At 51.1% G+C, this 69,923-nt stretch overlaps 6 protein-coding genes and 1 pseudogene across 7 annotated transcripts in view; 5 read left to right on the top strand and 2 right to left on the bottom strand.

The window, feature by feature from the left end:
- LOC311216247 (olfactory receptor 14J1-like) overlaps positions 1-466 on the top strand; it is a 915-nt pseudogene extending 449 nt beyond the window's left edge. Inside the window, exon 1 of the transcript in view lies at positions 1-466. This exon is cut by the window's left edge and continues 449 nt beyond it. The product of the transcript in view is annotated as an olfactory receptor 14J1-like (transcript).
- A 3,664-nt stretch (positions 467-4,130) lies between these two features.
- Positions 4,131-5,066, bottom strand: LOC311216246 (olfactory receptor 14C36-like; the record flags this gene model as incomplete). Its single annotated transcript, XM_084297790.1, has 1 exon — positions 4,131-5,066. One exon carries the CDS (start codon positions 5,064-5,066, stop codon positions 4,131-4,133), a length of 936 nt encoding a protein of 311 aa, XP_084153916.1.
- A 6,898-nt stretch (positions 5,067-11,964) lies between these two features.
- On the top strand, positions 11,965-12,891 carry LOC311216245 (olfactory receptor 14C36-like; the record flags this gene model as incomplete). The annotated part of the gene is made up of 1 exon (XM_084297789.1): positions 11,965-12,891. The coding sequence occupies one exon, from the start codon at positions 11,965-11,967 to the stop codon at positions 12,889-12,891; it is 927 nt and encodes a 308-aa protein (XP_084153915.1).
- A 7,016-nt stretch (positions 12,892-19,907) lies between these two features.
- Positions 19,908-20,843, bottom strand: LOC311216244 (olfactory receptor 14C36-like; the record flags this gene model as incomplete). Its single annotated transcript, XM_084297788.1, has 1 exon — positions 19,908-20,843. One exon carries the CDS (start codon positions 20,841-20,843, stop codon positions 19,908-19,910), a length of 936 nt encoding a protein of 311 aa, XP_084153914.1.
- Positions 20,844-30,451: 9,608 nt separating this feature from the next.
- On the top strand, positions 30,452-31,387 carry LOC311216243 (olfactory receptor 14J1-like; the record flags this gene model as incomplete). The annotated part of the gene is made up of 1 exon (XM_084297787.1): positions 30,452-31,387. One exon carries the CDS (start codon positions 30,452-30,454, stop codon positions 31,385-31,387), a length of 936 nt encoding a protein of 311 aa, XP_084153913.1.
- Positions 31,388-35,968: 4,581 nt separating this feature from the next.
- Positions 35,969-58,630, top strand: LOC311216242 (olfactory receptor 14C36-like; the record flags this gene model as incomplete). Its single annotated transcript, XM_084297786.1, has 2 exons — positions 35,969-36,346; positions 58,094-58,630. The coding sequence occupies 2 exons, from the start codon at positions 35,969-35,971 to the stop codon at positions 58,628-58,630; spliced, it is 915 nt and encodes a 304-aa protein (XP_084153912.1).
- Positions 58,631-63,262: 4,632 nt separating this feature from the next.
- Positions 63,263-64,204, top strand: LOC311216241 (olfactory receptor 14C36-like; the record flags this gene model as incomplete). Its single annotated transcript, XM_084297785.1, has 1 exon — positions 63,263-64,204. The coding sequence occupies exon 1, from the start codon at positions 63,269-63,271 to the stop codon at positions 64,202-64,204; it is 936 nt and encodes a 311-aa protein (XP_084153911.1). The 5' UTR covers positions 63,263-63,268.
- Between the last annotated feature and the right edge of the window lie 5,719 nt (positions 64,205-69,923).

Here is a 69,923-nt window from a genome sequence, read left to right as displayed (position 1 = left end):
ATTTCTCAATGCTGTCCTGCACACGGCCAACACATTTTCCCTGCCCCTCTGCCAAGGCAATGCTGTGGACCAGTTCTTCTGTGAAATCCCCCACATCCTCAAGCTCTCCTGCTCAGATGCCTACCTCAGGGAAGTTTGGCCACTTGTGTTTAGTGTTTCTTTAACATTGGTTTGTTTTGTTTTCATTGTGCTGTCCTATGTGCAGATCTTCAGGGCAGTGCTGAGGATGCCCTCTGAGCAGGGCAGGCACAAAGCCTTTTCCACGTGCCTCCCTCACCTGGCAGTTGTCTTTCTGACTATCAGCACTTCCATATTTGCCTACCTGAAGCCTAAATCAATCTCTTCCCCATACCTGGACTTGGTGGTGACATTTTTATACTCGGTGGTGCCTCCAGTATTGAATCCTCTCATCTACAGTATGAGGAACCAGGAGCTCAAGAAAGCCCTGTGGAGATTGATGATTTAATGTGTTTCAGGAGAATAAGTGCTCAGTCTGCTTCTGCAGATGAGTCTTAATGTCACTCATTATAGGAACAGCCTATATTCTGTTTCTTTTCGTTTCTGTGTGTGCATTTTATTAACCGATTTCCTTAGTTTTAGTTCAGTTAATGTTACCCACTAAAATGATATTGGTCATCCCAATTCCACTTTGGTATATATTTTTCAAGTCTAGCTCAGCAACTGTACACAAAGATCATGTCTGTCTGTGTACTTCAGGAAGGAGCTTGCACTGCCTGGTCTGTGTGCAGGGGTGCAGAGGAAAAGAGTCCCATCCCAGCAGCACGGCCAGGGAGCACCAGCGCCTGGGGCATGCAGAGCTGCTCTCTTGCCACTGCCGCCCTGTCCTGCTGAGCCCTGCTGGTGGGGTCAGGCCTGGCTGCTCCTGCAGCTTGGTGCCAGTGCTGCTGTGGGGCTGTGCTGGGACTGCAGGCAGGGACAGGCAGTGGGCATGGCAGTGGCACAGCTGGGCTCCACTGCAGCACTTCCCTCCTAAGGGGGGATCTCCTCCAAGGTGGCCTGACCAGAGCTCAAGTGCTCAATCTGGTGTGAGCAGGCAGAGGAGAGCTCTGCAGCCGCACGGCACACAAAAGACCCAGCAAAGGAGCCTGGCGAGTGATTCCTTGCAGCCCTTGGGCAATGGCAGTGACCCCATGAGCTGGGTCTGCCTCCCAGCCTGCCCAGCACACCCCTGCAGAGTGTCCCCATGCCCCAGGCACCACAGCCCCCTTGCTCTGCAGAGCAGCACCACCAGATGGGGCTGGGGCTGGGGCTGGGGAGGCCAGCTTCAGGCTAGGCCAGCTTCAGGCTTCTGGACTTGAGTGTGATCTTCACTGTGCACTAGGAGCTGAGAGACCACCAACAGGCATGGGGCTGGAACATTGCCTGCAAGGTCCCTCCTGCCCTAGCACCTCACAGGACTGGCACAGAACTGGCTCCTGAGTGTCAGAGAGGCTGGGAGCCCAGCAGGTGTGCCATGAGCTTGGAGGATCACAACCAGATCATTTCTACCTGGGCAGGTCCTGGCCCAAAAAGGGGGTGTTTTGTAGGTGTGGTATTATAAGCTCAGTGGTGCCTCAGAAGCACTAAGTCCAGCAGGAAGTGAATGGCTGTTAAATGGCCTGTGAGGTGACTGCATTCTGAAGTAGCTGACAGGTCACCCTTGACTCCTGGCTGGGATCTGTGCCTTTAGGCTCACATCTGCCAGTGTCCATGGTAGGGCAGCAGAAGGCACTTGCTGTGCATGTAGTTTCTGAGATCGGCTCTTTCTAAGTACCTGGTAGGCCCCATAGTGGAAGAGGTCTTGGATAGGGGTTGTCATGTCAGAGGTGTCAGCTTTTGCCTGAAGTCATCCTTTAGGACTGCTTTCAGTTTTCTACACAGAGAGGGCCACTGCCTCCAAGACGCTTGGGGCAAACTGAGCCGTGCATGAGGGTTTGGAAAAGATAGCCTGGGTGCACAGAAACCATTCCATATCTAAAAGTTGGAGGCAGGAAACCAAATTTTGGGGTGGTACAAGAGCTGCTGGGCACATTGTGCAGGGTTTACCTACAGCCTTTGTGTTCTTTTCCATCCTGACTTAGGTGCCATGTCAGTCTCAAGAAAGGAGTAGCCAACAGATGTGAGGCAGATACTTTGAGATCATGAAAGCCATCAGAAAGCTGCCCCTAGGAAGATGACTGATATGGGGAAGTCAGGAGAAACCTGGCCAGGAGAGATGTGAGACTTGAGAGAGGGAAAAGGGGTTTGGCCAGCAGAAATTAATGATTTCTGTGAGGTTCGAACATTCAGGCAATGTTAATTTTGCTGTAACACTGACTTAAAATAGTCATGTAAAGCCCTTGCACTACTTTAATCACTGACATTAATTGTCAGTTCTAAATGCTACTCCACACCCTGACAGGAATCCACTACTCTTATGCCTGACCTCAAAGTATCCCTTCAAGCCAAAACTCAGCCCATAGCCCCTTTTCCTTATCTTTACTCTCTTGCTCATCCTGATCTGATCAGCTTGTGGGCCACAAGGAGGAGATTGGTGGGAATGCTCTGAGGAGCTCAGCTCTGCCTCAGCATCTCCTGCCCCAGGAGGAGGATCATAACTCTGGCAGGGACTGTGAGGTCACTTCTGTCTCTGTACTTGATAGGGCAGCAGCAGGAACGTGTCACAGAAAGGGACTGTGAGGTCACTTGTGTCTGGAGGTGGCAGGTCAGCCTTGACTTCTCCCTGGGAGCTGCACTTTTGGGCTGACATCTGGCAGTGGCCCTGCTAGGCCAGCAGAAGGCACCTGCTTGGCATGCTGACTGTTTCATTGCTTCCTTGCAACACTGTGCAGGGCTGCGGAGGTGTCAAAATGAAGTTCTTCTAGTAGCATCACACTACCCACCACATCCCACAGACCCCAAGACTAGCCCTGAGCCAGACATGGGTGTGCAGGGTCTCCTCTCCCAGTGGCCGTTGTCAGGCCTTGGCCCTTCAGCTTCATTAAAACCAACCAAGATTTTTCTCAGCACAGTGCTTTGCCTGTCTGTAACCATGGCCTCCAATTTTCTGCCCTAACAAGTCCCTGGGGAGGCTTTGTTAGTAAGAGCTCTCAATGGGACCCATTAATACTCCGAGTCACTTCAGCTTTTCCTTCTGACTTTAGCTTCTCAAGTGGTTACATCACTCTCCTCTCAGTACCTCAACTGAGTACAGGGGGACAATCACTTCCCTGGACCTGCTGGCCACACTGCTTCTTATGCAAGCCAGGATGCTGTTGGTCTTCTTGGCCACCTGAGCACACTACTGGCCCATATTCAGCCGACTATCAACCAGTACTCCCATGTCCTTCTCTGCCAGGCAGCTCTCCAACCACTCATCTCCCAGCCTGTAGCTCTGTTTGGGGTTGTTGAGCCCCAGGTGAAGAACCCGGAACTAGAACCCCAGAAAACAGAAGAGCAGGGAACAACCTCTTGGCTATGTTCCTGGCAGCAGCTTTGGAGAGGCGTCCAGGCTTCTGGGTTTGCCCAGAGCAAGACCCTCCTGTTACTGTGGTGCTATCCGGGAGGCCAGCTGTAACCCAGGGCTGCACAGTGCCTGCTGCTGCCTGCAGTCACAGGGGTGCCACTGCAGAGAGAACAGGACTGTCACCAAGGCCTATGAGATCTGACAGCTTATCCGAATAAAAGAGCACAGGAGAACACACTGAAAGCCAAAAGACAGCAGCAGTGACAAGGCCACGTCCTGCTGCTGGCCATGGCCATGGCTCCAGAGAAGCAACAGCCCCCACCCAAACTCCATGTAGCAGCTGGGCTCTTGGCCCTGAGCCCCTCCTGTGTGCTGGGGCTGCTACCTCAGCTCCAGAGGGGATGGAAAGAGATGGCAGCTGATAAAATGTAGTTCTGATGTTTTTGTTTTGTTTTGTTTTGTTTTTGGTTTTAATTTATTATGTTTCTCTACATAACCTGCTTCTTTCAATAATTAGATGACTGGGTCACTATAAATGAAAAAATAGAAATAAGAAAATCAGGTAGCAGGTTAAGGATAACATAATTTAAATCGAAAGAAAAAAAATGTAGAAAATATTTATAGAGAAATATAGTAACAAAAATTTTCCTCACAGTTCCTGAAATAATCATGGAACTCACAAACATTATTGATTGCAAAGAAGCATGTATCCAAACAGTTTCCTTACTGCATCCTTGAACTCCTGGTTCCTCATGCTGTAGATGAGGGGGTTCACTGATGAAGGAACAACTGAGTAGAGAACTGACACAATAAGATCCATGGATGGGGAAGAGAGGGAGGGGGGCTTCAGATAGGCAAACATGGCAGTGCTAATAAAGAGGGAGACCACAGCCAGGTGAGGGAGGCACATGGAAAAGGCTTTGTGCCGGCCCTGAGAAGAGGGCATCCTCAGCACAGCCCTGAAGATCTGCACATAGGAGAAAACAATGAAAACAAAACAACCAAAGCATAAAGAAACAGTAAGAACAAGTGCCCCAGCTTCCCTGAGGTAGGCATCTGAGCAGGAGAGCTTGAGGATCTGGGGGATTTCACAGAAGAACTGGTCCACAGCATTGCCTTGGCAGAGGGGCAGGGAAAATGTGTTGGCCGTGTGCAAGACAGCACTGAGAAAGCCACTGCCCCAGGCAGCTGCTGCCATCTGGGCACAAGCTCTGCTGCCCACGAGGCTCCCGTAGTGCAGGGGCTTGCAGATGGCAACGTAGCGGTCATAGGCCATGACAGTGAGAAGGGAATACTCTGCTCCAACCAAGAAAGCAAAGAGAAAGAGTTGGGCAGCACACCCTTGATAGGAGATGGCCCTGTTGTCCCAGAGGGCATTGGCCATGGCTTTGGGCAGAGTGGTGGAGATGCAGCCCACGTCGAGGAGGGCGAGGTTGAGGAGGAAGAAGTACATGGGGGTGTGGAGGCGGTGGTGGCAGGCTACGGCGCTGAGGATGAGGCCGTTGCCCAGGAGGGCAGCCAGGTAGATGCCCAGGAAGAGCGTGAAGTGCAGGAGCTGCAGCTCGCGCGTGTCTGCGAATGCCAGCAGGAGGAACTCATTCACAGAGCTGATGTTGGGCATTTGCTGACTTTGGACATAGAGCCTGCGAAATGAAAGAAAATATAAAGTATAAACTCTTATGAGTAAAGTCTCTGACTAAAATTCCCAGTAAAAGCCTTACATTACCCGTTTCCAAGAGGACCTTTGTCTATCTCCTTGTCTGGAGTCCTGCTTTCTGCTTGCTGAGCGTCCTGTACACAGCAACCACTTCTGCTCATCAGTCCCCAGTGGGACATCTCTAATCTAGTGAAATGGTTAATGTCATTGCTGTGGAGGCACACCTAAACCAGAGGGCACATCCAGGAGGGCTGCTCTGTCCATTCCCTGGTGCCCAGCTGCTGGCTGCTTGCAGCACTCACCTGCGGGATGGATGCACACAGAGGTTGTGCTGAAAAACCACATCCCCTTCTCTGCAAGTCCTAAAGAACAGCTCAGAAAAGCCCTAGTGCAGTCTGTAAGCAGAGAGAAGAGAAGGGATATTCTCAGGTGCATCACTAACTTGTTTGTGTCTCAATTCAATGGAATAGGAAGCTCAGTCACCAGTGCAAATCCAACTACGCCGATAACATAGAGGCTGCCCCACTACCCTGTTAATATAGAGCCTACCCCACAATCAGAGCAGGAAGAGGCAGGCAGAGAGTGCAGAAAGTGCCTTCTCTTTGCAGGCAGCTTCTGCCCTGCCCTTCTTCTGCCCAAGCCCCTGGGCAGCTCCCCAGGCAGGCTGAGTGCTGAGCCTGGCAAGCAGCACAGGCCCTGCCCTGGCACACAGCCCCTGGGGCACAGCAGGGACCCTGCTCCGCACCGCAGCCCTGGGCACCCCTGCCTGCACCCCCGGCTTCTCCTTCCTCCAGGACCTGCCACTGCATTGCCCTCCATCCAGAGACTTACTGTGTTCAGGGCTGGGAAATGTTCTCCCCCAGTGAGCTCTGTGCATCCTGCCACTTCTGCCTGCCTTTAAGCACTGTGTCTCTGCAGGCAGTGCCCCCAGCCCTGCTGCGCTGTGCAGAGGAGCTGCTCCTGGGCACAGCTCTCTCTCTGCACCACGGCCCTCTTGCCAGCAGCTCTCTCTGTCCCACAAGCCCGGCCCAGCTCAGCAGCACAGCACCAGCCCAAGGCACTGCAATCACCCCTCTGGGGGCTTTGCTGATGAGCCCACAAACCTCAGGCACTCAGAGACAATTGAAGACATCTCTGCAGAAGCCCAAGTCAGAGGCAAGTTTCCTGCAGTGTCCCCCTGAGGGCCAGCACTGACACAGCCTCCCTTGGAGCTCGTTAGAGCAGAACCCTGGAGGCAGTGAGGACAAGGAGACAAAGGCAATGTGAAGGTGACACTGATGTGTAGGAAAAGTGGATGTGTGTCACCAAGCACAAGGGCGCAGACAATAATGAATGATTTAATATTTTAAAAGACAGAAAATGAAGATAAAATATTAATAATAACAATAACTATAATAATATTAATAATAATATGTACAAGGCAAGTGATGCACCATGCAATTGTTGAGAAACCCCTCACCGATGCTCAACCTATCCCTGAGCATTGGTCCCACTGACCCTGGCCAGCCGGCATCGGGATCTCTTGTGCATGTCCCTTGACCTTAATTTCTTTTCGTGCAAAATCAGCTCTCGGAGGAATTTGGAGTATTTTCTTCCCTTTCTCTAATACTCCCTCTGCTGTGTCACCCCACCCAGTGATGCCATCGACGTAGTGCAGGTGCTCAGGAGCTTCCTCCTCTTCCAGGGCAGTCTTAATCATGCTGCTGGCATGGCAGCACTCAGCATTGTGGGACTTCATTCAGGCCACGATAGTCCTCTGTTAGTGCACTCGGTTGGTGCTATACTGACACAGGTGCACAGCTGTGGTAGGGATTGGCACCAGCTGTCCTTCAGCCCTCATCAACACCACAACAGAAGGGTCCTGTGAGAGACCAAGGCAAGGCAGACAACAGTATAATGTCCTCTGTCTCCAAGGCAGCTATGCCAAAAGCCCACCGGTACCCTTTTGGGTCCCTGAAATATCTATCTTCTCCTGAAGCAGTCTCTTCCAAGGATGCACAGAGTCTCTGGGCCAGTGCCAATGGGGTGCTTTTGCCACTCCTTCCCACTTAGACACTTCAGCCTCCAGTACAGTTCAGTGTTGGGATCCCCCTGTCGCTGCAGACATACAAATGGGTTGGACCCTCTGTAGCTTGATGGCATTAGGGTTCACTGTGCAGTGGTGCCCACTAGCTCCTGATACTTCTGTGGGTCTGATGTGCAAGGCCATGGAATCCACACAGTCCAACAAACCCGACTGTCCCCTTCCTCCCCCTGGCTGGAGGCACAGCCCCTCTAGTCCTGCTCATAGTATTCAGTACTGTGTCTGCAGGACAGCCCGCTGGAAATTGGAGCAGCAGTTCTCTAAGAACCCCTTTTAGTGATTGTTTTTCCTTGCCACTCACATACCCGTGCCTCTAGATTTTCCATCCCACTTTCTCATGTGCTCTCCATGGTCACACTGGTAAAACCACAGGGTGGCACATAGTGTGTGCCCACCATATCTCCTTTCCTGCCCTCTAATTCCAGGGAGGGGCGCTGTTTCTCCCAGCACCAGAGCAGCATAGGGATAGGGATCGCGTGATTACTGATGCTCTTATGACTTCTTTCTCTTCGTCCTCCTACTCATATGATGGCCCAGCTTTTCTGAAGCCTGCCTCGTCTTCTGACTAACTGACTTTCACATCCATTGTTTTTTCTTGCATAGAGGAGCAAGTGATACAGACACAGGTTGGTTTTCTGGCTCAGACACAGGGCCCAGAAAAAGAGCTGGAGTTGCTGCAGGGCATTTTGCAGATGCTGTAGTAGCTGCAGGGTCTGTCAGAGGGGTTGGAGTGACTGCAGGGCTTTTCACAGAGGCTGGAGTTGCATTGATTGTGGCTCTGTAAGCACAGGCCAAGACCTGGCACACTGCAGTGGTATGTGTCTCTTTGGAAATGCCAGGGTGATAACACCTCCTTTTCAAGCATTTAACCATTTTTTTAGGATTCTGCATTTGTTTGGAGTGAAGTTCCAAAGTTCTGGAGGTGCCGACTGCTGTAGGTGCCTGCCCAGATCCTCCCTCACTCCCTGCCACTCCAAACTCTCCTGCCACCAGACAGAAATCTGAATGGTATTCTTAAGTAGTCCTGAAACACATTCAGGAGACATAACAATAGGAGCGTGCTGGTTTGACCATCCCAAGGATATTCCAAACTTTGAAGAGTCAGTGTAAGTAGCCTGGAGGAGAAGGGTGAGGTGAAAGAGAAAGGGAGAGTGAACAAGTGGGGAAAAGTGACCTCCCCTGTGTCCCCCATGGCTTGGTTTCCTGAGGAGAAAAGGTCCAGAGTGTAGTTCTTAACAGTTTCTGAGAGATGGCTCCCAAGGTATATTGGCAATGGCAATGCTGAGTACAAGTACCAGATTAGTCTCATGACCAGGATTTTTATCATATCATAAGCCAGTGTTACACAACACATCAAAAGAATAAACTTGACGCAGCCATCAGAAAAGATAAACAGCATGACAGGGGAGACATACAGTAAGTAATGTGCTATGCAACACAATTCTGAAATCGAGCACAACAGATCTGAGCTTAAAAGAAAAAGAGAGAAAGAGAGAGAAAGGAAGGAAGGAAGGAAGGAAGGAAGGAAGGAAGGAAGGAAGGAAGGAAGGAAGGAAGGAAGGAAGGAAGGAAGGAAGGAAGGAAGGAAGGAAGGAAGGAAGGAAGGAAGGAAGGAAGGAAGGAAGGAAATCAACTTTGTGATCATCATCTGTTAAAATCAACTAATGCTTATAATAGCTTTCTTTTAACATGCTGTGGTCAGATCTGCCATTTGCTCAAAATTTGTGCTCCATGTTGGGCACCAAAAGAGTGTGGTTTGACCCGGGAGGCAGCACAGCACCACACAGCCATTCCCTCACACACACACCCTGCTACACCCCGAGCAGATACAGGAGAGAATGAGGAGGTGAAAAAAGATAAAATACTTAAATAAATAATTAAATACATCTTGGATTGAGATAAAGACAGTTTAATAGGACAGAAAGGGAAGAGAAATAATATGAGCAATGATGATGACGATCATGATGGTGATTGCGTGTCCCACAGTAGTGGTACTCCCTACCCTGGCCAGCCACCCCATATTGATTGTTCAGCACGACGTTGTGTGGTCTGGAATATCCCTTTGGCTTCTTGAGGTCAGCTGTCCTGCTTCTGTTCCCACCAGCTTCGCATTCACCCCCAGCCCTCCACTGCTGGGCAACAACTAAGCCATCAGTGTGTAATCAGCATTCTTCTCATGCTGAATCCAAAATACAGCATCATACCAGCTCCTAGGAGGAAAATTACATCGATCCTAGCCAGCTCCTGGACACCCACAGACTAAGGGCAAGATATATCTGTGTGTATATCAACAGAGAAAAGGTGCTGGTGATTAATTGGAAAGTACTGGAGCAGAGCATGATGCAGATGGTATGGAATATGGGGTGGATATTGTCCATGTGTCGGCTGGGATAGACTTAATTTCCTTCCTATTAGAATGTACAGTGCAGTGTTTTGTAAGTAACAGCATGCAAGAGAAGGAAGAACAGAAAAAGAGGAATCTGGCAGCCTTCTATCCCACACCCTTCAGTGGTTATGTGTTGTAATTCCATTCAACGAGTTACTCGTGTATTATCCAAACTGTCCTGCAAACTCCTGCTGCCGTTGCTTTGTGAGAGACAGCACAATCACAGTGAGCCGTCTGCCTGCAGACATTAACAGCTGACAGAATGGAGCATCTGTCCAAGGGAACCTCGAGAAACTGCAGGAATTTGCCTACAGAAACCTCCTGACATTTACAAGGAGAAGAGCCCAGTACTGCACCAGAAGAAGAGGAACCCCACACATCAGGGCAGACTGGGACCCTGCTGAGTGAGCAGTGCCCAGGAGGAGGGGGCCTGGACACCACGAGGGATGCCATACGAGCAGTGGTGTCTGCTCACCAGAAGCAAGGCCAGCTTCCTAGAGAGCTGCCTTATGAAAAGCATGGCCACCAAGAAGATCTGAGTTGTCAGACTCAGTTCATATTCAGTGAGACAACCCCCCCAAAATTGTATACAGGTACAGGGAAAGAGGTACAGGTCTGGGATTCCCTAGTGCAGCCAGGTGTGGAGAGGATCAAGTGCTGTGGTAAGGCTCAAAGTCCAAAAAGAACCCAGGTCTTTGTGTCCATGGCTATGGCTGTTGTCTCTGCCACTGAGGCCTATGAGGAGACAGCTGATCGTTAAAGCACCAGGGCCTCATTGCCTCCTCACCCCCACCCATGAACCAGGCAGGGGTCGTACCATTCTCCTGCACTTGGCCATGCACATCCCCATCTCCTACTGCCCCACAAAGAGCCCTGAGCAAGGTGTGAAGGGAAAGGATCTCCCTTCCCAGGGGACAGGGGTCAAGGCCTGTCCCTTGTTCTTGGTGACACACATCCAGTTTTCCTACACATCAGTGTCACCTTCACACTGCCTTTGTCTCCTTGTCCTCACTGCCGCCAGGGTTGTGCTCTAACGAGCTCCAAGGGAGGCTGTGTCAGTGCTGGCCCTCAGGGGGACACTGCAGGAAACTTGCCTGGGACTTGGACTTCTGGAGAGATGTCTTCAATTGTGTCTGAGTGCCTGAGGTTCGTGGGCTCATCAGCAAAGCCCCCAGAGGGGTGATTGCAGTGCCTTGGGCTGGTGCTGTGCTGCTGAGCTGGGCCAGGCTTGTGGGACAGAGAGAGCTCGTGGCAAGAGGGCCGTGGTGCAGAGAGACAGCTGTGCCCAGGAGCAGCTCCTCTGCACAGCACAGCAGGTCTGGGGGCTCTGACCGCAGCTGGCACACAGAGAGGAGAGAAGGAGAGAGGGGCTGAAAACACTTGGCAGTGGGAGAATGCTGAGAGCTGCCTGCAGGAGAAACCTGCACAGCCCTTGACAAGGTATGGGTCTGGCTGCAGTGCCATGCAGCTGCAGGTCCTGGAAGGGTCTTGTGCTGGGTCTTGTTTCTGGGAGGGCAGTGGGCAATGCAGTAGGCTTTGAGAGTCCTGCTGGGTTGCACTGCGAGGTGAGGAAATCTGGCAGAAGCCCCTTGCAGTGCCCTAAGCCAGGTACCCCTAGACAGCTATGAGTAGAGTGGCCAAGCCTCCTCCAGAACCTGCAGGTGTGCAGCTGTGATGTTGTGACATCCCTTCTTGTGGATATCCATCTCTCTATGAGGTGTCCTCCTGGGCTGCAGGCTGTTCTCCAGCAGGATGCAGCTCTCTCGTGGCATCCTTGTGTTATCCAGGTGCCCCAAGGAGAAGACACCTCCACGCTAAGGCCCTGTCCATACAGCTGGATGGCTGTCTGTTGGCAGCTGGAGTAAGGCAAAGAGGGAAGAGCTGAGGTTCTTCTCAGTCCTCCAGAGACAAGGTGAGGTTTCCATCCAGCTGCACTTGAAGTGGGCTTCTCTGCTCTCAGCTGACTCCAGATTCTTCTCATGGAAAGACCTGAGTGGGATGATCCTCAGAGAGGGGAGATACAAGGCAGTTGAAAACAAGGCTAGTGGGCAGCTGCCTGTTGAACTCTGCACTCAGATGAGTTGTTTCCAAAAACAACAGAAAGCTCATGGATTTGACAAATGGTCTGAAGTTAGGTTTTCATTGTGTTCCTGCTTCCCTCCTGCTGCACAGCAGGAAGGACTCCTCTGGAGCCACAGCAGCCCCTTCTACCAGTGCCACTCTCAGCCAGCACAAGCCACAGTTCAAGCAAGACAGCGGCAGAAAGGTTCTCCTGCAAAGAGAGAGAGGCTCAGGCTAGGTGTGCTTTAAGGCTTGCAGTAGGTTTTTCTTAGGTGTCATCTGAAATTTGTCTGCCTTCTCCTCTTCAACAGTCAACTGTCCAGAGTCAGCAAATGCCCAACATCAGCTCTGTGAGCGAGTTCCTCCTGCTGGCATTCACAGACACGCGCGAGCTGCAGCTCCTGCACTTCGCGCTCTTCCTGGGCATCTACCTGGCTGCCCTCCTGGGCAACGGCCTCATCCTCAGCGCTGTAGCCTGCCACCACCACCTCCACACTGCCATGTACTTCTTCCTCCTCAACCTCGCCCTCCTCGACGTGGGCTGCATCTCCACCACTCTGCCCAAAGCCATGGCCAATGCCCTCTGGGACACCAGGGCCATCTCCTATCAAGGCTGTGCTGCACAGGTCTTATTCTTTCTCTTCTTTATAGCAGCAGAATATTCTATTCTCACTATCATGGCCTACGATCGCTACGTTGCCATCTGCAAGCCCCTGCACTACGGGAGCCTCGTGGGCAGCAGAGCTTGTGCCCAGATGGCAGCAGCTGCCTGGGGCAGTGGCTTTCTCAATGCTGTCCTAAACACAGCCAACACATTTTCCCTACCCTTCTGCCAAGGCATTGTTGTGGACCAGTTCTTCTGTGAAATCCCCCACATCCTCAAGCTCTCCTGCTCAGATGCCTACCTCAGGGAAGTCGGGGCACTTGTGTTTAGTGTTTCTTTAGCTTTTTGTTGCTTTGTTTTCATCATGTTATCCTATGTGCAGATCCTCAGGGCAGTGCTGAGGATGCCCTCTTCTCAGGGCCGGCACAAAGCCTTTTCCACGTGCCTCCTTCACCTGGCCGTGGTCTCCCTGATGGTCAGCACTGCCATGTTTGCCTACCTGAAGCCCCCCTCCATCTCCTCTCCATCCCTGGACCTGGTGATGGCAGTTCTGTACTCGGTGGTGCCACCAGCAATGAACCCTCTCATCTATAGCATGAGGAACCAGGAGCTCAGGAATGCTTTGATTAAAACTGTTTCTATACATGCTTTTTAAGCATCAGAGATGTGCTGTGTTCACTATTATTATTGTCATAATCAATAATGTAAAATAAAAATATTAATTGGAATGAGAAGTTATTTGGGAAACTGAGGGAACAATTTTTATTGTTTAAATTTTTTTATTTAAAATCTTTAATTTTTTAAAATATTATTTTTATTTGAATAATGGATTTTTTAACCATCATCATGCTAATTTATTTACCGTATCCCAGTCATCTCATGTACCTGTAGACCTAGGTTTCCTCCGTGAATAAAGACAATAAGGAAGGCATCCGAAATACATTCAGAATGTCACTGGTCAGAGGTCCCGTGTCCTCATGGGAGCAGCCCCAGCATGCAGGAGGGGCTCAGGGCCAAGAGCCCAGTTGCGACATACAGGAGCAGCCTCAGTGTCACTTGGGGCTGCCCCTCACTGCCTGTTGGGCTCTGCCTCTCTGCTGCCTTTGGGTTGGGGCTGCTGCTTCCCTGGAGCCATGGCCATGGGCAGCAGCAGGACGTGGCCTTTTCCCTGCTGCTCTCTTGGCTTCCAGTTTGTTCTCTTGTGCTCTTATGTTTGGGTTAGCCCTGAGATCGTCTACCTTAGTGACAGTCCTGTTGTCTCTGCAGTGGCATCCCTGTCCCTGCAGGCAGCAGCAGGCACTGTGCAGCCCTGGGTCACTGCTGGCCCCCCTCCTAGCACCACAAAAATACAAGGGGCTGCTCACGGTAAACCCTGAAAACTGGAAGCCTCTTCCATTGCTGCTGCCAATGGGTCTCACAGGAAAAGCTTAATGGACCCGTAGCATAATGCACCAGCATCACCATAGTTGGCCCCAGCCCAACTAGACACTAGAGACACTAGAGAGGCCCAGAGCCACCTTTGTGCCAGCAGCTGCAGTGCCTTGCGAGGGGCTGGGGCTGTGGTGGCTGTGCCCAGAGCCCTGCAGTAGCCTGCACTGGGCACTGCCCTGGGACCAGCACAGCCTGGGCTACTGGGCTGGGGAGAGGGCAGGGAGGTGGGGAGAGGTGGGCAGGGGCTGGGCTGGGCTGGGCAGTGCCCGGCAGAGGGCAACAGCAGCGTCAGGGAGCGGTGGCAGCATGCAGGGGAGGGCTCCCAGCAGGGCTTGGTGCTGCAAAGCCAGGGCTGCATGAAGGGAGCCCAGAGCTGCAGGGGCAGGGGAGAGGAGGCCAAGGGCCAGGACAGCTGCTGCAGGGGCAGGGAGCTCAGCATGGCCCTTGCAGCCCCCTGCCCTGGGCCTGCCTCTGCCCTTGGGCTCGGCCCCGGCCTTGGCTCTGCTGGCAGGAGCGCTCTTGGCATGTGCTTCCTGGCCTCCCCTTGCCTGAGCACAGCTGCTGCCCACTCAGGCTGCTGCCTCAAACGTGTCCTCACAAGCAACACCACCCCTTGGGCTGCTTCTGCTGGCCTCCCCCACCCACTGCCTTGACTCCTTGTCTCTGCTGGGCCCCAATTCCTTCACCGAAATTCCTTCACTCGCTGTCAGCACCCTCTCCCTTGCCATGATGGGATGTGTTTCCAGTGGGCTGTTTACCAGACACAGTTATAAATACGACAAGCAGGTGTAGAGGAGTCCTACTTCCAGACAGGGGCGGGCAGGAAGAAAAGCGACAATCAGGTTTACTGGACTGTGTGTATTTAATGGCCTGGCACATCAGATCCACAAATGTATTGGGCTCTACTGGACACCGGTGCACAGTGTACCCTAATGCCATCAAGCTAGAAAGAGGTAGAACCCACCTGTATTTCTGGAGTGACAGGGGCAGCCCAAGAGAAAACTGTACTGGAGGTTGAAGTGAGTCTAACTGGGAAGAAATGGCACAAGCACCCCATTGGGACTGGCCTATGTGCATCCTCAGCTTAGACTGCATCAGGAGAGGGAACTTCAAAGTTTCAAGAGGGCACCACCAGTGGGGCTTTGGCAGAACTGCCCTGGAGACAAAGGACATGAACCAGTTGCCATCCATGAGCTGGGTCATCGACTGGAGAGCAAAGGAGTAGATGTAGAGCTTGGGAGTGTGGTTTAGTGATGGCCTTGTCAGCACTAAGGCAAAGTTACCTACCTGGGTGACACGTCCCAGAGTAGTGTCAGGCACAATGCAATTCTTTTTGCCTTCTGCATCTATAGCACAGGAAGTAGGACTCTGCCCTACTCTATTGACTAGGCAGCTCTTTTCACTCTACTCAATTTAGGTTTCCATGTCTGGAAGGGGACAATTTCCCAAAAGCGGCCAAGCTCGTGGGTACAGCTACAGCCAATGAACATATATTTCCTTTACTTTTCTTCCTGAGTTTTCAATGGAAGACCCAGTAGAGACTATGGATGTCCAGTTGTCTACTAAGATTTATTTACAGTTTCTCAGATCCCAATGGTCATTTCAAATTTTATTTTATTTTATTTTATTTTATTTTATTTTATTTTATTTTATTTTATTTTATTTTATTTTATTTTATTTTATTTTATTTTATTTTATTTTATTTATTACTTTAATTGTTTCCCAAGGAACCCCTGACTTGTCTTAGAAAGGGTTTCATGTGCTGGGCTGGGCTGCAGTTACATGGACAAAGACCACTGTTGGCAGTGGAGATGTCAGACCTCCAGACTCTGCTTTTCCTCCCGATGGAGTTCTCCAAAGAAGTCACCCTGGATGAATAGCAATAGGAGAATGATGCTCCAAACTGAAATGCAACAAAATTCAGCTTTTGAAACAAAAAAATATTTTTATTATGTGCTTTGTGAAATCTTTTCCCTTAACTACGTCATGCAAACTCTGCAATTAGCTGCACAAGGCGTGAAAGCTTGAAGAAAACTATGGAGGAGATGTTAGGAATTTCTGCATTTGAATGAGTTCCATGGTGTATTGTGGTGCTGAGTCTATGAAGCTCAGGTACTGAGAAGACAATGATGCAACTGCTAGAGAAAGTAAAGTCAGAAGGAAAAGCTGAAGTGACTTGGAGTATTAATGGGCCCCACTGAGGGCTGTTACTAACAAAGACTCCCCAGGGAATTGTTAGGGCAGATAATTGGAGGCCATGATTGCAGACAGGCAAAGCACTGTGCTGAGAAAAGTCTTGGTTGGTTTTGGTGATGCAGAAGAGCCAAGGTCTGGCCCCAGCCTCTGGAAGCGGAGATTCTGCACCCCCACATCTGGCTCAAGGCTTTTCCTAGGGATCCGTGGGATGTGGTGGGCGGTGTGATGCGGTGAGGACAACAGTGGTGTGAAACCTTTGAGCTGCTGCACACAGTTGTAAGGAATCCATAAATCCCCATCACAATGAATATAACATATCTCCTCCTAAACTCTAGCCAAGGGGACAAAAACTTCACGGCTGTTAGAGCCTTCCCTTTTTACCAGCAACCTCTGCCTTCTCCTTTGCAGGCTTTCCATTGCTGTCCCACACATTGCCCTATTTTCTTGAAGTCTGCAGACACCCATCTCTGTTCACCATCTTGCTCTCATGCCTTGCTTTCACTGATGTCTGGTCAGCCCTCACCAGCTGTTCCTTGAAACAGAAAGCCAGGGTCTTATCAGAGGGTAACCTCTGGCACCACAGCATGACCCTTTGAGGGACATTTCTCCCTCTTTGTGATAAGTGCCAGCCTTCCATGGAACACTTTGTGGCACTTTTTTCTCTCCTGCTCTTTCCTACTACCAAAGGAAAGTTCCATGAGGGTGGAAACCACTCCTGAAGTAGGCATCCCAACCCAGCAGGCTCCTTGCGGCCTGTCAGCCAACCAGACACAAGTCACCTCAGCAGCAGCTTCCAAGCCAGGGGCCTGCTGCTGGCCTTGCAGCTTCTTGGCTAGACACAGCCAAGCCTTGTGCCTGCTGCTGTGCAGTCATGGACTCGAGCAGAAGGGACAGGACAACCCATATGGGGGCCTTCTTTCTGCCTGGGTCTTCCTGGATCCGGAGGAAGAGGGGATGCCCCAGTCAGCACGTCAAACAGGTGCCTTCTGCTGGCCTAGCAGGGCCACTGCCAGATATCACCACAAAAGTGCAGCTCCCAGGGAGAAGCCAAGGGTGACCTGCCAGCTACAGACACAAGTGACCTCCCAGTCCCTTTCCGTGACACGTTCCTGCTGCTCTCCTACCAACTGCAGAGACAGAAGTGACCTCACAGTCACTGCCACAGTCACATTCCTCCTGCTGGGGCAAGAGATCCTCAGGCAGAGCTGAGCTCATCACAGCATTCCCACCCGTCTCCTCCTTGTGGCCCACAAGCTGATCAGATCAGGGTGAGCAAAAGACTAAAGATAAAGGGAAGCAGCAATAGGCTGTGTTTTGGCTTGAAGGGATACTTTGAGGTCAGGCATAAGTGTAGTGGATTCCTGTCAGGGTGTGGAGTAGCATTTAGGTTTGACGATTAATGTCAGTGATTAAAATAGTGCAAGTGCTATACATGACTATTTTAAGTCAGTGTTACAGCAGAATCAACATTGCCTGAATGTTCTAAACTCACAAAAATCATTAATTTTTTCTGGCCAATCTCCTCTTTCCTCCCTCAAATCTCACATCTCTCCTGGCCAGGCTTTTCCTGACTTCCCCATATCAGTCATCTTCCTAGGGGCAGCTTTCTGATGGCTTTCATGATCTCAAAGTATCTGCCTCACATCTGTTGGCTGCTCCTTTTTTGAGACTGACATGGCACATAAGTCAGGATGGAAAATAACCCAAAGCTGTAGGTGAACCCTACAGAATGTGTCCAGCAGCTCTTATACCACCCCAAAATTTTTTTTCCTGCCTCCAACTTTTAGGTATGGAATGGTTTCTGTGCACCCAGGCTATCTTTTCCAAACCCTCATGCATGGTTCAGTTTGCTCCAAGCATCTTGGAGGCAGTGGCCCTCTCTGTGTAGAAAACTGAAAGCAGTCCTAAAGAATGACTTCAGGCAAAAGCTGACACCTCTGACATGACAACCCCTACCCAAGACCTCTTCCACTATGGGGCCTACCAGGTACTTAGAAGGAGCCGATCTCAGAAACTACATGCACAGCAAGTGCCTTCTGCTGCCCTACCATGGACGCTGGCAGATGTGAGCCTAAAGGCACAGATCCCAGCCAGGAGTCAAGGGTGACCTGTCAGCTACTTGAGAATGCAGTCACCTCACAGGCCATTTAACAGCCATTCGCTGGACTTAGTGCTTCTCATACACCACTGAGCATATAACACCACACCTACAAAACACCCCCTTTTTGGGCCAGGACCTGCCCAGGTAGAAGTGATCTGGTTGTGATCCACCAAGCTCATGACACACCTGCTGGGCTCCCATCCTCTCTGAGACACAGGAGCCAGTTCTGTGCCAGTCCTGTGAGGTGCTACGGCAGGAGGGACCTTTCAGGCAATGTTCCAGCCCCGTGCCTGTTGGTGGTCTCTCAGCTCCTTGTGCACAGTGGAGATCACACTCAAGTCCAGAAGCCTGAAGCCAGCCTAGAAGATACTCGCCCTCCCCAGCCCCCGCCCCAGCCCCAGCCCCAGCTGGCAGTGCTGCTCTGCAGAGCGAGGGGGCTGTAGTGCCTGGGGCACGGGGGCACTCTGCAGGGCTGTGCTGGGCAGGCTGGGAGGCAGATCCAGCTCATGGGGTCACTGCCATTGCCCCAGGGCTGCAAGGAATCACTCACCAGTCTCCTTTGCTGGGGTTTATGTGTGCCCTGGGGCTGCAGAGCTCTCCTCTGCCTGCTCACACCAGATTGAGCACTTGAGCTCTGCTCAGTCCACCTTGGAGGAGATCCCCCCTTAGGAGGGAAGTGCTGCAGTGGAGGCCAGCTGTGCCACTGTCGTGCCCACTGCCTGTCCCTGCCTGCAGTCCCAGCACAGCCCCACAGCAGCGTTGGCACCAAGCTCCAGGAGCAGCCGGGCCTGACCCCACCAGCAGAGCTCAGCAGGAGAGGGCAGTAGTGGCAAGAGAGCAGCTCTGCATGCCCCAAGCGCTGGTGCTCCCTGGCTATGCCGCTGGGATGGGACTCTTTTCCTCTGCACCCTTGCACACGGGCATTGCCCCTGCAGAGCCTGGTCTCAGAGGAAGGACGTCAGACAAAAAAGGTAGTTAAATCTTAACTTCCTTAAGGTTAAATTCATGGAGAGCATGGCTTCACATGCACAGAGTCTATGAGCTATATTCAACAGGTACATCCATATCATCTTAATGGGTGTTCATTAGCTGAATTAATGTAATAAGAATATGCACAAACACAACCACAAACAAAACAAAACAAAACAGGTATACTGGTATTAAGCCAATTATTTGCATTATAAGACATGTGCAGAAGCAGATCAAAAAATTCTTGTATCCAAGACACATCTAGTCATCTATATCCACAAGGCATGCTTGAGCTCCTGGGTCCTCATGCTACAGATGAGGACATGCTCTGCTGGAGGGACCACTGAGTACAGAACTGCCACCACCAGGTCCAGGGATGGAGAGCGGATGGAGGAGGGCTTCAGGCAGGCAACCATGACAGGCCTGAGGGAGACGGACACCATGGCCAGGTGAGGGAGGCACGTGGAAAAGGCTTTGTGCCGGCCCTGCTATAGAGACGACAGGACTGTCACCTAGATCCACAAGGTCGAATCCAAATGCACTGCTTCTACCTGTGGCAGCTGGGCTCTTGGTCCTGAGCCCATCCTGTATGCTGGGGCTGCTCCCCCAGCTCCAGAGGATTTGGGAAGAGAGGGATACTGAGACCAATGAATTTCTGATGGTATCTTTATTTGTCTTTATCTGCCAAGGAAGCCTGGTTCTGTATGTATGTTAGATGATGTGGTCAACCTTACAAAAGATGTAACATTCTGAATGGTAAGAATGAGATTATAAAAAACAAAATGAAATATTGTTCAAATACTAACAGAGAAAAATAATGTAAAAAATTGTGTCATTTTCCCAAATACTCTTTGATTTCTCTTGGGATTCTTATTAATGATAATGTTATGAAAACACTAGTAATGATAAAAAAGATACGATATAATGTGAATCAAAATATTTGCACATTATTAAGAATACATCTTCTGAACACATCATGGATGCTTAAGAAGCATGTATGGAAACAGTTTCCTCACTGCTTTCTTGAGCTCCTGGTTCCTCATGCTGTAGATGAGGGGGTTCACTGCTGGAGGCACCACCGAGTACAGAAGTGCAACGACCAGGTCCAGGGATGGAGAGGAAATGGAGGGGGGCTTCAGGTAGGAAAATATGCCAGTGCTAATGAAGAGGGAGACCACAGCCAGATGAGGGAGGCACGTGGAAAAGGCTTTGTGCCGGCCCTGCTCAGAGGGCATCCTCAGCACTGCCCTGAAGATCTGCACATAGGACAGCACTATGAAAGCAAAACAACCAAAGACTAAAGAAACACTAAACACAAGTGCCCCAACTTCCCTGAGGCAGGCATGTGAGCAGGAGAGCTTGAGGATGTGGGGGATTTCGCAAAAGAACTGGTCCACAGCATTGCCTTGGCAGAGGGGCAGGGAAAATGTGTTGGCCGTGTGCAGGACAGCATTGAGAAAGCCACTGCCCCAGGCAGCTGCTGCCATCTGGGCACAAGCTCTGCTGCCCACGAGGCTCCCGTAACGCAGGGGCTTGCAGATGGCAACGTAGCGGTCGTAGGCCATGACAGTAAGGTTATAATACTCTGCTGATATGAAGAAGAGAAAGAAAAAGACCTGTGCAGCACATCCTTGATAGGAGATTGCTCTGGTGTCCCAGAGGGCATTGGACATGGTTTTGGGTAGAGTGGTGGAGATGCAGCCCACGTCGAGTAGGGCGAGGTTGAGGAGGAAGAAGTACATGGGGGTGTGGAGGCGGTGGTGGCAGGCTATGGCGCTGAGGATGAGGCCGTTGCCCAGGAGGGCAGCCAGGTAGATGCCCAGGAAGAGCGCGAAGTGCAGGAGCTGCAGCTCGCGCGTGTCTGCGAATGCCAGCAGGAGGAACTCTGTGATGGTGCTTCTGTTGGACATCTTATTTTTCGGGATGTGGTCCTGAACAATGAAGAGGATGAGAATAATAAAGTACAAGAAATGCATCAGAGGAAAATTAATTCCATTTCTCATTTAAAATCATCACTTTTATTGTGCACTTTCTGGCAGACATTTGGCAGATCCCTTTCATGCATCCTGATTCATTCTGCCTGACGGTGTCTGTTGAAACAGGGGGCTCTACTGTGGGCAGTGCAGGAATCAGTCCTGTCCTACAGCAAGAGGTGAAGAGGAACATGGGGAAATGTCAGTTTCTCTTCCATCCTGATCTCAAAGAGGTTTTCCCCGGTGTTGCTCCCATGTCACCAAACTGCAAAGCAGAGTTGTGGAGGCTTTTTTTTAATTTTATTTTAAATTTTTGTTTTTTGAGTTTTTTGTTTCAGCTGTCCCACCACTCCTGAGGAGTGTTTCCAAGTCACAAACCCTGGTTATTTCTACTGGACTCAAAGGGAATCCTTGTAGATCATTATCAGAGAAAAAGGGACTGTCACTTTAGTGCACAGTGTTCTTCAGGGAGGACAGCCAGTCCGTCCATCAAGTATGGTCTCAGCTGCCCTGTGAGAGCTGCAGGAAAGTTCTACTCACATGTTTGATTGAAAAGAACAAAGACACTGCTGAGAGCAGAGGAATCCAGGCTCAAAGTGCACATCTCCACACCCCTCACCCTGTCCCTGTACTCCCCTTCACTCAAGCACACCGAGGGCTCACTACCTGGGCATGTGAAACCCCCATCCCCAGCCAGCCTGGGAACAAGACCAGCAGCAGCACGGCCAGCTGGAGAAGCCAGGAGGAATGCCAGCGTGCTGCTGCCAGGGGAGGCAAGGCCAGGGAGGGACAGACGGACACTCAGCAGACCCTCCTGTGCTGCAGCTCTGCCTGCAGACAATGCAGCTCCTGCTCATTGCAAATGATCTGTGCTCACTTCAAGCCGGCAGAGACCTCCCAAAGACAGGGATGTCTCCCAGCACTAGGAATCGGGGAGCTTGCAGCTCTTAAAGATCATCTAGGATAAAACCTGAGAGGAACACAAAATGATGTTGATGCAGTTTCTGGGCTGAGGTGTGGAAAGGAACTTTATAAACTTCATTGCAGACAACCAGCACTCTCACTGAAATTCTCTTGGACTCTCAGTCTCCACTACAATAATGTCAATCCATTACCATGAAACCATGTCTCCCCTCCACTGCAGGAATCTGCAAGCACAGGCTACAGAAAAATTCTTCCCTTTCAGGTACCCTCTCTCTTGGTCTTCCTCTTGAAATATGCAATCATAAATGTTATTCTATACAGCATTTTCTACTCATTTTTGTAGAAATAGAGACAACGACCCTGACAGATGCTATCAGCCATTGGATGTGCCAGCTGTAGAAGACCCCTCCGGCAACCCCACCTGCAGTGCCCTGCTGCCAGAGCCTCAAGGTGTCAAGAGCCTGCAGATGTGTCCTGCCACACGCTGCCCTCTGTTGTTGCACTCCTCAGTGCCTCCAAGCCCTCTCTCCTTCTCTCCTCTCTGTGTGCCAGCTGCGGTCAGAGCCCCCAGTCCTGCTGTGCTGTGCAGAGGAGCTGCTCCTGGGCACAGCTGTCTCTCTGCAGCGCTTGCCAGGAGCTGCCCTTGGGCCCACGAGCCTGGCCCAGCTCAGCAGCACAGCACCCGACCATGGCATCGCTTGCTCTGTGCCCTTGGGCTCCCTCAAGGTGTCCCCAAGGCCTCAGGGCTGACAGCTCCCCAAGGCAGCAGGGTCTCTGCTGGGGTGTGCGCATTGAGGCAGACTGAACTGATCATCTACTGCTCCTCTCTGAACACAAGATTTTTAGAAGTGTGGTTTGCGCTGTTGGACTGTGGTTGTCAAACATGTTGTGCTTTAACCTGCCAGGCAGCTCAGCACCACACAGCTGTTAGCTCACCCCAACCCCCCCACATGCTTATCGGTTGAGGTCAGGGCAGTTGAAAGGACTGAAATGGTAGAGAAAGAATTGTAATAGTAATTATTTTTAGTGCTATTATTATTATGCACAAAACAAACTATGCACAGTGCAATTGTTCATTACTGACTGATCTCCAGCCTGTCCCCAGCTGGTAGAACATTCTGGTAACCATCTGCACCTGCTCTTCTTTGACCTTCAACAAGTCCACAAATGGAAAGGTCCTCCCAGGGACTGGGAAAGGTAGACAGCTCTTTAACATCCTTTAAAACCCCAGCTGTACCCTTTTGGATCTTGGAAGTACTGTCTCATGGGGAAGTTTATGTCAAGGTTTCATAGATCAACATTCTTCTCCCTCCTTTCTTTTCTGGGCAGTAGTTCTTTTCCATTCTCAGGAGCCTGATTTTCACCCCCACTGTTTTCTTCTGCATGTAGAAGCAGTGGAACCTGGCAAAGGTTGGTGCTCTGGCCTAGAAAGAGCAGACCTTGGGCGTCTGGTCTAGGCCCCAGACTAGACCTGGGATCTGTCACAGGGGCTGGAGTGGCTGCAGGACATGTCAGAGGTGTTGGAGTAGCTTCAGGGCCCATCACAGGGGTTGGAGTGACACTGACTGAGGCTCCCTTTGGAATTCCCTTTGGAATTGCCAAGGTGATAACCCCTCCTTTTCAAGCACTTCTGCAATTTTTAAGGATTCTGCACGTGCTCAGGGGGGAAGTTCCAAAGCACTGGAGGTGCCCTCTGCTCTAGGTTTCTGCCCAGATCCTCCAATGCTCCCTGCCACTCCTCACTCTCCGGCCTTGGGGCAGGTCTCTGGAGGGCATTCTTCAAGAGTTGCTTATCCTTAAACAACAGTTGAAACATATTCAGGAGACATCACAATAGGACCATCCCATGGATAGTCTAAGCTTTTTAGAGGTAGTGTACTTTCCCTGGAGGAGAAGGGGGAGGTGAGGAAGTGGCGAAGTGTACATCCCTTTTCCTCCCCTAGATTGGCTTCCTAAGGCAAAAAGGTGAAGAGCATTATTCTTAATAGTTTCTGAGTGATGGTTCCTGAGGTATGGAGGTGATGGCAATGCTCAGTACAAAGAACAGATTTGTCACCTGACCAGTAATTCTATAAACTCACAAGCCAGTGCTACACAACATAGCAAAATAACTTTAAACCAGCCACAGAAATGATAAAGAGAACAATGGGAACATATGCAACAAGTAATGTGCTATACAACACATTTCTGAAAACAAGCCCAACAGACCTGAGATCCAAAATGTCGACCTTGTGATCAGCAACTATTAAACTGGTCTAATGCTTATAACAATTTATCTTTAGTACTCTGTCGTAAGATCTGTCCTTCTCTCAACCCTTCGTGCCCCACACTGGGTGCCAAAAAGACTGCTGTGGTTTAACGCGGCAGTTCGAGTACATGGAATTATTTGAACAAGTCCAGATCAAGGGGCTAGAGCAAGTCTTCTATGAAGGCACACTGAGAGAACTGGTACTGTTCTGCCTGGAGAAGACAAGGCACCAGGGAAACCTTAGAGCAACCTACCAGTGCTTAGAGAGGACCTACAGGAAAGCTGGGGAGACAGTCTTTGTCTGGGAGTGTAGTGACAGGACAAGGAGTAATGACTTTAAAATAGAAGATGGTAGGTTTAAATTAGATACATGGAAGAAATTCTTTCCTCTGAGGATGGTGAGGCACTGGAACAGGTTGCCTGGAAAAGCTGTGAATGTCCCATCCCTGGAAGTGTTCAAGGACAGGTTGGAATGTGTTTTGAGCAACCCGGTCTAGTGCAAAGTGTCCCTGCCCACTGCAGGGGGGGTGGAATAAGACGATCTTTAGGTCCCTTCCAACCCAAACCATGATCCCATGTTGCTATGATTATCTATGACACTGCCATCATTGACCATGTGAAGTTCATAAAGGCTCTCCTCAGAGATTTTAACCAAGCCCTTTCCCAAAATTTCATCATACCCCTGGCCAGTCCTCATGTTGCTTAGAGTTGGTTTTGGAAGAAGGAGAGAGGTGCTGGTACAGCTGCTGACATCATCATAAGACTGATCTCAAAGACCTTGGAAAGGACAAATTGATTAAAATCATTCCTCAAGACTTAGAAAAGGCAGATGTCAAACCCATGTTCTACTAGAAGGCTGAGCAAAAGGATGATTAAGCCTAACCAAGGATTATAACGCCAGCCTTCACCCTAGCCCCCAGTCAAGAACTAAACAAATCTCCAATCTCCAAAGCTTGATCTTCCCCTATAAATTGAGCAGGCATCTTGAGAAGAACACCAATCCTTCCCTCAAAGCCCTACCATTCCCATAACCCTAGAAGGTGACCTCTAATCCCTAAATGTTAATCTGAACACCTAATTCCAAAAACTCTCCACCATGCACACAACACATCTCAGCTTCAACCCCACTCCTACCCCTAACTTCAGCTGCTTGTCCCCTTGGGGCAGGGCAGGGACTGTGAGGTCCTGCAGCAGTCCCATGGCATTGAAAGAGGCATGTGAGGTGACAGGTATGTGATCAGATCCGAAGCCACAAGGAGGAGCTGTCTGGGAATGCTGGGATGAGGTCAGGTGTGCCTCAGGATGTGCTGGGCCTGCAGGAGGCACACGGCTGTGAAGGAGGCTGGGAGGTCACTTCTGTCTCTGGATCTGACGGACCAGCAGGAGGAATGGGGCACAGATAGGGACCGTACAGGGCAGAAGCATGCTCAAGGCATTGAAGATGATGGTGAGGCACCTTCTGTTCTGGTCAGGTGAGAGACCACAGGAAGGCTGATGGCATGGGAGTCGTGCTTGAGGTATAGCTCATGAGACCATAGAATCAGAGAATGGCAAGGGACTTTAAAGATCACCTATTGCCAGCCCTCTGGCCATAAGCAGGGATGCCCCCCAGGAGAACAGGTTGTCCAGAGCCCTTTGCACAGGAATCCCTTCCTCTGTTGCATCAACTACACCTCTCAGCTTGGTGTCATCTGCACACTTGCTGAGGGTGCACTCGACCCCACTGTCTATGTCATTAATAAAAATATTAAACAATATGGGCCCGAGGACAGACCCCTGAGGTACAACACTTGTCACCAGCCTCCACTTGGACATAGAGTCGTTGATCACCACACTCTGGGTGTGATCTTTAGGCCAACTCCTTACCCACTGAATGGTTCACCCATCAAATGCGTATCTCTCTAATTTGGAGATCTGGATGTCATATGGGACAGTGTCAATGGTCTTACAGAAGTCCAAGTAGATGACTTAGGTCTGTCTTCTCTTGTTGCCTGATGCGGTCACTCCACTGTAGAAAGCTATCACATTGGTCAGGCACGATTTGGCCTTTGGTGAAGCCATGCTGGCTGTCTGAGATCACCTCTTTGTTTTGCATGTGCCTTGACATTGATACCAGGAGGATCTTTTCCATGATCTTGCCAGACACAGAGGTGAGGCTCAGCATTCAATAGTTCCACGGCTTCTCATTTCTACCCTTTTAAAAATGGGAGTGATGTTTTCCTTTTTCAGGTCACAAGGGACTTCACCCGACTGCCAGGACTCTTCAAATGTGATGGGGAGATGCTTGGCAACTACATCAGCCAGTTCCCTCAGGACCCTGGGATGCAAGTCATCAGGCCCCATAGACTTGTACTTGTTGAGTTTCTTCAGGTGGTCTCAAACATGCTCTTCACTTAGAGTGGGTGAGACTTTGCACCCCCAGCCTCCATCCATGGGTTCAGGGAAATGAAAGACTTGGGAAGCCTGACTGGCAGAGAAGACTGAGGCAACAATGTTGTTGAGTCCCTCAGCCTTCTCCATGTCTGTCATTATCAGTTCACCCTTCTCATCCATCACAAGGCGTACACTCTCCTTGGCCTTTCTTTTATGAGCAGTGAATCTGTAGAATCCCTTCCTATTATTCCTTGCATCCCTTGAGAAGATCAGTTCCATCTGTGCCTTGGCTTTCCTTATCCCATCCCTGCACACCCGAAACTGAAACATGTGAGAGGGCCTGGGAAAAGGAACCCTGGCTCCATAGAAGCCACTTGGGAAACAAAACTTGTAGGTAGGAAGTGTGATTTTGTGGAGGTGCAGAGCTGGTGGGCACATTGTGCAGGATGCTCCTAAAGACCCATATGTCCTTTTCCCTCCTGACTACAATGCGACTTCCTTCTCAGGAATGGGGTAGCCAACAGAGGTGAGATAGATACACTGAGATGTTAAATGTCATCAGAAAGCTGATCCCAATAAAATATGGCACAGTCAGGAGCAGCTTGGACAAGAGACTGTAGATGCTAGATGCTACACTAACACTGATTTAAAACAGTCATGTATTGCCGTCACCTTATTTGAACCAGTAATTTTAATCCTTAAAACTAAATGCTACTAAATACTAAATGCTACTCCACCTCTCTGAGAAGAATCCACTACTCAAAGTATGCACTGGAGCAAAACACAGCCCTTAGCCCCTTTCCCTTACCTTTCCCTCACCTTTACACTCCTGCTTACCCCAATCCCTACCCTAAACACTAACATGAAAATGCACTATTTAGCCCTAGAGAAGTTGTTGGCAGGCCTTAAAATACTCTAAACCACAGGGTTTGCCCATAAGCTTATGACAGACCTGATATGCACAGAAGAACACCAAAGATTCCCATTAAACCTGTGTTTATCCTCTAACCTAGAATGGTGAGCTCTAGTCCCTAAAGAACTAGAGAGAGGTCAGCCCTACCTCAGGCTGTCCTTACCCAGCAGGAGGAATGTGACTCTGAAGTCACTTCTGCATCTGCACTTGATAGGGCAGCAGCAGGAATGTGTCATAGAAAGGGACTGTGAGGTCACTTCTGTCTGTAGGTGACAGGTCAGCCTTGACTTCTCCCTGGGAGCTGCACTTTTGGGCTGACATCTGGCAGTGTCCCTGCTAGGCCAGCAGAAGGCACCTGCTTGGCTGGTGGATCCCCTCTGCCTCCAGAGCCAGGAGGACCCAGGCAGAAAGAAGGCCCCAACATGGGTTGTCCTGTCCCTTCTGCTTGAGTCCATGAGTGGGCAGCAGGAGGCACAAGGCTTGGCTGTGTCTAGCCAAGAAGCTGCAAGGCCAGCAGCAGGCCCCTGGCTTGGAAGCTGCTGATGAGGTGACTTGTGTCTGCTTGGCTGACAGGCCACTATGATTATGATGTGTTGGGATGCTTTCTTCATCTGAGAGAATGGAGCATCAGTGTGGGCGAACCTTGAGAAAATGCAATATTTTGCCTAGAGAATCCTCTTGGCATTTACAAGGAGAAGAACCCAGTCCTGCACCAAAGAGGAACCCCACACATGGGGAAAACTGGGACCCTGCTGAGTGAGCAGTGCCCAAGAGGAGGAGGGCCTGAGCACCACGAGGGATGCCATAGAAGCAGTGGTGTTTGCTCAGCAAGAACCAGGCCATCTTCCTAGAGAGCTGCCTTATGAGGAGCATGGCCACCAAGAAGATCTGAGTTATCAGACTCAGCTCAGACTCAGTGTGACACCGCCGGACAAGTGCCTACAATAGCCACTTAAGAGGTACAGGTCTGGGATTCCCTAGGACAGCCTGGTGTGGAGAGGATCAAGGGTTTTACCAAGGCTGAAAGTCCCTACTCTGAGGCCTGACTGAAACTCACTGCCATTGACGAATCTGAAGAGAAAACTTGATAATGAGCCCAAGGTCCTCATTATCCCTATGCATGCACCCAAGAACCAGGCAGGGGTTGTACCATTCTCCTGCACTTGGCCATGCACATCCCCATCTCCTACTGCCCCACAAAGAGCCCTGAGAAAGGTGTGACTGCTAAGGATCTCCCTTCCCAGGGGACATGGGTCAAGACCCTTGTGCTTGGTGACACACATCCACTTTTCCTACACATCAGTGTCACCTTCACATTGCCTTTGTCTCCTTGTCCTCACTGCCTCCAGGGTTCTGCTCTAACGAGCTCCAAGGGAGGCTGTGTCAGTGCTGGCCCTCAGGGGGACACTGCAGGAAACTTGCCTCTGACTTGGACTTCTGCAGAGATGTCTTCAATTGTCTCTGAGTGCCTGAGGTTCGTGGGCTCATCAGCAAAGCCCCCAGAGGGGTGATTGCAGTGCCTTGGGCTGGTGCTGTGCTGCTGAGCTGGGCCAGGCTCATGGGACAGAGAGAGCTCGTGACAAGAGGGCCCTGGTGCAGAGAGAGAGCTGTGGCCAGGAGCAGCTCCTCTGCACAGCGCAGCAGGGCTGGGGGCTCTGACCGCAGCTGGCACGCAGAGAGGAGAGAAGGAGAGAGGGCTTGGAGGCACTGAGGAGCGCAACAACAGAGGGCAGCGTGTGGCAGGACACATCTGCAGGCTCTTGACACCGTGAGGCTCTGGCAGCAGGGCCATGCAGGTGGAGTTACCAGAGGGGTCTTCTACAGCTGGCACATCTGATGGCTGATAGTATCTGTCAGGGTGGGTCTCTCTGTTTCTCCAGCAATGAGCAGAAAATGCTTTAGAGAATGACATTTATGATTGGACATTTAGAGAGGAAGGCTAAAACTGGGGTTACCTGAAGGGTAAGATTTTTTCTATAGTCTGTGTTTTGAGCTTATGGCAGTGGAGTGCAGATAGGTTTCATGGTAATTTGTTGTCAGCATTGTGTAGGAGACTGAGACTCCTGGAGCATTGCACTGAGAGATCCATATGTCAGAAATGAACTTCATAAATTGCCTTTAGCCACCTCAGCTTAAAGATTGCACCAACGTCATGTTTGTGGTCTCCTCAGGTTTTTACTGAGCTGACGCTAATCTAGCTCCTGGCAAGGATATGGGCAGGTAGCAGGGACATGGGCAGGCAGTGAGAGGGAGCTGCTGCCAGAAATGTTGTGTAAGGGAGGGCTCAGGCACCTCCCCGCAACCCCCTGCAGGGCAGACGCCTTCCCTGGGACACCCCCTGCTCTCCTCTCCCACCAGCACAGCCTCTGCCCTCAAGCCCCCGGTGTCCCCAGCAGGAGCTGCCTCGTCTGCAGGCAGAGCTGCAGCACAGGAGGGTCTGCTGAGTGTCCGTCTGTCCCTCCCTGGCCTTGCCTCCCCTGGCAGCAGCACGCTGGCATTCCTCCTGGCTTCTCCAGCTGGCCGTGCTGCTGCTGGTCTTGTTCCCAGGCTGGCTGGGGATGGGGGTTTCACATGCCCATGGGGTGAGCCCTCGGTGTGCTTGGGGGAAGGGGAGTTGCTCTGGATTGCTCTGCTCTCAGCAGTGTCCAGGTTATTCTCAGGTGAACTTCTGAGTGCAGTTTTCCTGCAGCACAGATCAACTGAATCCATGGAGAGGATCCACAGGATCCAAAGTATTTCACGTGCAATAAGAAAGAAATGTACAGGATTTCTGCCTTAGATATTCTCCACAGGAGTAATGGCTAAGCTAGAAGAAAAGATACAAGTCTTCCTATGTTATTTACCTATTGGTGTAGGACAGGACTGACTCCTGCATTGCCTATAGCAGAGTCCTTTGTTCCAAAGCACAGTCTAAGGCAGCATCAATCCAAATGCAAGAAAGGAATCTGCCAAATATCTTCATGGAAGTGAGCAAGCATTTTGTGAGGCTTAAATGAGAAACGGAAATCCTTTTCCTTAGATAATTCTAATGTTAATAATCACTGCCTTTCTGTTCCTTGGGCAGGACCCCATGCCCAGAACAAGGAAATGCCCAACATCAGCTCAGTGAGTGAGTTCCTCCTGCTGGCATTCGCAGACACGCGCGAGCTGCAGCTCCTGCACTTCGCGCTCTTCCTGGGCATCTACCTGGCTGCCCTCCTGGGCAATGGCCTCATCCTCAGCGCCGTAGCCTGCGACCACCGCCTCCACACCCCAATGTACTTCTTCCTCCTCAACCTCGCCCTCCTTGACCTGGGCTGCATCTCCACCACTCTGCCCAAAGCCATGGTCAATGCCCTCTGGGAGAACAGGGCCATCTCCTATCAAGGCTGTGCTGCTCAAGTTCTCTTTTTTGTCTTCTTCTTTGGTTCAGAGTATTCAATTCTAACTACCATGGCCTACGACCGCTACATTGCCATCTGCAAGCCCCTGCACTACGGGAGCCTCCTGGGCAGCAGAGCTTGTGTCCAGATGGCAGCAGCTGCCTGGGGCAGTGGCTTTCTCAATGCTGTCCTGCACACGGCCAACACATTTTCCCTGCCCCTCTGCCACAGCAGTGTTGTGGACCAGTTCTTCTGTGAGATCCCCCACATCCTCAAGCTCTCCTGCTCAGATGACTACCTCAGGGAAGTTGGGGCACTTGTGTTTACTGTTTCTTTGTTTTTTGGATGTTTTGTTTTCATTGTGCTGTCCTATGTGCAGATCTTCAGGGCAGTGCTGAGGATGCCCTCTGAGCAGGGCCAGCACAAAGCCTTTTCCACGTGCCTCCCTCACCTAACCATCGTCTCCCTGTTTGTCAGTACTGCCATATTTGCCTACCTGAAGCCCCCCTCCATTTCCTCTCCATCCTTGGACCTGGGGGTCGCACTTCTGTACTCGGTGGTGCCTCCAGCACTGAACCCTCTCATCTACAGCATGAGGAACCAAGAGGTGAAGGATGCAGTGAGGAAACTGTTTCAATACATGCTTCTTAAGCATCAGTAATGTGTTCAGAAGATGTATTTCTAATAATGTAGAATTTTGATTCATATTATGTTATTTCATTTTTATCTTTACTAGTGCTATCATAACATTATCATTCATAATAATCCTAACAGAAATAAAAGGGTATTTGGGAAGATGATATAGTATATTTTTAATTATTTTTCTCTGTTAATATTTTAAATATCTTTGTTTTGTTTTTAATAATGCAATTCTTAGCATTCTGAATGTTCCGTTTTGTGTTAGTTTTCACCACATCATGTGTGACCCAGAGGCTTTCTCTGAATGTGTTTATCCCTAAATGACACCTGTACTCTGTTGTGGCATCTTGTTCATAAAACGAAGTTGCTCAGTGCTCAGGGCTCTTCTTCCCAATCTGGAGTGAAGAAGACAATCAGGGAATACCAGGCTCAAGGCCTCGGTATTGTACTTGGGTGCCACCTGGACACAGGGGCATGAGGAGTCAGGGCTGGACTGAGTCGTCACTGGTGGATGCCCATTGCCCCTGGAGACCCTGACCCGTCAAGAAGCAGCTTCTTGGGATTGACAAGTGACAGGACTGGTGGCATCAAGGAGGTATTGCGAGCCACCAGAATATCCTAAGGGTTCTCCTGGGACACTGTGTGCCTTGTGTTGGGTGGGCAGTGAGTGGATTGTCACGGTAAAGTTAAGCCAAAGGATGCATGGGCTGATGGGAGCTCTGCATTGCCAGGACACACAGTAATTACCCAGTAATTTATGTAGTACTTAATTAATAAAACAACAGCACATCAGCTCAAAAGATTCCATCCCTTCCATAAAATGTCTCATGTGAAGTGTAATTTCTATCATGAAATGTGATTGTTCAGGATGCATATTCATCCCAGGAGAAGAAATACTGGTGTTCACCTGTACTTGCATTGTCCTCGCTTTTCTATCATGGTGTGCTCCCTCCCTCATCTTTCAGGCACAAAACTCATCTTGATTACACAGACCCTGCTGAATGCCCCCTTTCCAGCTGCCTCTCTGGACCTGGACTTCCCATCTTTCCCCTGGTTTGCCCTCCCCTTACTCTTTGACCATTCAGACCGCTCTCACCAACCCAGTTGCTGCTTGGAGTTTCAGTGAGTTCAAGCTCACCCATCTCTCAGCAGTCTGTCTAACGTTTTCCTTAGTAAGACTCTCATCATTTATCATTGAATTAATATGATATGGATGGATATTAACACTATTATTTTAAATTTCCTATTAATAATTTTAAAATACATTGTGTACGTAGCCATCCTTTAGGGAACGTAAACATTACTGGAGGCAACCAAATTAGGAATTTGAACTGTGTTTTCTTGGAAATTCCAGTGTGTTTTCCTGTTCTTAGTTTTTAAATAGGAAAAAACACCTTTTCCTACCTATGCAGGGCTCCAAAGGAGAAACCGTAGACCAATACCTATCGGAGAATGATGCTCTAAACTGAAACACAACAAAATTCAGCCTTTAAAATGAAAAAAGATTTTTATTAGATGCTCTTTGAAATCTTCCTCCTCAACTACACCATGAAGGCTCTCTGTAGTGGGTTTATTTGGCAAGGTTTTCGCAGCAGGGGGCCATGAGGGTGGTTTCTGTGAGAAGGATCTAGAAGCTGCCCCATGTTTGGGAAGGGCCCCACTGGTTTCCAGAGCTGAGCCAATAAGCGATGTTGTTTTACGCCTCTGTGAGAGCAGATTTAAGACAGGGAAAAAAAAAAACGCTGCGCCACACAGCAGCTGGGAGAGTGAGAGGAGTGAGGAATGGCCTTGCAGGCACCAAGGTCAGTGTAGAAGGAGGGGGAGAGGTGCTCCAGGCGCCGGAGCAGAAGTCCCCTGCGGCCTGTGGTGAGGACCATGGTGAAGCAGGATGTCCCCCTGCAGCCCATGGAGTACCACGGTGGAGCAGGGTTCCACGCTGCAGCCCGTGGAGGAGACCACGGTGGAGCAGGTGGCCCTGCACCGACGGAGGCTGCCGCCTGTGGAAGACCCCTGCCGGAGCAGATTCCGGGCCGGACCTGTAGCCCGTGGAGAGGAGCCCACGCAGGAGCAGGTGATCTGGCAGGAGCTGCTGCCCGTAGGGGAGCCAGGTTGGAGCAGTTTGCTCCTGAGGGATGGACCCCGTGGTACGGACCCATATCTGGAGCAGTTCTGGAAGAGCTGCTGCCTGTGGGAAGCCCACGCCGGATCAGTTCATCAAGGACTGCATCCCGTGGGTGGGACCCCACAGCACAGGGGACGAGAGTGACCGAGAAGGAGCGGCAAAGAAGAAGTGCTGTAGACTGACCATAAGCCCCATTCCCCCGTTCCCCTGCGCCGCTCGGGGGGAGGAGGTGGAAGAGGGTGGATGGGGGGGAAGGTGCTTTTGGTTTGCTTTTTTTTCTTTGTTTTCTCACTTCTCTCACTTGTTAGTAATAGGCAATAAATCTTACTATCTCCTTATGCCGAGTCTGTTTTGCCCGTTAAAATAATTATTGCGTGATTTTCTCGTCCTTATCTCAATCCTTGAGCACTTTTCACATATTTTCTCCCCATTGCTCTTTGAGGAGGGGGAGTGAGAGAGCGGCTGTTGTGGAGCTCAGCTGCCCACTCGAGCGGAACCACGACAATGGTATGGAATATAGGGTGGATATTGTCCATGTGTTGTCTGGGACGCACTTAATTTGTTTCCTATGAGATGATACAGTGCTGTGTTTTGTGTATAGGATGCAGTTCCAGACAAAGTAACAGCATGCATGAGAAGGAAGAACAGAAAAGTGGAATCTGGCAGCCTTCTATCCCCCACCCTTCACTGATTCTCTGCTGTAATTCCATTCAACTAGTTCCTGCTGTATAATCCAAACTGTCCTGCAAACTCCTGTTACTGTTATCTTGTGAGAAACAGCACAATCACGGTGAGCCGTCTGCCTGCAGACATTAACAGCTGATAGAATGGAGCATCTGTGCAGGGGAACCTTGAGAAACTGCGGGATTTTGCCTACACAAACCTCCTGACATTTACACGGAGAAGAGCCCAATCCTGCACCAGAGGAAGAGGAACCCCATACATGGAGGCAGACTGGGACTCTGCTGAGTGAGCAGTGCCCAGGAGGAGGAGGGCCTGGGCACCACGAGGGATGCCATATGAGCAGTGGTGCCTGCTCAGCAGGAATCAGGCCAGCTTCCTACAGAGCTCCCTTCTGAGGAGCAGGAACACCAAGAAGATCTGAGTTATCAGACAGCTCAGATCAAATGTGACACTACCCACAGAAGGGTCTGCATCTGGCAGTGGAAGATTAGGAAGTCCGGGAGTCTCTCAGACAGCCTGCTGTGGAGAGGAGTAATGGCTGTGACAAGGCTGTAAGACCCATCAGGACTCAGGTCTTTGTATCCATGGATATGGCTGTTGTCTCTGCCACTGAGGCCTATGAGGAGACAGCTGATCGTTAAAGCACCAGGGCCTCATTGCCTCCTCACCCCCAACCATGAACCAGGCAGGGGTTGTACCATTCTCCTGCACTTGGCCATGCACATCCCCATCTCCTACTGCCCCACAATGAGCCCTGAGCAAGGTGTGGCTGCTAAGGATCTCCCTTCTCAGGGGACAGGGGTCAAGGCCTGGCCCTTGTGCTTGGTGACACACATCCAGTTTTCCTACACATCAGTGTCACCTTCACATTGCCTTTGTCTCCGTGTCCTCACTGCCTCCAGGGTTCTGCTCTAACGAGCTCCAAGGGAGGCTGTGTCAGTGCTGGCCCTCAGGAGAACACTGCAGGAAACTTGCCTCTGACTTGGACTTCTAGAGAGCTGTCTTCAGTTGTCTCTGAGTGCCTGAGTTTCATGGGCTCATCAGCAAAGCCCCCAGAGGGGTGATTGCAGTGCCTTGGGCTGGTGCTGTGCTGCTGAGCTGGGCCGGCCTCGTGGGACAGAGAAAGCTCGTGGCAAGAGGGCCGTGGTGCGGAGAGACAGCTGTGCCCAGGAGCAGCTCCTCTGCACAGCACAGCAGGACTCAGGGCTCTGACCGCAGCTGGCACGCAGAGAGGAGAGAAGGAGAGAGGGCTTGGAGGCACTGAGGAGCGCAACAACAGAGGGCAGCGTGTGGCAGGACACATCTGCAGGCTCTTGACACCGTGAGGCTCTGGCAGCAGGGCACTGCAGGTGGGGTTGCCAGAGGGGTCTTGTACAGCTGGCACATCCAATGGCTGATAGCATCTATCAGGATGGGTCTCTCTGTTTCTCCAGTGAGGAGTGGAAGATGTTTTAGAGAATGGCATTTATACGGGGTCATTTCCAGAAGAAGATTGAGGCTTGGTTTATCTGAAGAACAAGGGTTTTTTTTGGTTCTGTGCTTTCCAATTCCTGCATTGTAGAGAAGGGAAGTTTGAGGGAAATGTATTCTCAGGATTATACAAGAGACTGAGACTCCCAGAGCATTGCACAGAGAGATCAGAATGGAAACAATGAGATTCTGACAGGTTCTCCTGTAAAGAGAGAAGATCGCCTGGGGTGTGTGCTAAGACATGGAATAAGTTTTCCTCATTTAAGTCTGTTCTAACTTTGATCTGCATTCTCATCTTCAACAGGCAGCTGTGTTTAAAATCAGCAAATGCCCAACAGCAGCTCTGTGAGTGAGTTCCTCCTGCTGGCATTCGCAGACACGCGTGAGCTGCAGCTCCTGCACTTCGCGCTCTTCCTGGGCATCTACCTGGCTGCCCTCCTGGGCAACGGCCTCATCCTCAGCGCCGTAGCCTACGACCACCGCCTCCACACCCCCATGTACTTCTTCCTCCTCAACCTCGCCCTCCTCGACGTGGGCTGCATCTCCACCACTCTGCCCAAAGCCATGGCCAATGCCCTCTGGGACACCAGGGCCATCTCCTATCAAGGATGTGCTGCACAGGTCTTCTTTTTAGTCTTCTTCATTGGAGCAGAATATTCCCTTCTCACTGTCATGGCCTACGATCGCTACATTGCCATCTGCAAGCCCCTGCACTACGGGAGCCTCGTGGGCAGCAGAGCTTGTGCCCAGATGGCAGCAGCTGCCTGGGGCAGTGGCTTTCTCAATGCTGTCCTGCACACGGCCAACACATTTTCCCTTCCCCTCTGCCAAGGCAATGCTGTAGACCAGTTCTTCTGTGAAATCCCCCAGATCCTCAAGCTCTCCTGCTCAGATGTCTACCTTAGGGGAGCTGGAGTAGTTGTATTTAGTATTTCTGTGTTATTTGGTTGTTCTATTTTCATTGTTATTTCCTATATTCACATCCTCAGGGCAGTGCTGAGGATGCCCTCTGAGCAGGGCCGGCACAAAGCATTCTCCACGTGCCTTCCACACCTGGCTGTTGTCTCCCTGATGGTCAGCACTGGCATGTTTTCCTATCTGAAGCCCGCATCCATCTCCTTCCCAACCCTGGACCTGGTGATAGCAGTTCTCTACTCAGTTGTACCTCCAGCAGTGAACCCTCTCATCTACAGCATAAAGAACAAGGAACTAAGGAATTCAGTGAGGACAGTGCTAGAATACACAATTCTTCAATATATTCACATATAATATTATGCATAAAATCAAAATTCCCATATTTCCTCAAAAAAAGGAAGACTTATTTTCTTAATATATGTCTGTATTATTATATTCAGAAGATATTTTTTCTTATATAACTAATATATTTCTTATCCTCCTAGTTGTTAATAATTTAGTTGTTACTCATTTACAGGAAACATGGCAGTTTCCTGTATGGATACACCCAATAAGGAAGTCATACGTTTATTTCACTCAGGTCCCTTCTCTTCCCATCTCCTGTGCAGCTAGTCTCAGCAGCCCCAGCACGCAGGAGGGGCTCAGGGCCAAGAGCCCAGCTGACACATGCAGGAGAAGCCCTGGTGGCCCTCGGGGCTGCCCCTCACTGCCCGCTGGGCTCTGCCTCTCTGCTGCCTTTGGGTCGGGGCTGCTGCTTCCCTGGAGCCATGGCCATGGCCAGCAGCAGGATGTGGCCCTTTCAGTGTTTCTTTCTTTTTGGTTCCTCATTTCTTTCTTGTGCCCTTGTATCTGTGTTAGTCTTGAGTTTTCATATGCCTTGGTGACAGTCCTGTTGTTTCTACAGTGGCATCCCTGTGGCTGCAGGCAGCAGCAGGCACTGTGCAGCCCTGGGTCACAGCTGCCTCCCTGCTAGCACCACAGTAACAAATGGGGCTGTTCAGGGCAAACCCAGAAGTCTGGACACCTTTTCCAAATGTGCTATCAGGAACATAGCCAAGGGGTTGCTCCCTGCTCTTTTGTTTTCTGGGGGTTCATCATGAAGTGAGGGACATAGGCTGAATATCCCAGGGTGGTCCCTGAGGAACCAAGGGCAGCACTAAGAGCTTCCATTATGACAGAACTTGCCTAAGGAGATGACAACTGATCTTAAACTTATCTGCATGGGACTGCACCCCCTGCAGCGGGGCAGATGGCAGATTCCAGCCTGTAGAGGAATCTGGAGCTGCCAGGAGATGTCAGGGGATCTGCAGGGACAATGCTCAGTGGGTAGTGATTAGAACCTCATAAAATGTATGAGTATCTAAAGAAGGGTCTGGTAAAGGAAAAGGGGAATCTTATTATTCGATGGGCTAAAGGAGGGCTCTGCAATGCCAGCAGAGGTGGTGAAGAGCCAGGAGGCGAAGGTCCATAAGACTGCAAAGTAATTGAGGATAGGCATTTTGAAGTGCTGTGGCGAGGTCTGGTGCAGCACTCGCCTGCCCTTTGTGCCCTCAGAGACACCCCATGGCCCTGCCCAGCACTGCCCTGTGCTGTGTGGCCATCAGGGCAGATGGAAAGGGGCTCAGCAGCAGAGATCCCCATGGAGATGGGTCTGCTGCCCACCCTGAGCAGCACGGGCAGGGCAAAGATGCGTGGGGTCCTGGGTCACCACAGCGCCTGGCACTCACAGCAGCACCGCCAGCTTGGATCCCTGCAGGGAGCACAGGGAGGGAAGCAGCAACAGCCAGCCAGGCCAGCATGGACACATTGACCTGGGCCCTCTCTGGGAGCAGGGATGGCCCTGGGGAAGAGCAGGGCAGCATTGCTGGGCCTGCACTGATGGGGAAAGGAGAAAGGGAAAGCTCTTTGTGCAGGCCCCTGCTCGGGGCGGGCTGCTCTGTGGCTGGGCCAGGCCTCTTGTGCTGGCCTGGGGAGCGGGGCTGGCGCTGCGGGGCATAGGCACTGTGTGCTGGGGATCTCCCAGGCAAGAGAACAGGGCTCCTGCAGCTTCACGGACCTCCATCTCCTGGCACCATAGCCAGCCTCCTCCTTGCTCACCTCAACCACAGACTACACATGCATGAGCTGCCTGCTTCCTCCTACTCTAGAGGGAGAGGAGGAAATACATCTAGAGGGAGAAGGGGAAAACAAAACAAAACAAAACAAAACAAAACCATAAAAACTCAGAGAGATAGACACATAAGTAAGGGAAAGGAAAAGAAAAACGAAAGAAAAAGATATTCCAACCCCAAACATGAGGAATATTTAGTAACTTTTCAATTCCCACAAGCAGACCACTGTACTGCCAGTCTCTGAGAAACTGTAACCTTAACTTGGAAAGATGGCCCCAATATTTACCGCTGAGCACCATGTTGTGCCTGAGGTGGACTGACAAGAGCTCAAGTGCTCAGTCTGGTGTGAGCAGGCAGAGGAGAGCTCAGCAGCCCCAGGGCACGCAGCAGCCACAGCAAAGGAGCCTGGCAAGTGATTCCTTGCAGCCGTCCGGGGATGGTGACTCCACCACTTCTCCGGGCAGCCCATTCCAATGCCTAACAACCCTTTCGGAAGAGAAGTTCTTCCTAAGATCCAAACTAAACCTCGCCTGGCACAACTTTAGCCCATTCCCACCTCATCCAGTCATTGGGCACGTGGGAGGAGACCAACCCCCACCTCGCTACAGCCTCCTTTAAGGTATCTGTAGAGAGCGATAAGGTCACCCCTGAGCCTCCTTTTCTCCAGGCTGAACAAGCCCAGCTCCCTCAGCCGCTCCTCGTAGGACTTGTTCTCCAGGCCCCTCACCAGCTTCGTCGCCCTTCTCTGGACTCGCTCAAGCACCTCCATGTCCTTCTTGCAGAGATGTCTTTCGATGTCTTTCCTGTATTGAGGGGCCCAAAACTGAACACAGTACTCGAGGTGTGGCCTCACCAGAGCTGAGTACAGGAGGACAATCACCTCCCTAGCCCTGCTGGCCACACTGCTTCTGATACAAGCCAGGATGCCGTTGGCCTTCTTGGCCACCTGGGCACACTGCTGGATCATATTCAGCTGACCATCAACCAATACTCGCAGGTCCTCCTCTGCCAGGCAGCTTTCCAACCACTTATCTCCCAGCCTATAGCACTGCTTGTATATCACAAGTTCCTCACCTATTCTTACAGGCACATACTCTAGCACTAGATTATCTTATCCGTCTCCTCCATCCTGGGTTACAATTCTGTACGGCCTTACAGATAAGGTGTTAGTGACTAAGGTAGCATCAGACATAAAAGGTTTCTAGTCTTCCATCTAATTAAACATAGCAACGTATTTCAAATTTGGTTTTATTATTCTAATAGGGAGAGAACCAAATGTCCTTCTGAACTGATATCACCAGGGCCTGCAGGGATGTCAGGAAGGGCCCAGGGCCTGCCTCTGCTCTGTGGTGCACAGGGAGACGGTAAAGACACAAATCGTGGGGCAAAGCCGGAGCTCCTTGTCCTTCCGAGCAGGAAAACATTGTCCTCCAGATCAGGGCTCTTCCCCAGCAAGGTGGCCACGAACCCTGCCTGCCCTTCTCCTGCCATGCTGCGTGTGCAGGCTGCAGCAGAGGGGACCACCAGCCAGGCCCTGCATGGGGCTCTGCCACCCGCCCGGCCCCGGCCCTCTCCAGTGCCCTCCTTGCTGCTCTCTGATGCACACCAGCACCTCCCCGTGCAGCCGGCCAGCACATCTGCTGAGGGCCAGGGTGACTGCTGCAGGGGCAGGGAGCTCAGCATGGCCTTTGCAGCCCCCTGCCCTGGGCCTGCCTCTGCCCTTGGGCTCGGCCCCAGCCTTGGCTCTGCTGGCAGGAGCGCTCTTGCCATGCGCTTCCTGGCCTCCCCTCGCCTGCGCACAGCTGCTGCCCACTCCGGCTGCTGCCACAAACGTGTCCTCACAAGCAGCACCACCCCTTGGGCTGCTTCTGCTGGCCTCCCCCACCACACTGCCTTGACTCCTTGTCTATCCTGCACCGAAACGCATCTCTTGGCTGTCAGTGCCCTCTCCCCTGCCATGGTGGGATGTGTTTCCAGTGGGCCATCGACTATACACGGTAATGAACACTATGAGAAGGACTAGAGGGATCCTCCTTCCAGCCAGGGGGAGGCAGGGAGGAAAGGGACAATCAGGTTTACTGGACTGGGTATATTTAATGGCCTGACACATCAGATCCACAAATGTATCAGGCTCTACTAGGCACCGGTGCACAGAGTACCCTAATGCCATCAAGCTAGAAAGAGGTAGAACCCACCTGTATTTCTGGAGTGACAGGGGGATCCCAACAGTTAACTGTACTGGAGGCTGAAGTGAGTCTAACTGGGAAGGAATGGCAAAAGCACCCCATTGGGACTGGCCCAGAGACTATGTGCATCCTCAGCATAGACTGCTTCAGGAGAAGGTACTTCAAAGTTCCAAGACGGCACCACTGGTGGGGCTTTGGCAGAGCTGCCTTGTGAAAAGAGCTGCCCAGTCAATAGCAACTCTATTGACTGGGCAGGCCTTTTCACATTACTCAATTTAGTTTTCCGTGGCTGGAAGGGGACAATTTCCCCAAAGAGGCCAAGCTCATGGGTACAGCTACAGCCACTTGGAGAAATATTTTCTTTAGTTTTCATTCTGAGTTTTCCACAGCAGACCCAAGAGAGACCGTGGATGTCGAGTTTTCTAGTAAGATTCAGGCTGTACTTCTCAGGTTCCAGTGGTCATTTTGAATTTATTTTATTTCAAATTTATTTTATATTATATTTTATTTTCTATTATTTATTGATTTGATTTGATTTGATTTGATTTGAATTTTATTTATTTTATTTTATCTGAAGGCACCCCTGACCTATCTTAGAAAGGGTTTCATGTGCTGGGCTGGGCTGCATTTACAGGGACAAAGACGACTGCTGGCAGTGGAGGTGTCAGACCTCCAGACTCTGCTTTTCCTCCCTATGGAGGTCTCCAAAGAAGTCACCCTGGATCAATAGCAAGAGAAGAATGATGTTCAAAATTGAAATGCAGCAAAAATCAACCTTTAAAACTAGAAAAGGTTTCTTACTAGGTGCTTTTTGAAAACTTCTTCCTTAACTACAGCATGCAAGTTCTGCAATTAGGTGCAAAAGCTGTGAAGACTTGAAGAAAACTATGGAGGAGATGTTAGGAGTTTCTGCATTTTAATGAGTTCCATGGTGTATTTTGGTGCTCAGTCTATGAAGCTCAGGTACTGAGAGGAGAATGATGCAACTGCTTGAGCAAGTAAAGTCAGGAGGAAAAGCTGAAGTGACTTGGAGTATTAATGGGCCCCACTGAGGGCTGTTACTAACAAAGCCTCCCCAGGGCCTTGTTAGGGCAGATAATTGGAGGCCATGGTTACAGACAGGCAAAGCACTGTGCTGAGAAAAGTCTTGGTTGGTTTTAGTGAAGCAGAAGAGCCAAGGCCTGACCCCTGGAACTGTGAGGGGAGATCCTGCACCCCTATGTCCATCTCAGGGCTCTTCCTGGGACCTGTGGGATGTGGTGGGCAGTGTGATGCCATGAGAACAACACTGGTGTCACACCTCCGTGGTGCTGCACAGGGTTGCAAGGAATCGATGAGGCCTCATCACAATGAATATAACAATAACATATTTCCTCCTAAGCTCTAGCCAAGAGGACAGAAATTTCAGGGCTGTTGGGCCTGCCATTTCTACCAGCACCCTCTGCCTTCCCCTCTACAGGCTTTCCTATCATGTGCCACAGTCTGAACTATTTCCTTGCAGTCTGCAGACACCCATCTCTGTTCACCACGTTGCTTTCATCCCTTGCTTTCACCCATGTCTAGTCAGACCTCACCAGATGTTCCTTGAAAGACAAAGCCATGGTCTGATCAGAGGGTGACCTCTGGCACCACAGCACAACCCTTTGAGGGACATTTCTTCCTCCTTGTGGCCAATGTTTAACTTCCAAGGTGCACTTTGTTGAGTTTCTTCTCCCCTGCTCTTTCCTACTAGCAAAGGAAAGTTCCATCAGGGTGGAAACCACTCCTGAAGTAGGCATCCCAACCCAGCAGGCTCCTTGCGGCCTCTCAGCCAAGCAGACACAAGTCACCTCAGCAGCAGCTTCCAAGCCAGGGGCCTGCTGCTGGCCTTGCAGCTTCTTGGCTACACACAGCCAAGCCTAGTGTTTGCTGCTGTGCAGTCATGGACTCAAGCAGAAGGGACAGGACAACCCATATGGGGGCCTTCTTTCTGCCTGGGTCGTCCTGGCTCTGGAGGCAGAGGGGATCCCCCAGTCAGCATGCCAAGCAGGTGCCTTCTGTTGGCCTAGCAGGGCCACTGCCAGATGTCAGCCCAAAAGTCCAGATCTCAGGTCTATGTCAAGGCTGACCTGCCACCTCCAGACAGAAGTGACCTCACAGTCCCGTTGCATGACACGTTCCTGCTGCTGCCCTATCAAGTGCAGAGACAGAAGTGACCTCACAGTCCCTGCCACAGTCACATTGCTCCTGCTGGGGCAGGAGATGCTGAGGCAGAGCTGAGCTCATCACAGCATTCCCACCCATCTCCTCCTTGTGGCCCACAAGCTGATCAGGTCCATGGCCCCTCACATTTATTCGGAGTTAGGGTTTGGATTAGGTCTCTTAAGCAGTTTTCTAGTGTTAAATAGACCATTTTAATGCTACAATTAAGGGCAGAGATCAGAGTGATTAAGAGAGTAAGAGCTAGGGGAAGCAGCTAGGGGCTGAGTTTTGTCTTCTAGGGATATGTTGAGGTCACTCATTAGAGTAGTGGATTCCTGTCAGGGTGCTGAGTAGCATTTAGGTTTCAGAAAGAAGTTTACAGGTTGAAGCTGGGGAATAGCCTTGTATGACTATTTTAAGTCACGGTTACATCTGCATCAGCATAACCTGAACCCTCTTACCTCTACAAAATCCTTAATTTTGGCTGGCCAAGCCCCTATTCCCTCCTCTCAGTCTCACATTTCTCCTGGCCAGGCTTCCCCTGATTTCACAGAATCACAGAATCACAGAATCACAGAATTTCTAGGTTGGAAGAGACCTCAAGGTCATCGAGTCCAACCTCCAACCTAACGCTAACAGCCCTCCACTAAACCATATCCCTAAGCTCTACATCTAAACGTCTTTTGAAGACTTCCAGGGATGGTGACTCCACCACTTCCCTGGGCAGCCCATTCCAATGTCTAACAACCCTTTCAGTGAAGAAGTTCTTCCTAACATCTAACCTAAAACTCGCCTGGCTCAACTTAAGCCCATTCCCCCTCGTCCTGTCACCAGGCACGTGGGAGAACAGGCCAACCCCCACCTCGCTACAGCCTCCCTTGAGGTACCTAAAAAGAGCGATAAGGTCGCCCCTGAGCCTCCTCTTCTCCAGGCTGAACAAGCCCAGCTCCCTCAGCCGCTCCTCATAGGACTTGTTCTCCAGGCCCCTCACCAGCTTCGTCGCCCTTCTCTGCACCCGCTCAAGCACCTCCATGTCCTTCTTGTAGCGAGGGGCCCAAAACTGAACACAGTACTCGAGGTGCGGCCTCACCAGAGCTGAGTACAGGGGGACGATCACCTCCCTAGCCCTGCTGGCCACACTGTTCCTGATACAAGCCAGGATGCCGTTGGCCTTCTTGGCTACCTGAGCACACTGCTGGCTCATATTCAGCCGACTATCCACCATCACTCCCAGGTCCTTCTCTGCCTGGCAGCTCTCCAACCATTCCTCTCCCAGCCTGTAGCTCTGCTTGGGGTTATTGCGCCCCAGGTGCAGGACCCGGCACTTGGCCTTGTTGAACTTCATGCAGTTGACCTCAGCCCATCGGTGCAGCCTATCCAGATCCTCCTGCAGAGCTTTCCTACCCTCAAGCAGATCGACACACGCACCTAACTTGGTGTCATCTGCGAACTTACTGAGGGTGCACTCGATGCCCTCGTCCAGATCATTGATGAAGATATTAAAGAGGACCGGCCCCAGCACCGAGCCATATCATTTCCCCATATCAGTTATCTTTTTAGGGGCATGCTTATGATGCCTTTCATGATCTTAGTCTATCTGTCAGTGCTCTGTTGGCTACTCTATTCCTGAGAAAAGCGCCACTTAAGACACGATGGAAAAGGACACAAAAGTCCATCAGAGCACCCTGCACAATGTGCCCAGCAGCTCTGCAGTGCCACAAAAGCGTGGTTCCTGCCATCAAGTTTCCTTTCCAGAATGGCTCCTATGGCTCCAGGGTAACTTTTCCCAGGCACTCAGTTCCCCAGGCCACACCACTCTTGCCCGCAGGCCCGATGTGTCTCTCCAAGCCTCCCTTCTTCCCCTGCAGTAGTGGCACCTCACCGCAGCAGGTTGGTGCATCTCCAGGCTCAGGGGTGTTTCCTGAGGGCGTGCCCCGTGTGGGGAGTGGTGGGGAGGAAAAGAGCAAGGTCATCTCCTGGGGCATGGCTGAGCACAGCCCAGCCATCCTGAAACACGGGCAGGCCCCTGCTCCCAGGCTGAGGCACACATGCAAGGTGGACACTTCTCCATCAGACCAGCTTCACGCAGGGCCCTTCAGCCCTGTCCCCCATTCGGTACTCACCACTTCCTTCTCGTCAACCCAGACATAGATTGCTTTCCATTTGGGGACTCAGGCAGGACTTTAAGGATCTGCAAAAGCCCTGAGTGTCTCTGTTTCTCACAGCCTTCTCACAAGTCTTTCTCCTGGCCCTCCCCACTGCCCAGCACTGCCTCTCAGGTGGCACTCAGTGACCCTTCAGAAGGGCCTTTGGGCTTCCTCAATTGTCCTACTGCTTATTACCACTTTCCTGGCTCCTTGCAGAGCTTCTCATCCATTGTGGGGACAAAGACTGGCTGGAACGGCATTTCTCTCTGCAGATCAGGCCGTGTGGCGCTGTGTTTTTGATATGTGACCAGAGCAGTGTTGGTCACCCATGGCTGTAGTCGCTGTTCCTGAGCAGTGCTGGCACAGCGTCAAGGCCTTCTCTGCTTCTCACTCTACCCTGGGAGTTAGTTGGCTGCAGGTGGGCAAGAGGCTGGGAGGAGAACCTGCAGTGACAGCTGACCCAGCCTGAGCAGTCTGAGCTGCCCATGCACTCCTCAGATTCACCTTGTTTGTTACCTGAAACGACCTTGCACAGTCATTTTATGAGGTTCTAATCACTACCCACTGAGCACCCTGTCCCTGGAGATCCCTTGACGTCTCCTGGAAGCTCCATATTCCTCTCAAAGGTTGGCATTGGCCATCAACCCTACTGCAGGGTGCAGTCTCATGCAGATGAGTCCAAGACCAGTTGTCATCTCCTTAGGCAAGTGCTACCCCAACGGGAGTGCTTAGTCCTGCGCTTGGTCGCTCACAGACCACCCTGAGACTTTCATCCTGTGTCCTTTACTCCATGAAGAACCCCAGAAAACAGAAGAGCAGGGAGCAACCCCTTGGCTGTGTTCCTGATAGCACATTTGGAAGAGATGTCCAGACTTCTGGGTTTGCCCTGAACAGCCCCATTTGTTACTGTGGTGCTAGCAGGGAGGCCAGCTGTGACCCAGGGCTGCACAGTGCCTGCTGCTGCCTGCAGCCACAGGGATGCCACTGCAGAGACAACAGGACTGTCACCAAGGTACAGGAGATCTGATGGCTTACCCAGAAAAAAAAGAAGCACAATGTGGAGACCAAAAGAGAGCAGCGGGGAAAAGGCCACGTCCTGCTGCAGGCCATGGTCATGGCTCCAGGGAAGCAGCAGCCCCGACCCGAAGGCAGCAGAGAGGCAGAGCCCAGCGGGCAGGGAGGGGCAGCCCCGAGGGCCACCAGGGTTGCTCCTGCATGTGTCAGCTGGGCTCTTGGCCCTGAGCTCCTCCTGTGTGCTGGGGCTGCTCCCTGAGCTCCAGAGAAGATGGGAAGAGACTGACACCGAGGAATTTCTGATGGCTTTCTTTTTGGGTTTATCTATACAGGAAGCCATCTACCATAGGAAAATAATTGACTTCTAGGGTGCTAGAAAAAATATTATTTAAACAAAAGTGAAATAATGAGAGAAAATAATAATAGAACATTTAATAATAGAAGAAATAGAAATGTTTAATTAAATTAAACATTTAATAATAGAAGATACCATGTTACTTTCTTTCTTAGAAAAACCTGGATTTCTAATATTAGGCATAGTATTATAGGTGAATTTGCTGTAGATGTGTGTATTCAAGTAGAGTCCTGACGGAATCCCTTAGTTCCCGGTTCCTCAAGCTGTAGATGAGGGGGTTCGCTACTGGAGGAACCATGGTGTACAGAACTGTGACCACCAGGTCCAGGGATGGAGAGGAGATGGAGGGGGGCTTCAGGTAGGCAAACATGGCAGTGCTGACCATCAGGATGACCACGACCAGGTGAGGGAGGCACGTGGAAAAGGCTTTGTGCCGGCCCTGCTCAGAGGGCATCCTCAGCACTGTCCTAAAGATCTGCACATAGGACAGCACAATGAAAACAAAACAATCAAAGCCTAAAAAAACACTAAACACACGTGCCCCAACTTCCCTGAGGTAGGCATCTGAGCAGGAGAGCTTGAGGATGTGGGGGATTTCACAGAAGAACTGGTCCACAGCATTGCCTTGGCAGAAGGGCAGGGAAAATGTGTTGGCCGTGTGCAGGACAGCATTGAGAAAGCCACTGCCCCAGGCAGCTGCTGCCATCTGGGCACAAGCTCTGCTGCCCAGGAGGCTCCCGTAGTGCAGGGGCTTGCAGATGGCAATGTAGCGGTCGTAGGCCATGATAGTGAGAATAGAATATTCTGCTGCTATAAAGAAGAGAAAGAATAAGACCTGTGCAGCACAGCCTTGATAGGGGATGGCCCTGGTGTTCCAGAGGGCATTGGCCATGGCTTTGGGCAGAGTGGTGGAGATGCAGCCCATGTCGAGGAGGGCGAGGTTGAGGAGGAAGAAGTACATGGGGGTGTGGAGGCGGTGGTGGCAGGCTACGGCACTGAGGATGAGGCCGTTGCCCAGGAGGGCAGCCAGGTAGATGCCCAGGAAGAGTGCGAAGTGCAGGAGCTGCAGCTCACGTGTGTCTGCGAATGGCAACAGGATGAACTCAGTGATGGTGCTTCTGTTGGACATCTGTTTTTTTGGGATGTGTTCCTGCACATAGAAGAGGAAGAACAGTAGTAACGTACAAAAGATTTATCAGAGAAAAATTAATCCCATTTCTCATCTAATATCACCAGAAAAGTTGTCCACTTCCAGTAAGACATTTGGCAGGTTCCTTTCATGAGTTCTTCCTGATGCTGCCTGAGGGTATCCCTGGGAGCAGGGGCCTCCTTTGTGGGCAATGGAAGAGTCAGTTATGCCCAATAGCCAGAGGAAAGGCAGAACCTGGGGTAATCTCAGACTCACTTCACTGCTGATATCAAAGAACCTTGCCCCAGTGTTGCTCCCGGGTTAACCAACTTCAGAGCATATATATATACACAGATTTCTTTAATTTTTATTTTATATGGTCAGATTTTTTGTGGTTGCTAACCTACCACACCTGCTGAGTTTTTATGAAACAGAAACCCTGAGCATTTCTCCTGCACTTGAAGGGAAACTTTGCGCATCCTAAGAGAAAAAGAGGCAGTCCCTATAGCGCGAAGTGTCCTTTAGTGAGGACAGACAATCTGTCCATCAGTGCTGGTCTCAGCTGCCCTGTGAGAGCTGCAGGAAAGTTCTACTCAGAGGTTGACCTGAGAAGAACCTGAACACTGCTGAGAGCAGAGACATCCAGGCTCAAAGTGTCCATCTCCCGATGCCTCACCTTCTCCCCGTACTCCCCTTCCCCCAAGCACACTGAGGGCTCTCCCCATGGGAATGTGAAACCCCCATCCCCAGCCAGCCTGGGAACAAGACCAGCAGCAGCACGGCCAGCTGGAGAAGCCAGGAGGAATGCCAGCGTGCTGCTGCCAGGGGAGGCAAGGCCAGGGAGGGACAGACGGACACTCAGCAGACCCTCCTGTGCTGTAGCTCTGCCTGCAGAGGAGGCAGCTCCTGCTCTTTGCAAATGATCTGTGATCATCTCAAACTGGCAGAGACCTCCCAAAGACAGAGCACTGGGCATTGGAGGGTTTGCAGCTCCTAAAGAGAAGCTAGGATAAAACCTGAGAGGACCACATTATGATGTTGGTGCAGTCTGTGGGCTGAGGTGTGGGAAGGGACTTTATGAAGTTCATTGATTCAATATTGATCCCTCACTGCAATGCTCTAGCAGTCTCAGTCTGCAGTACAAACCTGACCACCTATTACCATGAAACCAGCCTCCATTCTACCACAGGTATCTGCAAGCACAGGCTACAGAAAATGTCTTGCCTTTCAGGTAGCCCCTGCCTTGGTCTTCCTCTTGAAATATGCAATCATAAATGCTATTCTCTACAGCATTTTTTACTCCTTTCTGGAGAAACAGAGAGACCCACCCTGCCAGATGCTATCAGCTGTCGGATGTGCCAGCTTTAGAAGACCCCGCTGGCAACCCCACCTGCATGGCCCTGCTGCCAGAGCCTCACGGTGTCAGGAGCCTGCAGATGTGTCCTGCCACACGCTGCCCTCTGTTGTTGCGCTCCTCAGTGCCTCCAAGCCCTCTCTCCTTCTCTCCTCTCTGTGTGCCAGCTGCGGTCAGAGCCCCCAGCCCTGCTGCGCTGTGCAGAGGAGTTGCTCCTGGGCACAGATGTCTCTCTGCAGCACTGCCTCTTGCCAGGAGCTGCCCTTGTGCCCAGGAGCCCGGCCCAGCTCAGCAGCACAGCACCCAACCATGGCATGGCTTGCTCTGTGCCCTTGGGCTCCCTCGAGGTGTCCCCAAGGCCTCAGGGCTGACAGCTCCCCAAGGCAGCAGGGTCTCTGCTGGGGTGTGGTGGTTGAAGAAGACTGAAGGCATCACTGACTGCTTCTCTCTGTAGATGTCAGAGACTGATTTTTAAGTGTGATTTGTGCTGTTGGACTGTGGTTGTCAAACATGAGTACAAATGTTTCCCTCCCTTAACCCCTATTCTGTTCCCAGTGTATTGCAGGACACATCAGCCATGACAGGCAGGGATCATTTCACCCCTCCGAACGTGTTCTAACAAAAGAGGGGGGACCAGAATGCTGTAAAAGGTTTCCATGAAGGAAATAGGACACTAAGACACCATTCATTGAGTTTCCCTAGCTGTCCATCTGGGAGATCCTCTACCCATACACAAATATCTTCTTCCCCTGTTAATTGACCAGCACGGTGACTGGGATGTGGAACACCCTCATCACTATGCTGGTGCCTGACACCAAACACCTGCAGATGCTCGTGGCCTTCTTCCTGGGGGAGAGTTGTCCTCCTTGCACAGCTCCAGCACCCTGCCCCAGATGCTGGCCAGCTTCCTGGCTGGGGACAGCACCCCCTTTGCTCACAGAGGTGGCAGCATTCTCAGCTGCACCTTCTGCATGACCGCAGTGCTTCCTGCTGGGGGCCATGCCCTACGGTCAGCCCTGGGCTGTATGCCACCCCTGTTCTCTGCAAGGCTTGGGAAGTGGAAGGCCTGACTCCAGAAGGCAGCTGTACCTGAACCAGGGGAATTTCTCTCATGTACAGGAATTCTTTCTCTTCCTCCCAGCTACAGTTCTGCGGCCCCAGTGTCATAGACACCTTCTGTGGTTTTGTTCCATTTCTGGAGCTGTCCTGCAGTGCCACGGTGATACTCTTGGTTTTGCTTTCAAAATTTGCATTTGTATCCAATCTTCCAATTCCTAATCATGCAGATTTCATGTGTGTGTGCCCTGTGTTGGCAGGCACAAAGCTTTATCCACCTGCTCTTCTGTCCTCATGAGTGTCACTTTTTTCTATGGCACAATCATCATTTTCTGTGTGAAGCACAGAACAGCCAACCTCACAGATCTTAACCAAGCTCTTTCCAAACCTTCATCATCCCCTGGTGAATCCTCAGGTTTCTTAGTGGTGGTGTGGGAAGGGTGAGAGAGGTGCTAGTGGAGATGCTGACATTGTCATAAGACCTATCTCAAATACCTTGGAAAGGACAGATGGATCAAAGACTTTCCTCAGGATTTGGAAAAGGTAGACGTCAAACCCATCTTCTAGTAGAGGGGCAAGCAGAAGGATGATTAAGCCTAACCAAGGAGAAAAGTGCCAGCCTTAGCCTTAGGCCCCAAACCAGACCTAAACTGAAGTCCTCAAAGCTTGCCCTTATTCTAAACCCTGAGCAGGTTCCTTAGGCACAACACCAAACAATTCCTTGAAGCCCTTGCCATTCCTTTAACCCTGGAATGTGACCTCTTATTCCTAAACATTAACCTGATCATCTAACCCTCAAAGCCCTCCACCCTGCACACAGCACATCTCAGCTTCAACCCCACTCCTACCCCTACCTTGTGTGGCTTTTATGCTTGGGGTAGGGCAGGGACTGTGAGGTCCTGCAGCAGTCCCATGGCATTGGAAGAGGCATGTGCGGTGAAAGGTATGTGATCAGATCACAGTCCACAAGGAGGAGCTGGCTGGGAATGCTGGGATGGGATCAGGTGTGCCTCAGGATGTGCTGGGCCTGCAGGAGGCACATGGCTGTGAAGGAGGCTGGGAGGCCACTTCTGTCTGTACAGCTGACGGACCAGCTGCAGAAATGTGGCACAGATAGGGACTGTAATGGCCAGAAGCATGCACATGGCATTGAACATGATGGTGAGGCACCTTCTGTTCTAGTCAGGTGAGAGACCACAGGAAGGCTGATGGCATGGGAGTCATGCTTGAGGTATAGTTTGTGAGACCATAGAATGAGAGAATGGCTCCTGTTGGAAGGGACCTTAAAGGTCATCTAGTTCCAACCCCCCCGGCCGTAAGCAGGGATGCCTCCTACGAGATCAGGTTGCCCAGGGCCCTTTGCACAGGAATCCCTTCCTCTGTTGCATCAACTACACCTCTCAGCTTGGTGTCATCTGCACACTTGCTGAGGGTGCACTCGACCCCACTGTCTATGTCACTAATAAACATATTAAACCGTACGGGTCCGAGGACAGACCCCTGAGGTACAAGACTCATCACCAGCCTCCACTTGGACATAGAGCCATTGAGCACCACTCTCTGGGTGTGACCTTCAGGCCAACTCCTTACCCACTGAATGGTTCACCCATCAAATGCCTATCTTTCTAATTTGGAGACCAGGATGTCATGTGGGACCATGGCAATGGTCTTACAGAAGTCCAGGTAGATGACATCGGTCAGTCTTCCCTTGTTGTCTGATGTGGTCACTCCATTGTAGAAAGCCACCAGATTGGCCAGGCACCATTTACCCTTTGGTGAAGCCATTCTGGTTGTCTTGGATCACCTCTTTGTGCCTTGACTCTGATTCCAGGAGGATCTTTTCCATGATCTTTTGAGGCACAGAGGTGAGGCTCACCATTCAGTAGTTCCCTGGGTTATCCTTTCTACCCTTTTTCAAAATGGGAGTGATATTTCCCTTTTTCAAGCCACCAGGGACTTCACACAACTGACAGGAATCTTCAAATATGATGGAGAGAGGCTTGCCAACTGCATCAGCCAGTTCTCTCAGGACCCTGGGATGCAAGTCATCAGCTGCCATAGACTTGTACTTGTGGAGTTCCAGCAGGTGGTCTCAAACCTGCTCTTCATTTACAGTGGGTGGGACTTTGCACCCCCAGCCTCCATCCATGGGTCCAGGGAAATGAAAGACTTGGGAAGCCTGACTGGCAGAGAAGACTGAGGCAAAGATGTTGTTGAGTCCCTCAGCCTTCTCCATGTCTGTCATTACCAGTTCACCCTTCTCATCCATCACAAGGGGTACACTCTCCTTGGCCTTTCTTTTCTGAGCGATGTATTTCTAGAATCTCTTCCTATTATTCCTTGCATCTCTTGCCAAGCTGAGGCTTACTCACCCAAATGCCTTCCCTGGACACTAGTATCAAAATGATCTATTTATCCCTCGATTTCTTGGCAGACCTAAATAAAATGCTAAACTACAGAGCTTGTCCATACCCTAACCACAGAAGAACACCAAACATTCCCAAAAAAACTCTGTTTACACTTTAACCCAGAAAAGTGAGTCCTAGTCCCTAAGGGACTAGGGAGATGCAAACTCTGCCTCAGGATCTCCTGCCCCAGCAGCAGGAATGTGACTGTGACAGGGAATGTGAGGTCACTTCTGTCTCTGCACTTGATAGGGCAGCAGCAGGAACGTGTCCCAGAAAGGGACTGTGAGGTCACTTGTGCCTGGAGGTGGCAGGTCACCCTTGACTTCTCCCTGGGAGCTGCACTTTTGGGCTGACATCTGGCAGTGGCCCTGCTAGGCCAGCAGAAGGCACCTGCTTGGCATGCTGACTGGGGGATCCCCTCTGCCTCCAGAGCCAGGAGGACCCAGACAGAAAGAAGGCCCCAAGATGGGTTGTCCTGTCCCTTCTGCTTGAGTCCATGAGTGGGCAGCAGCAGGCACAAGGCTTGGCTGTGTCTCCACAAGAAGCTGCAAGGCCAGCAGCAGGCCCACAGAATCACAGAATCACAGAATTGTCTAGGTTGGAAGAGACCTCAAGATCATCGAGTCCAACCTTTGACCTAACAGTCCCCACTAAACCATATCCCTAAGCTCTACATCTAAACGTCTTTTAAAGACTTCCAGGGATCGTGACTCCACCACTTCCCTGGGCAGCCCATTCCAATTCCTAACAACCCTTTCGGTAAAGAAGTTCTTCCTAACATCCAACCTAAAACTCCCCTGGTGCAACTTTAGTCCATTCCCCCTTGTCCTGTCACCAGGCATGTGGGAGAATAGACCAACCCCCACCTCTCTACAGCCTCCTTTAAGGTATCTGTAAAGAGCAATAAGGTCACCCCTGAGCCTCGTTTTCTCAAGGCTGAACAAGCCCAGCTCCCTCAGCCGCTCCTCGTAGGACATGTTCTCCAGGCCCCTCACCAGCTTCGTCGCCCTTCTCTGCACCCGCTCAAGCACCTCGATGTCCTTCTTGTAGCGAGGGGCCCAAAACTGAACACAGTACTCAAGGTGTAGCCTCACCAGAGCCGAGTACAGGGGGACGATCACCTCCCTAGCCCTGCTGGCCACACTGTTTCTTATGCAAGCCAGGATGCCGTTGGCCTTCTTGGCCACCTGAGCACACTGCTGGCTCATATTCAGCTGACTATCCACCATCACTCCCAGGTCCTTCTCTGCCTGGCAGCTCTCCAACCACTCATCTCCCAGCCTGTAGCTCTGCTTGGGGTTATTGCGCCCCAGGTGCAGGACCCGGCACTTGGCCTTGTTAAACTTCATGCAGTTGACCTCAGCCCATCGGTGCAGCCTATCCAGATCCTCCTGCAGAGCCTTCCTTTCCTCAAGCAGATCGACACACGCGCACCTAAGTTGGTGTCATCTGCAAACTTACTGAGGGTGCACTCAATGCCCTCGTCCAGATCATCGATGAAGATATTAAAGAGGACTGGCCCCAGCACCGAGCCCTGGGGAACGCCACTAGTGACTGGCCTCCAACTGGACTTGGCTCCATTTACCACGACTCTTTGGGCCCGGCTATCCAGCCAGTTTCTAACCCAACGAAGCGTGCGCCAGTCCAAGTCAAGAGCAGCCAGTTTCTTGAGGAGAATGCTGTGGGAGATGGTGTCAAAAGCCTTGCTGAAGTCAAGGTAGACCACATCCACAGCCTTCCCTGGCTTGGAAGATGCTGCTGAGGTGACTTGTGACTGGTTGTCCGACTGGTTGCAAGAAGGCTGCTGGGTTGGGATGCCTACTTCAGGAGTAGTTTCCACCCTGATGGAGTTTCCTTTGGTAGTAGGAAAGAACAGGAGAGAAAAAAAAAATGCTACAAAATGTGCATTGGAAGGATGGCACTGGCCATGAGAAGGAAGAAATGTCCAGGAGAACAACTGGTTTTGTTGCTAGTAAAAGAGGCAAAGAAGACATTAAGTGTCTCAGCCTTTACCTCATTCCTTGTCACCAGGTTTCCCCCCAAAAATCCAATAAAGCATTATGATTCTCCTTAACCTTCCATCATTTAAAGTATTTTTATTTATTTATTTTTTTATTGTCTTTGAGAGTAATAGATGGATTGAGCTCCAGCTGGGCTTTGGCCCGTCCAATTTTGACCTGCACAGCCCCATAACATTCACGACACAGCTCCAGCCAAACTGACAGCATGCATGAGAAGAAAGCACAGCAAATGTGGAACCTGACAGCCTTCCATCCCCTACCCTTGAGTGACTGTGCTGCAATGCCATTTAGTCAGTTACTCCTGAATTATCCACATTTCCCTGCAACTCTTGCTGCTGCTGCTGTCTGGTCAGAGATAGCACAATTACATGAAGGTTGAACTGTCTGCCTGCTGACATTAACAGCTGATAGAATGGAGCATCACTGTGGGTGAACCTTGAGAAACTGCAGGATTTTGACTTCAGAAAACTCTTGACTTTAACATGGAGAAGAGCCCAGTCCTGTACCAGAGGGAGAGAAACCCCACACATCAGGGCAGACTGGGACCCTGCTGAGTGAGTAGTGCCCAGGAAGAGGAGGGCTTGGGCACCACGAGGGATGCCATACAAGCAGTGTTGCCTGCTCACGAGGAACCAGGCCAGCTTCCTACAGAGCTGCCTTACAAGGAGCATGGCCACCAAGAAGATCTGAGTTATCAGACTAAGCTCAGATATGCTGTGATACCACAGAGATAAGGGTCTGCAGCCAAAAAGGAAAGATGTGGAGGTCTCGGAGTCCCAAGGAAAGCTATGTATAGACAGGGTAGAGGGCTGTGGCAAGGCTTAAAGTCCCAACAGGACCAGGTCTCTGTGTCCATGGCTATGGCTGTTGTCTCTGCCACTGAGGCCAAGGAGGAGACAGCTGATCGTTAAAGCACCAGGGCCTCATTGCCTCCTCGCCCCCACCCATGAAGCAGGCAGGGGTTGTACCATTCTCCAGCACTTGGCCATGCACATCCCCATCTCCTACTGCCCCACAATGAGCCCTGATCAAGGTGTGAAGGGAAAGGATCTCCCTTCCCAGGGGACAGGGGTCCCTTCCCTGGCCCTTTTGCTTGGTGACACACATCCAGTTTTCTTACACATCACTGTCACCTTCACATTGCCTTTGTCTCCTTGTCCTCATTGGCTCCAGCGTCCTGCTCTAACGAGCTCCAAGGGAGGCTGTGTGAGTGCTGGCCCTCAGGGGGACACTGCAGGAAACTTGCCTCTGACTTGGACTTCAGCAGAGATGTCTTCAATTGTCTCTGAGTGCCTGAGGTTCGTGGGCTCATCGGGAAAGCCCCCAGAGGGGTGATTGCAGTGCCTTGGGCTGGTGCTGTGCTGCTGAGCTGGGCCGGGCTCGTGGGACAGAGAGAGCTCGTGGCAAGAGGGCCGTGGTGCAGAGAGACAGCTGTGCCCAGGAGCAGATCCTTTGCACAGTGCAGCAGGGCTGGGGGCTCTGACCACAGCTGGCACACAGAGAGGAGAGAAGGAGAGAGGGCTTGGAGGCACTGAGGAGCGCAACAACAGAGGGCAGCATGTGGCAGGACACATCTTCAGGCGCCTGACACCGTGAGGCTCTGGCAGCAGGGCACTGCAGGTGGGGTTGCCAGAGGGGTCTTCTACAGATGGCACATCCGATGGCTGATAGCATCTGTGAGGATGGGTCTTATTCTACCTGTAATGTGTCATAGAATATGTTTTAGAGAATGGTATTTTTGAGGGGGCATTTTAGCAGGAAGACCGAGTCTTGGTTTATCTGAAATGGAAGACTTGCTTGGATTCTGTGCTTTCAGATTCTTGGTGTGGAGGGGAGGCAGGGTTCATGACAATGAATTGTCTGGATTGTACAGGAGACTGAGACTGCAAGAGTATTGCAGGGAGAGATCAATATGGCAGCAATTAACGTGATCAAATCCCTTCAGGCACCTCAGCCTGAAGACTGAAACAACAATGTTTGTTGTCTCCTCAGAGCTTGTCAGGTCTTCAGGAGCTGCAACCCCTGTGATGTCCTGTACTCAGGAAGCACACAGCTTGTGGGATGGGGTCTGTGAGCATGGACAGGGAGGGGATGTGGGGACAGAGAACCAGCTCCCAGCAGGGACATAGATACAAGCAGGGACATGGGCAGGCAGTGAGAGGGAGCTGCTGCCAGAAATGCTCTGCGAGGGAGGGCTCAGGCACCTCCCCGCAACCCCCTGCAGGGCAGACGCCTTCCCTGGGACACCCCCTGCTCTCCTCTCCCACCAGCACAGCCTCTGCCCTCAAGCCCCCGGTGTCCCCAGCAGGAGCTGCGTCCTCTGCAGGCAGAGCTGCAGCACAGGAGGGTCTGCTGAGTGTCCGTCTGTCCCTCTCTGGCCTTGCCTCCCCTGGCAGCAGCACGCTGGCATTCCTCCTGGCTTCTCCAGCTGGCCGTGCTGCTGCTGGTCTTGTTCCCAGCCTGGCTGGGGATGGGGGTTTCACATGCCCATGGCGTGAGCCCTTGGTGTGCATGGGTGGAGGGACAGGGTGAGGGGTTTGCAGATGGGCACTGTGAGCCTGGATTCCTCTGCTCTCAGCAGGGTCTTTGTTCTTTTCAGTCAAACATGTGAATAGAATTTTCCTGCAGCTCTCACAGGGCAGCTGAAACCACACTTGGTGGACAGACTGGCCTGAAGGAGAACACCGTGCACTAAAGTGACAGTCCCTTTTTCTCTGATAATGATCTACAAGGATTCCCTTTGAGTTCAGCACAAATAGCCAGGGTTTGTGACTTGGAAACACTCCTCAGGAGTGGTGGGACAGAGGAAACAAAAAAATCAAATCAATCAATCAATCTATCAATCAATCAATAAATAAGGCTCCACAGCTCTGATCTGCAGTTTGGTGAACTGGGAGCGATACTGGGGCAAAGCATTTTGTGATCAAGAAGGAAGTGAAACCAACATTACCACATGTTCCTCTTCACCTCTTGCTGTAGGACAGGGCTGACTCCTGAACTGCCCACAGTAGAGCCCCCTGTTCCAACAGACACCGTCAGGCAGAATGAATCAGGATGCATGAAAGGGATCTGCTAAATGTCACAATATAGGTGATGATTTTAAATGAGAAAGAGCATTCGTTTCCCTCTGATACATTTCTTGTACTTTATTACTCTCATCCTCTTCTTTTTTCAGGATCACATCCTGAAAAAAGCAGATGTCCAACAGAAGCACCATCACTGAGTTCCTGCTGCTGGCATTCGCAGACACACGCGAGCTGCAGCTCCTGCACTTCGCGCTCTTCCTGGGCATCTACCTGGCTGCCCTCCTGGGCAACAGCCTCATCCTCAGCGCCGTAGCCTGCGACCACCGCCTCCACACCCCCATGTACTTCTTCCTCCTCAACCTCGCCCTCCTCGACCTGGGCTGCATCTCCACCACTCTGCCCAAAGCCATGGCCAATGCCCTCTGGGACACCAGGGCCATCTCCTATCAAGGCTGTGCTGCCCAACTCTTTCTCTTTGCTTTCTTGGTTGGAGCAGAATATTACCTTCTCACAGTCATGGCCTACGACCGCTGCGTTGCCATCTGCAAGCCCCTGCACTACGGGAGCCTCCTGGGCAGCAGAGCTTGTGCCCAGATGGCAGCAGCTGCCTGGGGCAGTGGCTTTCTCCATGCTGTCCTACACACGGCCACTACATTTTCCCTGCCCCTCTGCCACGGCAATGCTGTGGAGCAGTTCTTCTGTGAGGTCCCCCAGATCCTCAAGCTCTCCTGCTCAGCTGTCCACTTCAGGGAAGGTCAGCTTCTCATGTTTAGTGCCTCTTTAACCACTGGATGTTTTGTTTTCATTGTGGTGTCCTATGTTCAGATCTTCAGGGCAGTGCTGAGGATTCCCTCTGAGCAGGGTCGGCACAAAGCCTTTTCTATGTGCCTCCCTCACCTGGCCGTGGTCTCCCTGTTTGTCAGCACCATCATGTTTGCCCACCTGAAACCCCCCTCAATCTCTTCCCCATCCCTTGACCTGGTGATTTCATTTCTCTACTCGGTGGTGCCTCCAGCAGTGAACCCCCTCATCTACAGCATGAGGAACCAGGAGCTCAAGGATGTCTTGAGGAAACTGATGCCTTGATTTGTTTCACAATCATGACATTGCCCTTCTTCTTCTGCTTCATTTGGTTGTTTTGCTCAGGTGAGCAGCTGAGCTCCACTACAACTGCTATCTGACTCCCCAGTCCCCCTCCTCAATGGTAAACAGGAAGAAAATATGAATAAAAGGGCTCAAGGGTTGAGGTAAGCACCAGGAGATTAGTTTACAGTTATCATCAAGGGAAAAACATACTCAGCGTAGGGAAATTAGTTAATTTTACTGCCTATTACTAGCAAGCTATAGGATTGAGAATCAAAGAAAACAAAATAAAAACAACTTCCCCCTATCCACCTTCTTCCACCTCCTTCCCTCGAGCATTGCAGGGGAATGGCCAATAGTGGTTGCAGTCAGTCTGTAGCACTTTGTCTCCGATGTTCCTTCACAATCACTCTCTGCCTCTGCTCCATGTGGGGTCCCTCCAACAGGATGCCGTCCTTCCCAAACTGAGCCCACGGGGGCTGCCCACAGGCAGCAGCTCTTCAGGAACTGCTCCCACATGTCTCCGTACCACAGGGTCCATCCCCCAGAAGCAAACTGCTCCAGCATGGGTACCCCACAGGCGGCAGCTCCCCTCAGACCCCTGCTCCATGTGGGCTCCTTTCCACGGGCTGCAGCTCGGGTCCAGGGCTTGCTCCTGCGGGGGTTCTCCATGGGCCGCAGCCTCCTCCAGGCCACGTCCACCTGCTCCACGAGAGGCCTCTCCACAGGCCACAGCAGAACTGCTGCTGCGTGCCTGGAGCACCTCCTGCCCTCCTGCTGCACTGACCTTGGTGTCTGAAAGGCTGTTTCTTACTCCTCGCTCTCCTAGCTGCTGTTGAGCAGCATTTTTTGTTTGTTTGTTTGTTTTCCCCTTTCTTAAATCTGCCCTCACGAAGGCTCAAACAACATCGTTTATTGGCTTGGCTCTCAAGAGCAGGTCCCCTTGGAGCTGGCTGAAACCAGCCCTTATCTCACATGGGGCATCTGGATTCTTCTCACAGAAGCCACCCCTGCAGCCCCCCAGGTAACATTGCCACGTAAACCCACTATATCCATCCCCGGAGGTGTTCGAGACCAGGTTAGAAGAGGCTCAGGGCAACCTGATCTAGTGGGTGGCATCCCTGCCCATGGCAGGGAGTCAGAACTAGAGGATTTTTAAGGTCACTTCCAACCCCAGCCACTCAATGTTTCTATGACATCCCTGCCTGTTCTTTCTAACTCAAAGCTGTGGTTGCCTGGGTTTTTGCCAAAGCCTGGGAGATCCCTGCAAACTCTTCTAGCTTCTTTTAAGTCCTGTTAATAATCCTCAGTCACCTAGGATGTCCTGGACCCAAACCTGCTTCTGTCTTTGCCAGAAGACAGAATTCCTCTGTCCCTCTATCCCAGAACTGAACTCCACATCCTCTTTCCCCTGCTCCCCTCACATCAAACCTCAAGGTCCTCACCTTCAGCAAGGCCATGCTATGCTCTTTCAGGCCTTCTTAATGCCCAGAACACACTTACTGCTCTGCACTCACCACTCTGTCTGGAGGTCCCACATGTCTTACACTCCTTCCCCTCTCCCCCTGCAGTAGTGGCACCTCACCACAGGAGATTCTATCATCTTCAAGCTCACAGGTGTTTCCAGATGGATGTAGCCCAGCCTTTGAAACACAATGCCACTGCCAGCAGTGGTCTTTATCCCCGTAACTGCATCTGTGCCCAGCACGTCAAACCCCTTCAAAGACAAAACGGGGCAAAACCCCTTCAAAAACAATCAATGCCACTCCAGCCTCTGTGAAAAGCCCTGCAGTCACTCCAACCCCTCTGACAGACCCTGCAGCTACTACAGCATCTGCAAAATGCCCTGCAGCAACTCCAGCTCTTTTTCTGGGCCCTGTGTCTGAGCCAGAAAACCAAGCTGTCTGTATCACTTGCTCCCATATGCAAGAAAAAACAATGGATGTGAAAGTCAGTTAGTCAGAAGATGAGTCAGGCTTCAGAAAAGCTGGGCCATCATGTGAGAAGGAGGACGAAGAGGAAGAAGTCATAAGAGCATCAGTAATCATGCGATCCCTATCCCTATGCTGCTCTGGTGTTGGGAGAAACAGCGCCCCTCTCTGGAATTAGAGGGCAGGAAAGGAGATATGGTGGGCACACACTATGTGCCACCCTGTGGTTTTACCTGTGTGACCATGGAGAGCACATGAGAAAGTGGGATGGAAAATCTAGAGGCACGAGTATGTGAATGGCAAGGAAAAACAATCACTAAAAGGGGTTCTTAGAGAACTGCTGCTCCAATTTCCAGCGGGCTGTCCTGCAGACACAGTACTGAATACTATGAGCAGGACTAGAGGGGCTGTGCCTCCAGCCAGGGGGAGGAAGGGGACAGTCGGGTTTGTTGGACTGTGGGGATTCCATGGCCTTGCACATCAGACCCACAGAAGTATCAGGAGCTAGTGGGCACCAGTGCACAGTGAACCCTAATGCCATCAAGCTACAGAGGGTCGAACCCATTTGTATGTCTGCAGCGACAGGGGGATCCCAACACTGAACTGTACTGGAGGCTGAAGTGTCTAAGTGGGAAGGAGTGGCAAAAGCACCCCATTGGCACTGGCCCAGAGACTCTGTGCATCCTTGGAAGAGACTGCTTCAGGAGAAGATAGATATTTCAGGGACCCAAAAGGGTACCGGTGGGCTTTTGGCATAGCTGCCTTGGAGACAGAGGACATTATACTGTTGTCTGCCTTGCCTTGGTCTCTCACAGGACCCTTCTGTTGTGGTGTTGATGAGGGCTGAAGGACAGCTGGTGCCAATCCCTACCACAGCTGTGCACCTGTGTCAGTATAGCACCAACCGAGTGCACTAACAGAGGCCTATCGTGGCCTGAATGAAGTCCCGCAATGCTGAGTGCTGCCATGCCAGCAGCATGATTCAGACTGCCCTGGAAGAGGAGGAAGCTCCTGAGCACCTGCACTACATCGATGGCATTACTGGGTGGGGTGACACAGCAGAGGGAGTATTAGAGAAAGGGAAGAAAATACTCCAAATTCCTCCGAGAGCTGATTTTGCACGAAAAGAAATTAAGGTCAAGGGACATGCATAAGAGATCCCGATGCCGGCTGACCAGGGTGAGTGGGACCAATGCTCAGAGACAGGTTGAACATCGGTGAGGGGTTTCTCAACAATTGCATGGTGCATCACTTGCCTTGTACATATTATTATTAATATTATTATAGTTATTGTTATTATTAATATTTTATCTTCATTTTCTGTCTTTTAAAATTTTAAATCATTCATTATTGTCTGCGCCCTTGTGCTTGGTGACACACATCCAGTTTCTCCACACATCAGTGTCACCTTCACATTGCCTTTGACTCCTTGTCCTCACTGCCTCCAGGGTTCTGCTCTAACGAGCTCCAAGGGAGCCTGTGTCAGTGCTGGCCCTCAGGGGGACACTGCAGGAAACTTGCCTCTGACTTGGACTTCTGGAGAGATGTCTTCAATTGTCTCGGAGTGCCTGAGGTTCGTGGGCTCATCAGCAAAGCCCCCAGAGGGGTGATTGCAGTGCCTTGGGCTGGTGCTGTGCTGCTGAGCTGGGCCAGGCTCATGGGACAGAGAGAGCTCGTGGCAAGAGGGCCTTGGTGCAGAGACAGCTGTGCCCAGGAGCAGCTCCTCTGCACAGCGCAGCAGGGCTGGGGGCACTGCCTGCAGAGACAGAGTGCTTAAAGGCAGGCAGAAGTGGCAGGATGCACAGAGCTCACTGGGGGAGAACACTTCCCAGCCCTGACCCTGGTAAGTCTCTGGATGGAGGGCAATGCAGTGGCAGGTCCTGGAGGAAGGAGAAGCCGGGGGTGCAGGCAGGGGTGCCCAGGGCTGTGGTGCAGAGCAGGGTCCCTGCTGTGCCCCAGGGGCTGTGTGCCAGGGCAGCGCCTCTGCTGCTTGCCAGGCTCAGCACTCAGCCTGCCTGGGGAGCTGCCCAGGGGCTTGGGCAGAAGAAGGGCAGGGCAGAAGCTGCCTGCAAAGAGAAGGCACTTTCTGCACTCTCTGCCTGCCTCTTCCTGCTCTGATTGTGGGGTAGGCTCTATATTAACAGGGTAGTGGGGCAGCCTCTATGTTATCGGCGTAGTTGGATTTGCACTGGTGACTGAGCTTCCTATTCCATTGAATTGAGACACAAACAAGTTAGTGATGCACCTGAGAATATCCCTTCTCTTCTCTCTGCTTACAGACTGTACCAGGGCTTTTCTGAGCTCTTCTTTAGGACTTGCAGACAAGGGGATGTGGTTTTTCAGCACAACCTCTGTGTGCATCCATCCCGCAGGTGAGTGCTGCAAGCAGCCAGCAGCTGGGCACCAGGGAATGGACAGAGCAGCCCTCCTGGATGTGCCCTCTGGTTTAGGTGTGCCTCCACAGCAATGACATTAACCATTTCACTGGATTAGAGATGTCCCACTGGGGACTGATGGGCAGAAGTGGTTGCTGTGTACAGGACGCTCAGCAAGCAGAAAGCAGGACTCCAGACAAGGAGATAGACAAAGGTCCTCTTGGAAACGGGTAATGTAAGGCTTTTACTGGGAATTTTAGTCAGAGACTTTACTCATAAGAGTTTATACTTTATATTTTCTTTCATTTCGCAGGCTCTATGTCCAGAGTCAGGAAATGCCCAACATCAGCTCAGTGAGTGAGTTCCTCCTGCTGGCATTCGCAGACACGCGCGAGCTGCAGCTCCTGCACTTCGCACTCTTCCTGGGCATCTACCTGGCTGCCCTCCTGGGCAACGGCCTCATCCTCAGCGCCGTAGCCTGCCACCACCGCCTCCACACCCCCATGTACTTCTTCCTCCTCAACCTCGCCCTCCTCGACCTGGGCTGCATCTCCACCACTCTGCCCAAAGCCATGGCCAATGCCCTCTGGGACACCAGGGCCATCTCCTACCAAGGCTGTGCTGCCCAACTCTTTCTCTTTGCTTTCTTGGTTGGAGCAGAATATTACCTTCTCACTGTCATGGCCTATGACCGCTACGTTGCCATCTGCAAGCCCCTGCACTACGGGAGCCTCCTGGGCAGCAGAGCTTGTGCCCAGATGGCAGCAGCTGCCTGGGGCAGTGGCTTTCTCAATGCTGCCCTGCACACGGCCAACACATTTTCCCTGCCCCTCTGCCAAGGCAATGCTGTGGACCAGTTCTTCTGTGAAATCCCCCAGATCCTGAAGCTCTCCTGCTCAGATGCCTACCTCAGGGAAGCTGGGGCACTTGTTCTTACTGTTTCTTTATGCTTTGGTTGTTTTGTTTTCATTGTTTTCTCCTATGTGCAGATCTTCAGGGCTGTGCTGAGGATGCCTTCTTCTCAGGGCCGGCACAAAGCCTTTTCCACGTGCCTCCCTCACCTGGCTGTGGTCTCCCTCTTTATCAGCACTGTCATGTTTGCCTATCTGAAGCCCCCCTCCCTCTCTTCCCCATCCATGGATCTTATTGTGTCAGTTCTCTACTCAGTTGTTCCTTCATCAGTGAACCCCCTCATCTACAGCATGAGGAACCAGGAGTTCAAGGATGCAGTAAGGAAACTCTTTGGATACGTGCTTCTTTGCAATCAATAATGTTTGTGAGTTCCATGATTATTTCAGGAACTGTGAGGAAAATTTTTGTTACTATATTTCTCTATAAATATTTTCTACAATTTTTTTCTTTTGATTTAAATTATGTTATCCTTAACCTGCTACCTGATTTTCTTATTTCTATTTTTTCATTTACAGTGACCCAGTCATCTAATTATTGAAAGAAGCAGGTTATGTAGATAAACATAATAAATTAAAAACAAAAACAAAACAAAACAAAAAAAAAACATCAGAACTACATTTTATCAGCTGCCATCTCTTTCCATCCCCTCTGGAGCTGGGGGAGCAGCCCCAGCACACAGGAGGGGCTCAGGGCCAAGAGCCCAGCTGCTACATGGAGTTTGGGTGGGGGCTGTTGCTTCTCTGGAGCCATGGCCATGGCCAGCAGCAGGACGTGGCCTTGTCACTGCTGCTCTCTTTTGTCTTTCAGTGTGTTCTCCTGTGCTCTTTTATTCGGATAAGCTGTCAGATCTCATAGGCCTTTGTGACAGTCCTGTTCTCTCTGCAGTGGCATCCCTGTGACTGCAGACAGCAGCAGGCACTGTGCAGCCCTGGGTTACAGCTGGCCTCTTGGATAGCACCACAGTAACAGGAGGGTCTTGCTCTGGGCAAACCCAGAAGCCTGGACGCCTCTCCAAAGCTGCTGCCAGGAACATAGCCAAGAGGTCGCTCCCTGCTCTTCTGTTTTCTGGGGTTCTAGTGCCGGGTTCTTCACCTGGGACTCAACAACACCAAGCAGAGCTACAGGCTGGGAGATGAGTAGTTGGAGAGCTGCCTGGCAGAGAAGGACATGGGAGTACTGGTTGATAGTCGGCTGAATATGGGCCAGTAGTGTGCTCAGGTGGCCAAGAAGACCAACAGCATCCTGGCTTGCATAAGAAGCAGTGTGGCCAGCAGGTCCAGGGAAGTGATTGTCCCCCTGTACTCAGTTGAGGTACTGAGAGGAGGGTGATGTAACCACTTGAGAAGCTAAAGTCAGAAGGAAAAGCTGAAGTGACTTGGAGTATTAATGGGCCCCACTGAGGGCTGTTACTAACAAAGCCTCCCCAGGGCCTTGTTAGGGCAGAAAATTGGAGGCCATGGTTACAGACAGGCAAAGCACTGTGCTGAGAAAAATCTTGGTTGGTTTTAATGAAGCTGAAGGGCCAAGGCCTGACCACGGCCACTGGGAGAGGAGACCCTGCACACCCATGTCTGGCTCAGGGCTAGTCTTGGGGTCTGTGGGATGTGGTGGGTAGTGTGATGCTACTAGAAGAACTTCATTTTGACACCTCCGCAGCCCTGCACAGTGTTGCAAGGAAGCAATGCCAACAGTCAGCATGCCAAGCAGGTGCCTTCTGCTGGCCTAGCAGGGCGACTGCCAGATGTCAGCCCAAAAGTGCAGCTCCCAGGGAGAAGGCAAGGGTGACCTGCCACCTCCAGACACAAGTGACCTCCCAGTCCCTTTCTGTGACACGTTCCTGCTGCTGCCCTATCAAGTGCAGAGACAGAAGTGACCTCACAGTCCCTGCCACAGTTATGATCCTCCTCCTGGGGCAGGAGATGCTGAGGCAGACCTGAGCTCCTCAGATCATTCCCACCCTTCTCCTTCTTTTGGCCCACAAGCTGATCAGATCAGGGTAAGCAAGAGAGTAAAGGTAAGGAAAAGGGGCTATGGACTGAGTTTTGGCTTGAAGGGATACTTTGAAGTCAGGCATAAGAATAGTGGATTCCTGTCAGGGTGTAGAGTAGTATTTAGGTTTGGGGATTAATATCACTCGTTAAAATAAGGGAAAGGCTTTACATGACTGTTTTAAGCCAGCATTACAGCAGAATCAACATTGCCTGAATGTTCGAACCTCACAGAAATCATTAATTTCTTCTAGCCAAACTCCTCTTTCCTCTCCCAAATCTCACATCTCTCCTGACCAGGCTTCTCCTGACTTCCCCATATCAGTCATTTTCTTAGGGGCAGCTTTCTGATGGTTTTCATGATCTCAGAGTACCTGTCTCATATCTGTTGGCTACTCCTGCCCCAAGGGGACAAGCAGCTGAAGTTAGGGATAGGAGTGGGGTTGAAGCTGAGATGTGTTGTGTGCATGGTGGAGAGTTTTGGTAATTAGGTGTTCAGATTAACATATAGGGATTAGAGGTCACCTTCTAGGGTTATGGGAATGGTAGGGCTTTGAGGGAAGGATTGGTGTTCTTCTCAAGATGATTGCTCAATTTATAGGGGAAGATCAAGCTTTGGAGATTGGAGATTTGTTTAGTTCTTGACTGGGGGCTAGGGTGAAGGCTGGCGTTATAATCCTTGGTTAGGCTTAATTATCCTTTTGCTCAGCCTTCTAGTAGAAGATGGGTTTGACATCTGCCTTTTCTAAGTCCTAAGGAATGATTTTAATCAATTTGTATTTTCCAAGGTCTTTGAGATCAGTCTTCTGACGATGTCAGCAGCTGTACCAGCACCTCTCTCCTTCTTCCAAAACCAACTCTAAACAACCTGAGGACTGGCCATGGGGATGATGAAATTTTGGGAAAGGGCTTGGTTAAAATCTCTGAGGAGAGCCTTTATGAGCTTCACATGGTCAATGATGGCAGTGTCATAGGTAATCATAGCAACATGGGATCATGGTTTGGGTTGGAAGGGACCTAAAGATCATCTTATTCCAACCCCCCTGCAGTGGGCAGGGACACTTTGCACTAGACCGGGTTGCTCAAAACACATTCCAACCTGTCCTTGAACACTTCCAGGGATGGGACATTCACAGCTTTTCCAGGCAACCTGTTCCAGTGCCTCACCATCCTCAGAGGAAAGAATTTCTTCCATGTATCTAATTTAAACCTACCATCTTCTATTTTAAAGTCATTACTCCTTGTCCTATCACTACACTCCCAGACAAAGACTGTCTCCCCAGCTTTCCTGTAGGTCCTCTCTAAGTACTGGTAGGTTGCTCTAAGGTTTCCCTGGTGCCTTGTCTTCTCCAGGCAGAACAGTACCAGTTCTCTCAGTGTGCCTTCATAGAAGACTTGCTCTAGCCCCTTGATCTGGACTTGTTCAAATAATTCCATGTACTCAAACTGTCGCGTTAAACCACAGCAGTCTTTTTGGCACCCGGTGTGGGGCAGGAAGGGTTGAGATAAGGACAGATCTTACCACAGAGTGCTAAAGATAAATTGTTATAAGCATTAGACCAGTTTAATAGTTGCTGATCACAAGGTCGACATTTTGGATCTCAGGTCTGTTGGGCTTGTTTTCAGAAATGTGTTGTATAGCACATTACTTACTGCACGTGTTCCCATTGTGCTCTTTATCATTTCTGGGTCTGGTATAAAGTTATTTTGCTATGTTGTGTAACGCTGGCTTATGAATCTATAAAATTACTGGTCATGTGACAAATCTGTTCTTTGTACTGAGCATTGCCATCACCTCCATACCTCAGGAACCATCACTCAGAAACTATTAAGAATTACACTCTTGATCTTTTTGCTTTAGGGAGCCAATCCATGAGGAGAAACGGGAGAGACACTTCTCCACTTATGCACTCTCTCTTTCTCCTTCACCTCCCCCTTCTCCTCCAGGCTAATTACACTAGCTCTACAAAGCTTTGGATACCCATGGGATGGTCCTACTGTGATGTCTCCAGAATATCTTTCAGCTATTGTTTATGGATAAACAACTCTTGAAGAATGCCTTCCTGAGACCTGCCGCAAGGCAGGAGACTTAGGATTGGCAGGGAGCATGGGAGGATCTGGGCAGAAACCTAGAGCAGTGGGCACCTCCAGTGCTTTGGAACTTCCCCCCTGAGCACGTGCAGAATCCTTAAAAATTGCAGAAGTGCTTGAAAAGGAGAGGTTATCACCTCGGCAATTCCAAAGGGAATTCCAAAGGGAGCCTCAGTCAGTGCTGCTCCAAGCCTGGTACAGGCCCTGCAGCTACTCCAACACCTCTGACATGTCCCGCAGCCACTCCAGCCACTGTGACAGGCCCCAGGTCTAGTCTGGGGACTAGACCAGACCCCCCAGGTCTGCTCTTGCTAGGCCAGAACACCAACCTTTGCCAGGATCCATTGCCTCTACATGCAGGAGAAAACAATGGGTGTGAAAATCAGGCTCATAAGAATGGAAAAGAACTACTGCCCAGAAAAGAAAGGAGGGAGAAGAATGTTGATCTATGAAACCTTAACATAAACTTCCCCATGAGAGGGTTCTTCCAAGATCCAAAAGGGTACAGGTGGAGTTTTGGGATAGCTGCCTTGGAGACAGAGGATGTTAAAGAGTTGTCTCCCTCACCCAGTCCCTGGGAGGACCCTTCCATTTATGCAGTGGTTGAAGGTCAAAGAAGAGCAGGTGCAGATGGTTAATGCAATGTTCTACCAGTTGGGGACAGGCTGGAGATCAGTCAGGAATGAGCAATTGCACTGTGTATAGCTTGCTTTGTACATAACGATAATAGTAATAAAAATAATTGCTATTATTATTCCTCTTCCCCTTCAGTACTTCAAACTGCCCTTACTACAACACATAAGCATTTGGGGCTGGGGGGTGTTGGTGTGAGCTAACAGCTGTGTGGTGCTGAGCTGCCTGCCAGGTTAAAGCACATCATGTTTGACAACCATACTCTAACAGTAGAAATAACATTTCTAAAAGTCATCTCTCCTGTGTTCAGAGAAGGCAGGTCGGTGATGAATTCAGTCTGCTTCAGACACCACACCCCAGCAGAGACCCTGCTGCCTTCGGGAGCTGTCAGCCCTGAGGCCTTGGGGACACCTCAAGGGAGCCCAAGGGCACAGAGCAACCTATGCCACAGTCGGGTGCTGTGCTGCTGAGCTGGGCCAGGCTCCTGAGCCCAAGGGGAGCTCCTGACAAGAGGCATCGCTGTAGAGAGACAGCTGTGCCCAGGAGCAGCTCCTCTGCACAGCGCAGCAGGGCTGGAGGCTTTGACCACAGGTGAGAGGAGAGAAGGAGAGAGGGCTTGGAGGCACTGAGGAGCGCAACAACAGAGGGCAGCGTGTGGCAGGACACATCTGCAGGCTCTTGACACCGTGAGCCTCTGGCAGCAGGGCACTGCAGATCGGGTTGCCAGAGTGGTCTTCTGCAGCTGGCACATCTGATGGCTGATAGCATCTGTCAGGATGACTTTTACTCTACATTTAATGTGGAATAGAATGTGCTATACACAATGGCATTTATAAAAGGGCATTTCCAGAGGAAAACTGAGGCTTGGTTAATCTGAAGAGGAAGGCTTTTTTAGTTTCTGTGCTTTCCGAATCTTGCAGTGCAGTGGAAGCATGGATGGGGTCTGTGAGCATGGACAGGGAGATGTGGGGACATAGAACCATCTCCAAGCAGAGAAATAGGAAGGCAGCAGGGACTTGGGCAGGTGGTGAGAGGGAGCTGCTGCCACAAATGCTGTGCGAGGGAGGGCTCAGGCACCTACCTGCAACCCCCTGCACGGCAGGAGCATTCTCTGGGACACACCGTGCTCTCCTCTCCCTCCAGCACAGCCTCTGCCCTCAAGCCCCCGGTGTCCCCAGCAGGAGCAGCCTCATCTGCAGGCAGATCTGCAGCACAGGAGGGTCTGCTGAGTGTCCGTCTGTCCCTCCCTGGCCTTGCCTCCCCTGGCAGCAGCACGCTGGCATTCCTCCTGGCTTCTCCAGCTGGCCGTGCTGCTGCTGGTCTTGTTCCCAGGCTGGCTGGGGATGGGGGTTTCACATGCCCATTC

The sequence above is a fragment of the Netta rufina genome (genome assembly GCF_964035555.1).
Source record: "Netta rufina genome assembly, chromosome: 18".
In the NCBI taxonomy this organism is placed as follows: domain Eukaryota; kingdom Metazoa; phylum Chordata; class Aves; order Anseriformes; family Anatidae; genus Netta; species Netta rufina.
Note: the sequence above shows the minus strand (reverse complement) of the source record. Positions and strands in the feature narration are given on the sequence as shown.